This window comes from Bos indicus, chromosome 2, assembly GCF_029378745.1.
Source record: "Bos indicus isolate NIAB-ARS_2022 breed Sahiwal x Tharparkar chromosome 2, NIAB-ARS_B.indTharparkar_mat_pri_1.0, whole genome shotgun sequence".
Lineage (NCBI taxonomy): Eukaryota > Metazoa > Chordata > Mammalia > Artiodactyla > Bovidae > Bos > Bos indicus.
This window is the reverse complement of record NC_091761.1, coordinates 109,200,373-109,272,461: the sequence shown is the minus strand read 5'-3', so window position 1 is coordinate 109,272,461 and position 72,089 is coordinate 109,200,373.

The window sequence follows — 72,089 nt, the reverse complement described above, 5'->3', positions numbered from 1 at the left end:
GCTTTGCAAATAATTAGCTGGGTTTTAGGCAAGTGACTTTACTATGAATCTCAGCTTCTCCATCCGTATAATGAAGTATGTGGGCTAAGAGATTCCTTCCAACTCTACTATTTTAATTTGAATCTAGTAGACAAATGTGGGAAATGCATTGTTTACACATGGAATCACCCACGTTTGTAAAAACCTTGAACGTTATTTATGTTACTGTTATTGTTGAGTGGTTTCGAAATTTATTTAGAATACTTTAAATGGGAAAAAGTAGCAAGGAATTGAATGATAATCATTATTTTTTGGTAGGATTAAAAAATCATTTTCAAAAGCCCATGCAATACCGTGTTGTAAACATGGAGTTTAATTTAAACTAGTTGAAACAACAAAGAAAAGTACTGGTCTGTGTAATTAAAATGTCCAGTGGAGGATCTGCCTTCCAGCTCTGCTGGATTCAAAATTCAGGCAGTGTCTTTGGAGTCCTAGTTTCTCCTTCTCTGTCTTGCCATCCATATAGTGACCCTTTTCTCAGGATCTATAAGATGGATCCATGCTGGCTCCAGCTCTCCTCTTATAGAAACAAAAAGTTCCAGACCTCAGACTTATTTATGCTAAAAGAAAGAGAAAAATTGGGAAAGGAGTACATCAAGGCTGTAAGTTGTCACCCTGATTATTTAAATTGTATGCAAAGTACATCATGTGAAATGCCAGGCTGGATGAAGCACAAGTTGGATTCAAGATTGCCAGGAGAAATATCAATAATCTCAAATATGCAGATGATACCACCCTTATGGCAGAAAGTGTAGAGGAACTAAAGAGCCTTTTGGTGAAAGTGAGAGAGGAGAATGAAAAAGCTGGTTTAAAACTCAGCATTCAAATAATGAACATCATGGCATCCGGTCCCATCACTTCATGGCAAATAGATGGAGAAACAATGGAAACAGTGGCAGACTTTATTTTGGGGGGCTCCAAAATCACTGCAGATGGTGACTGCAGCCATAAAATTAAAAGACACTTGTGCCTTGGGAGGAAAGCTATGAAGAACCTAGACAGCATATTAAAAAGCAGAGACATTACGCTGCCAACAAAGGTCTGTCTAGTCAAAGCTATGACTTTTCCAGTAGTCGTGTATGGATGTGAGAGTTGGACCATAAGGAAAGCTGAGTGCTGAAGAATTGATGCTTTTGAGCTGTGGTGTTGGAGAAGACTCTTGAGAGTCCCTTGGACAGCAAGGAGTTCAAGCCAGTCAATCCTAAAGGAAATAAGTCCTGAATATTCATTGAAAGGACTGATGCTGAAGCTGAAACTCCAATACTTCGGCCACCTGATGAGAAGAGCTGACTCTTTAGAAAAGATCCTGATTCTAGGAAAGATTGAAGGCAGTAGGAGAAGGGGAAGACGGAGGATGAGATGGTTGGATGGCATCATCAACTCAATGGACATGAGTCTGAGAAAGCTCCAGGAAATGGTGAAGGACAGGGAAGCCTGGGGTGCTGCAGTCCGTGGGGTTGCAAAGAGTTGGACATGACTGAGGGACTGAACACCAAAAACAAAAGAAAGAGAAAAATCTCATCTGAGATTCATTCCCTGAAGCCCACAAATCTTCTATTAACAGGTGAGCTCTGATTAGATAGCATGCTTCTCTCTGAGCCAATCACTGAAGTCATTGGAATCAGACAGGAATTTTTATTGAAGCCAATCAGTATTTATTCCTGGAGCTAGGGATGAAGACATTTCCATACATATATGATAGAGAATGGTTAGGATGAGGTTCCTCCAGGGAGAAATTTTTACCTGAAGGATGGGGTATGGGAGCTAGAGAACAAATACAACAAATGCTTGTGACACAATATTAAATCAATAATAGTAACCAAGATCTGAAGATCTGCAATAACACCTTAACAATAATAGCACTTTGTAAGTTATGGAGTCCTTTTGCATCTTTGACTTCCAAAATACCCATGTAGAAAAGGCAGGACAGGAGCTCCAATTCCCATTTTACTGATCAATAAATCAAGACTCCGAGGATACAGTTCTGTCAGTGATAGAACTAGGTGCTGTGAAATCTCAGGTTTTCCAATCCTAGAATCCCAGTGTTTTTCAGATTGCCCATGTTCAAAGTTTAACTCCACCCTCGTCTCAGTAAATTCCTTGACTTCATTAAGCCCTAGTTTCATCATCAGTAAAATGGGAAAATTATAATGCCAACGTAATGCCACTGTTGTTTGAAACAAATGAGCTATTTATTTATTCAAATAAATAATTCTGCACGGTGCCCTAGAAATAGAAAACATTTAGCAAACATTATTTTTGGTGCTTTTTGTTTGTTAGTTTCACTATTTGTAAACATTATTTGATACCATCATTATTCCATGATAACTCTATGAAAGAACACTCACCATAGAATCCATTTTGTATCCCATGAATACTGTTGCTCTGGACCACCTCACTAGCATTATTGTATCTCCTTTAAATACAGGCCTGAACATTTCCTTATACAACTTGCTTTATAACGTGTTTATTAATAACTCCTTATACATTGATTGGCTGGGAATTTGACCAATTATATTTATTGTGACATTTAAAAGTGGATATTTGTCGTATTTTCTGGCTTCTCAGAATCTTTTTATCTCTTTTCTCAAGTCTGAAGACTTTTCTATGTTGTAAATCCCACCTCCCCCTTGCAAGTGAGTTTCACTTCCCAGCTTCCTTTGCGCCTCAGGCCCAGGCCTATAGTATGATTTAGGCTCCAACCAGCCAATGAGCTGCATGAGACTTCAATTTAGAACTGAGCACAGTGAGGTGATAGTCGTCAGACTCATCTGGTGAGTGGCTGGCAGGCTCATCTGATTCCTGGGGGGCAGTGGTGGTAGAGTTTTGGATATCTAGTCCAACGCAGTGCCCATGAAGCCATGAAAGTGCTGTAAGGAGATGGCAACAGTGCTTTTTGAGGAGAAGTCCCAGAATATGATGAGATTTTAAAATCGCATTTCTGTATTGGCTCATGTCACCAAAACTTCCAGCAGGTCTCCTGTGCAGCATTTACACCTGGTTCTCTGGCTTCCAGTAGACTTTGTAAGCTCCATGCACCCTCAATAAATTATTGTTCTACTTGAAGTGAGCAGAGTGGATATTGTTGTTTGCAACTGGACAGTTGACTCATGCACTGAGGTTGTCCTCGGCCTGTCACACTTCTCCTTACTCTTCCAGCTTTGAGAAGATTAGCATGTGGGTATTAAAGCATGTCCTTACACAGGGAACAAAATGAAATGAAGGACATAGTTTGGTACTGATGGTATTTAGTGCAATTTATACTATTTCTTGATTTTTTTACTATCAAAATTTCCCAATTACTTGGGTTAATAGAATGATTTTTTTAATGATCAGGGAAAAAAAGAAATTTTAAAGCTACTGATTATTATACATTTTGTCACAAACTGCTTCTCTCAGAAGATAATTTTATCATCAAGCCACATATCATGAGGATTTGAGTACTGCCCTTTACTCCAAAGAATTCATAAATTTGAATTAGTGTCTTAAACAGCCTTTCAAATAACCCTGTGCACTCATGGACCTTTTACGACTAATCAGACATAATTAGTAGTATTTCTCTGCTGTTTCCATTTAATTTTCTGGTCTTTAAACATCAATAAGCCAGAGATGTGGATAATTTCTAAAGTGTAAGAGAGGTCATGCCATTTGGGTTTTGAAAATGTTTCCCAAGCTCAAAAGTTGTTGGTAGTTTTGTGACTATTTGAGTCATGAAGCTGAACCCCATGGATCACATTTTATCATTGTGTATCTGTTTCAGAATAATGGAGCTACATGTGATTCTTTTCCATATTTCTTATCTCGTGGCAGAATTTCAAGATAAATATTTTCCATTTAAACTCACACCTCAAAAAATGACCATAAGAGAAATATTGGCAATTCCTAAGCTGCTCTAGGAAAAAAAAAATTAAATGGAAATGAAGAAAGAAAAGACCTTTGAAAATATCAGTGCATGCATGCTCAGTTGCTCAGTCATGTCTGATTCTTTGTGACCCATGGACTGTAGCCCACCAGACTCCTCTGCCCATTAACTTTTCCAGGCGAGAATACAGGAATGGGTTGCCATTTGAAAATCTCAGTAAATTCTTCCAAAGTTGATTTATATTAACTTGTTTTAAATTTTGTCTGACTGGTGAGCCAAACTTTTGTTCACACTGAACAGATAAATTTAAGTAATCATATGCTTGTATGAAAGCTATATATTCAATATACAATATTCACATATACCTTAAAATATCCAATTGTCTCATAAGGTTTATAAACAAAAACAGTAGTTCCCTTCTTCTTTCAAAATTTAATAGTCCCATTTCTTTGAGATAATCGTTTTGAGCTCTTTCAGTTTCTTCTGGAAATTAAATCCATATTCTTAAATAACATCCTTGTAGTGATTTTATCAGTATTATACATAAGCTATTGAATATACATAAGCTATTTATAAAGATAAATGGGAAGATTTAATTATCTCATACCACACAGACACATACCTCCTCTACTTTCAATCTCTCCTTTTATCTGATTGTACATATTTATATGAAGTGGCTTCTATTGAGCCAAGAAGTATCTACGATCACATTTCTTTTTTCATACAATCCTTTATTTCTCCTGAAGTTCGTAATCACTTAATTTTTTATTTTGCTTGAGTTTTATATGGACCTACTGCAATCTTTTCCCCAAGCACTCCAATACATCTATTAAGTGCTTATCTGTAACGTTTCCAAGTATTCAATTCATCTGATAATCCATCAATCCCACTTTCTTCTGGGGGGACCTCCATTTTGTTCTCTAATCTGGGATGCTCTTTTGGCATCTTTCCCCTCCAGTTAAAGTGGAATGTCCTTGGTATCTTCCTGCTCTCATCAGGAAGGGCCTTCTTATGACCTGTACTGTCATCTGGAGATTACCTGCTGCTGCTCTCCTAAACAGGAAATAGCATAGAGAACATGAAACAGAAATGACTTGCTTGACTAAAGTAAGCATAGAGTTCACATCAGTTATTAATACATCCATGGAACACAGAAGAATGGCTTAAAGTGATCATGAGGGCATTTAAAGAAGTTTTCCTATTCCATATTTCATATTAAATGTGAAATTCATTTAGATTTCTGTATGAAACCACTCTTTTCTATTGCACGTTGACGTTCTTTGAAAACAAATTGTTGCTTCAATAGGTTTTCATTCTCTAGGCTAAAGCAAAATATCTAAAGAGACCTACAAAGTTTCTAAGGCCCTTTATCATCTGGTCAGCCTCTCAAGTGCCACATGGTTCCATTCTCTTGCTCAGTCTCTGAGCATCAGCAATACATCTATTCACTTTGCCTCATATGTGCCCCATGCCCAGCTTATACATGGCTGTCCCATCAGCCTGGGATACTCTTCAACCAGCTCGGTACCTCTCCTTTACCTGGTTAACTCATTTACTTTTACCTTGACTCATTTCCTTGCAGAAACCTTTGGGTGCTCTCTTCAAGCTCAGTGTCCCCAGTTGTATGCTCTCAGAGGGCCTAGGACTTCTTGTACATTGAGCACAGTGTGTTTTTACAATGTGTGTGTGTGTGTGTGTGTGTGTTTGTTCAGTCATGTCTGACTCTGTGACCCCATGAACTATAGTCCGCCAGGCTTCTCTGTCCATGAATTTTCCAGGCAAGAATACTGGAGTTGGTTGCCATTTCCTTATCCAGGGATTGAACCTGCATCTCTTGCATCGCCTGCATTGTCAGGTGGATTTTTTTAAACACTTTGCCACATGGAAAGCCCATGTATTTACATATTTGTTGATTTTTTGATTATCTAACTCTCCCAAGAATTCATTGGTTACATGAGAGCTGGGGACCATGTGTGTTTAGACTCAGCATTAATTCCTCAAGACCTAGCATAATCCCTGGAAATAGAAGGCACTTCATGAATACTGACATGACTGGATAACTAAATACATAACAGCTAACTAATTAAAATTTGGTAAGAAATAGGCATCTCAGTGTGGCTCTGTTTGCTGTACCTTGAACACAAGACAGTGCCTACACATGGTTATCGTTTAGTGGATGTTTCTTGAATTAATGCATTAACTGATGAAATTTTACTTGGTAGCTTCAAAGTAACAAGTCATGGTAGGTTTGACTCCAAGAGAAATTTGAATATGGGCATATTTCCTTCCAAATCCCTAAGAAGGACCCAAATTATCATTGAATTCAGATGCATGTTTATTTGTACTATTACTTTTTAATTTGTCTAAACCATTCTCTATTAGACTGCATCTGCCCAGTTAAGAAATCTAATTGGATCCAGATTGTAGAGGTGCATTTACTATTGCGTCATTTTGTTAGTAAAGCCATCTTCTAGATATCCATAGAAGAACTCTGAGGTTTTTACCTGTGGCTTATTTGCTCCTGCTTTACTACACTTTTAACCACCTTAGTATCTACCCTCAATTTTGCAAATTAAAAGGGAAGAGAGTTTATTAAGGAACGAAAGAGAGTTGATTGCAAAGAAGGTGACAGAAAATCTTTCAAAGGCAAACACAATTAAAACACACACACACATAGAAACTGGAATGATTCAATTAATTGCCAAAGTGTTCCACATTCCTCCGTTGAATCTAAGGACATCTAAGTAGTATTAAGTAAATGATAAGCGTTAAAATGCTTTTGACTAATTAAGAAATAACTAACTCAGTTTAACACACAGGGAATGCCACGTCCATTTTCAGAATGTTTCAATTCAAAGTAATTAAGTAACACAGTTCCAGGACTTAAGGGAGTTTACCCTCAGGGGTTTCCAAAGCTTGACTTTCTGGAAGGATCCATTCCCTAAGGAATCTGAATGGCCAAGGTTTTATTTTACTTCCTGAGCTAAATTTCCTGCTGATAATAAAAAAAATAGAGGGTTTCCTGTTTGGTTTCCCTTGTTTGTGTGTCTCCATAGAACTCATGGTGGCATAGAGTTTAAAGTGACAAAAAATTTTCAAAATATGAAGAAATCCCTTTTCCCATGTTGAGGACTGAACTTTGAAATGGTGTATGTAGTTGCATATATTGTTTTTTGCCTGTGCAGTGGTAATGTTTGTTGAATATTAAAAACTATTTGAAGAACAAGAAGAGCCAGTAAAATATTGGAACTCCATCTCTTTTAAGCATTGGTAAGAAGAATAATACACTGATGTTTCCATTGAAAACACCAAATTAGAAGATCTAATGATTCAAATACGAATCCTGCTACTATACACTTTACTGAACAGAGGTGATATGAACCATCTTGGGCAATAGTGTTTTTATGGATTAAAGTGAAAGTGAAAGTCACTCAGTCATGTCCGACTCCTTGCGACCCTTATGGACTATACAGTTCACGGAATTCTTTATGCCAGAATACTGGAGTGGGTAGCCTTTCCCTTCTCCAGGGGATCTTCCCAACCCAGGGATTGAATCCAGGTATCTTGCATTGCAGGTGGATTCTTCACCAGCTGAGCCACAGGGAAGCTTATGAATGAAGAAGAAATACTAATGTTCATCCTATTAGTCAAGGTTTGCTGTTGTTCAGTGGCTCAGTCGTGTTTTACTCTTTGCAACCCCATGGACTGCAGCATGCCAGGTTTCCCTTTCTGTCGCCAAGGTTTGGATAAACTAAAGAAGATATTAAATACAAAGTGGGCTTTAAAAACAAAACATATATAAATGTTAATCATCATGTTTTTGGTATGCTTATGATAGCAATACAGATGTATTGGTTTGGGCATAGTACTGGCTTTTAACAATGCATCTTGCTTTTATTAATATCCTACTGAAATCAACTAGGTATAATGGCTTCAAAGAAGTATAGTGTCAATAGTAATTGGCATGGTTCTTATTGTCTTGAATTCTAATTTCCACTGGATATGGGCAAATTTCTTTCAAGTCTTAGGTCTGTTTTAGTTGCTACCCACATTGCTGAAAATTTGGAACAATACTAGCACGTTCGGATCAGCTAAATGGGGGTGGAGACACCTTCCTGTGAATGCACACAGACCAGTGCCATGGAGCTGGAGGCGAAGAGGCCTGTAGTCCAATTCCTTTGTGCGTGCATATCCCTTTGTTATATATTAACAATGCCGAACCAATTTAATTGTTCTAAATAAAATAATTTGTGAACAAAATTGCCAAGGCATACAAAATGCCACAAGTATTTACAGCACGCATGAAACGTGCATGTCCAATGTGTCGCACTTCCCAGATTTTTAGTGCAATTGAATTGTGTTGATCCTTTGCAGTTGGGGACGAATTAACTGGACTACTCTTAGATTTCATTATGAACTCTGCTAAATGGAAGGTCCTTATTATGCTTTTGAATTTGGAGAGGCAGGATGTGTGTATTTACATGCAATAAATGAATAACCTTGCCAGAAATTGCTCCCATCAAGATTTTTTTTTTTTTTAGCCATTCTTGCTCTACAACTGGCATTGTATGATTTAAAATTCATATTTTCCAGGGATGCTAAGAAATTCAAGTTGTCACAAGTGGGGAGAAACATCCATGTGTTTCTCAAACACACGCGAATGGGAAGAATCTTATAGGTGAAGAAGGAAAGCAGATGGTCATTACCAGGTAGTTATGAAACCACACAGAGGAGCCAGCATCTTTCTCACTTATTTCTCATCATCTGTGTCAGGGAACCGACATTCCAGTGATGCAAACATGATGCTATTCTGAGCAGATAGTTCACAATTAAACCTGCACCTGAGTTTTGGAATGATGTCAGGAATGGATTTATAGGGGGATATGATGAAGTCTTTCCTTTTGTGAATCTTGCAGCTCTGTTAAAGCAGGCTAAGTGAAGAAGTAGCCAAAATTATTCCAAAATCCTTCAAAATTCTTCCACCTTTTAAAAAGTGTTCCAGATTTATATGGCAACAGAAAATTACAACAAAATAAAGATTGCTGATTTGTCAGTCAGCAAGCTTGTAGACATAAAGTGCTTTAGGTAGAAGACTCTGACCAAAAACCTGTCTATTTTCCTTATCTTCTTCTTCTCAATTTTCTCTCTTTCAGTAAAGTATCCCACATTTTTCTAGCTAATATAAACCTGGGTCACACAGCTAAGTTAAATGGGATTGGAATTTATTGAACAAGTGACTACATCTTATCTTTAGTAGAAACTTTTTTTTACCAAGGCCAGAAAAAAAAAAGTATTAGAAAAATAACCACTGTATATAAAGAAATTATACACGTAAGAGTGATATTAGTGGCTACAAATCAGAGTTAAGATAATACAAAAAATATTTTGGGGCATTTTTTTCCCTTTTTCATTCTCTAAGTCTCAGTGCCTATGTCATCATTTGAAAGTCATTTATAATCTTGCCAACAGCGCTAAAAATGTTCTGAAGAGAACAGGTACTAGAGATTAGACCTAAAAATATCCAGGAGATAAGGGAGGATCCATAGATTTCCATAAGCTTTAAACAAGCATTGAATTTTTCCAAAATGAAGATGAGCCCTGATTGCACTCTGAGATGTCTGATTTAAAAATCCAACATTTCCATCATGTTGATGTATTAATTCCTAAAATCTGGGAAATAGGAAAGAGGATGCATGCTGAGATTCTTTCTGCGTAGTAAATGCTTTTAGACTTATCTATTGTTCCCTACTTCCTTGTTCTTTCCCAACAGCATTGTAATTAGGGCCAAATTTAGTTGATCTTTCTATGAGCAGAACAAAGAAGCTTTGAAAGACAGCCATAGAAAACTGTTAACACTATGCTAAGTCACTTCAGTCATGTCCGACTCTGTGTGACCCCATAGATGGCAGCCTACCAGGCTCCCACATCCCTGGGATTCTCCAGGCAAGAACACTGGAGTGGGTTGCCATTTCCTTCTCCAATGCAGGAAAGTGAAAAGTGAAAGTGAAGTCGCTCAGTCGTGTCCGACTCTTAGCGACCCCATGGACTGCAGCCTACCAGGCTCCTCTGTCCATGGGATTTTCCAGGCAAGAGTACTGGAGTGGGGTGCCATTGCCTTCTCCGATGCCAAATTAAATACATTATTTAGGATTTAAAAGTTTCACTTTGAAAAGTTAAATTTAATAGATTATTGGTATGGAACCAAATAATCCCCCCAAATTTTAGACCAGAGTTTGGCAAACTACGGCTGTGGAACAAATCCGGCTTCCTACCTTTTTTATTTTTTGGTAAAGCTTTACTGAAGTGCAACCATGTCCATTTGTTCATGAATTTTTGTCGTTCAGTTGTTAAGTCATGTCCAACTCTTTGTGACCCCGTGGACTACAGCAGGCCAGACTTCCCTGTCCTTCACCATCTCCTGGAGTTTGCTCAAACTCATGCCTATTGAATTGGTGATGCCATCCAATCATCTCATCCTCTGTTGTTCCCTTCTCCTGCCTTCAATCTTTCACAGCATCAGGGTCTTTCCCAGTGAGTTAGCTCTTCACATCAGGTAGAATTGTCTATGGTTATTTTCTCACTATAATGGCACAGTTGAGTAGTTGTAAAAGAGACCATTTCTTCTCCAAAGACCTAGATTTTTACTAACTGACACATTGCAGAAAATAGATGGCCAACTCCTGTTTTAGGCATCACCATTTTTTATTAAGGGCTTCTCTGGTGGCTTGGATAGTAAAGAATCTGCCAACAACGAGGGAGATCCAGGTTAAATCCCTGGGTGGGGAAGACACTCCAGAAAAAGAAATGGCAATCCACTCCAGTATTCTTGCCTGGAGAATTCTATGGACTGAGGAGCCTGGCAGGCTACAGTCCATGGGGTCGCATAGAGTTGGACAACGATTGAGCCACATGCAGGCACACACACACACACACACACACTTTTTTAAAAATTAAAATTATCTCAGAATACGAGAATATGAAAATACTCTTGAAGTAATTGGTTTACCTGATTCTCTTATCTCTCTGTCTGTCTTTCTCTTTCCTCTGTTTCCCTTTTCTCTTGAATCTTGAATACTGCCATATCCCAGACACAGTGCAAAACTTTGTATATATTATTTCATTTAAATTTAACATTTCCTCAGTGAGGAAGGTACTATTAATATCCTCACTGAAAAAAAGCAAAAATGTTAGTTGCTCAGTCATGTCTGACTCTTTGTGACCTCATGGACTGTAGCCTGCCAAGCTAGTCTGTCCATGGAATTCTCCATGCAAGAATATTCGAGTGGATCCATTCCCTTCTCCAGGGCATCTTCCCAACCCAGGAATTAAGCATGGGTGTCCTGAATTGCAGGCAGATAATTTGCTATCAGAAGCACAAGGGAAGCCCAATATCCTCATTATTAACAAGGAAATTGGATTTTGAGAAGCTGAATAAGTCACATAAATTACCCAAGTAGTAATTAAGGGTTGAGGGGCTCAAGTTTCTCAAACCCTAATACAGAAAGGAGGATCCAAATCCTTTTGAAGGAGGTTGCCATTATCTTCATTACCTCCACCATAGTTTGGCCTCAGGTCAGACAACAGGGAGGGAACAGAGCTCTGCCCATCAACAGAAAATTGGATTAAAGATTTACTGAGCATGGCCCTGCCCATCAGAACAAGACCCAGTTTGCCTCTCAGTCTCTCCCATCAGGAAGCTTCCATAAGCCTCTTATCCTTATCCATCAGAGGGAAGACAGAATGAAAGCCACAATCACAGACAACTAACCAAACTGATCACATGGACCACAGCCTTGTCTCACTCAATGCAACTATGAGCCATGCCATGGAGGGCCACCCAAGATAGATGGGTCATGGTGGAGAGTTCTGACAAAACGTGGTCCACTGGACAAGGGAATGGCAAACCACTTCAGTATTCTTGCCTTGAGAACCCCATTAACAGTATGAAAGGCAAAAAAGACACTGAAAGATGAACTTCCTAGGTCAGTAGGTATCCAATATGCTACTGAGATCAGTGGAGAAATAACTCCAGAAAGAATGAAGAGATGGAGCCAAAGCAGAAACAGCACCCAGTTGTGGATAGGACTGGTGATGGAAGCAAAGTCCAATGCTATAAAGAGCAATACTGCAAAGGAACCTGGAATGTTAGGTCCATGAATCAAGGCAAATTGGAAGTGGTCAAACAGGAGATGGCAGGAATGAACATCAACATTTTAGGAATCAGTAAACTAAAATGGACTGGAATGGGTGAATTTAACTCAGATGACTTACTGTGGGCAAGAATGCCTTGGAAGAAGAGGAATAGCCATTATAGTCAACAAAAGAGTCTGAAATGCAGTACTTGGATGTAATCTCAAAAATGACAGAATGATCTCTGTTCGTTTTCAAAGCAAACCATTCAATATCACAGTAATCCAAGTCTATGCCCTGACCAGTAATGCTGAAGAAGCTGAAGTTGAAAGGTTCTATGAAGACCTACAAGACCTTCTAGAACTAACACTCCAAAAAGATGTCCTTTTAATTATAGGGGACTGGAATGCAAAAGAAGGAAGTCAAGAGATACTTGGAGTAACAGGTAAATTTGGCTTTGGAGTATAAAACGAAGCAGGTCAAAGGCTAACAGAGTTTTGCCAAGAGAACACACTGGTCATAGCAAACACCCTCTTCCAACAACACAAGAGAAGACTTTACATATGGGCATCACCGGATGGTCAATACTGAAATCAGATTGATTATATTCTTTGCAGCCAAATATGGAGAAGCTCTATACAGTCAGCAGAAACAAGACTGGGAGCTGACTGTGGCTCAGATCATGAACTCCTTATAGCCGAATTCAGACTTAAATTGAAGAAAGTAGGGAAAGCCACTAGACCATTCAGGTATGACCTAAATCAAATCCTTTACGATTATACACTGGAAGTGACAAACAGATTCAAGGGATTAGATCTGATAGACAGAGTGCCTGAAGAACTATGGGTAGAGGTTCATGACATTGTACAGGAGGCAGTGATCAAGACCATCCCTGAGAAAAAGAAATGCAAAAAGGCAAAATGGTTGTATGAAGAGGCCTTACAAATAGCTGAGAAAAGAAGAGAAGTGAAAGGCAAAGGAGAAAAGGAAAGTTATACCCATTTGAATTCAGAGTTCCAGTGAATAGCAAGGAGAGATAAGAAAGCCTTCTTCAGTGATCAGTGCAAAGAAATAGAGGAAAACAATAGAATGGGAAAGATCAGAGATCTCTTCAAGAAAATTAGAGATACCAAGGGTACATTTCATGCAAAGATGGGCTCAAAGGGCAGAAATGATATGGACCTAACAGAAGCAGAAGATATTAAGAAGAGGTGGCAAGAATACACAGAAGAACTATACAAAAAAATCTTCATGACCCAGATAATCATGATGGTGTGATCACTCACCTAGAGCCAGACATCCTGGAATGTGAAGTCAAGTGGGCCTTAGGAAGTATCACTAGAAACAAAGTTAGTGGAGGTGATGGAATTCCAGTTGAGCTATTTCAAATCCTAAAAGATGATGCCATGAAAATCCTTCACTCAATATGCCAGCAAACTTGGAAAACTCAGTAGTGGCCATAGGACTGGAAAAAGTCAATTTTCATTCCAATCCCAAAGAAAGGCGATGCCAAAGAATGCTCAAACTACTGCGCAGTTTTACTCATCTCACATGCTAGCAAAGTAATGCTCAAAATTCTTCATTCAGGCTTCAACAATACATGAATTGTGAACTTCCAGATGTTCAAGCTAGATTTAGAAAAGATTTAGAAAAGTCAAGGAACCAGAGATCAAATTGCCAACATCTGTTAGATCATCAAAAAAGCTAAAGAGTTACAGAAAAACATCTATTTCTGCTTTATTGACTATGCCAAAGCCTTTGACTATGTGGATCACAACAAATTGTGGAAATTCTTCAAGAGATGGAATACCAGACTACTTGAGCTGCCTCCTGAGAAATCTGTATGCAGGTCAAGAAGCAACAGTTAGGACTGGACATGGAACAGCCTGGTTCCAAATTGGGGAAGGAGTACATCAAGGCTGTATATTGTCACCCTACTTAACTTATATGCAGAGTATATCATTCAAAATTCCTGACTTGATGAAGCACAAGCTGGAATCAAGACTGCCGGGAGAAATATCAAAAACTTCAGATATGCAGATGACATCACCCTTATGGCAGAAACTGAAGAAGAACCGAAGAGCCTCTTGATGAAAGTGAAAGAGGAAATCGAGAAAGTTGGCTTAAAATTCAGCATTCAGAAAATGAAAATCATAGCACCTGGTCCCATCACTTCATGGCAAATAGACGGGGAAACAAGGGAAATAGTGACAGACTTTATTTTGGGGGGCTCCAAAAATCACTGCACATAGTGACTGCAGCCATGAAATTAAAAGACGCTTGCTCCTTGAAAGAAAGTTACGAGCAATCTAGAGAACATATTAAAAAGCAGAGACGTTACTCTGCCAACAAAGGTCCCAATAGTCTAAGCTATGCTTTTTCCAGTAGTCATATATGGATGTGAGAGTTGGACTATAAAGAAAGCTAAGCACTGAAGAATTGATACTTTTGAACTGTGGTATTGGAGAAGACTCTTGAGAGTCTCTTGGACTGCAAGGAGATCTAACCAGTCCATCCTAAAGGAGATCAGTCCTGGGTGTTCATTGGAAGGATTGATGCTGAAGCTGAAACTCCAATACTTTGGCTACCTGATGCAAAGAGCTAACTCATTGGAGAAGACCCTGATGCTGGGGAAAGTTCGGAGGAGAAGGGGAAACAGAGGATGAGATGATTCGATGGCATCACCAACTCTATGAACATGAGTTTGAGTAAGCTCCAGGAGATGGTGAAGGACAGGGAAGCCTGGTGTGCTGCAGTCCGTGGGGTTGCAAAGAGTTGGACTTGACTGAGTACAGAAAATACAGTTTTGGAGTTAGAGTATATGGTTGCACACATACAAACATTCTCTAGAATGGTAGATATGAGGATTAAATAACATAACCCATAAAGGTATTTGAAAGTGCCTGACATAATAGATGCTTAATAAAAGCTATCTCTGATCTCTTACATCTAGATTTCATTGTCCTTATTGAATTAAGTTTTAGTATAGAAAACAAGCAATATATAATTGGCAGGGGAAGAGCACAGGTGATTGGGCTTAAAGGCAAAAGTTATAAGAATTTCTTCCTTGTAAGAGCATCCACCATTAGTGGATCATGTGTGCTTTTGTACACTATGGTGGTTAAAGGTGGTTCTGAGCCATCCACATGCCCCTATGCAGTCTCAGTTGGGAATAAGGATGGACCTCTGTGAAAAGAATGATTATAGTTAAAGGTCCAAGTCAAGGCTATGGGAATTGTTTATTTACTTATCTTTTCAACACTTACTGACTCCTAGGGGACAACTCCCTGACTTTAGCATCATTGCTACTGCTGCTAAGTCACTTCAGTTGTGTTCGACTCTGTGTGACCCCATAGATGGCAGCCCACCAGGCTCCTCTGTACCTGGGATTCTCTAGGCAAGAACACTGGAGTGGGTTGCTGTTTCCTTCTCCAATGCATGCATGCATGCTAAGTCGCTTCAGTCATGTCCGACTCTGTATGACCCTATGGACAGCAGCCCACCAGGATCCTCTGTCCACAGGATTCTCTAGGCAAGAATACTGGAGTGGGTTGCCATTAGCCTCATTAGCACATGCTCTAATCAGCTAAGCTAATTAATTGTCATTCTGTGCTCAGTCGCTCAGTCCTATTCAACTCTTTGCAACCCCATGGACGATAGCCTGCCAGGCTTCTCTGTCCATGGAATTTTCCTGGCAAAAATACTGGACTGGATTCCCATTTCCTCCTCTAGGAGATCTTCCCAACCCAGAGACTGAACCCATGTCTCCTGTGTCTCCTGCACTGGCAGGCAAATTCTTTACCTTTGCACCATCTGGGAAGCCCCAGTTGTCTTACTACGATTCATAAACTCTAACTCAGTTGTAGTCTAGAAAGAGAAGCTGCTTAGGTTCACTTACATTTTTGTTAACTTTCCTTGATGAGATGACTCTTTCCTTGAGTGACTAAGCTAATCTATTTTTGTTGTGCCAACTTATTTTATACTATTTTCTTTTTTTTATAACTAAAGATCCTTTGGCTATAGAACTGGACTAAAAATAAACCAATAGAAAAATTGAAACTGTGTCCCAAATTCACACATTATATACTTCTATGTTTTACAAAGAAGGTTGAAGTTTTCAGCTCTGCGAGAGAAAGGTAGGGGTGCTGGCCTCATAACTGCAGGTCTGGGCAGAGACAGGTTGGTCTTCCATTCAGACACTTACCTTTATTTGTTCTTCAGTAGACATGCTGACATTGATCCTTACTTCAGTCAGATTGCCAATCCACGCATGCCCACCCATTCCTGGCAATTGAAAATAGACACAGTCTAATGAAATGGCAAACCACTCCAGTATTCTTGCCTGGAAAATCCCATAGACAGAGGAGCCCGGCAGGCTACAGTCCATGGGGTCGCAAAGAGTCGGACACGACTTAGTAACTATATATTTACTATATATTTACTACTGAACACAGTCTTAAGCTTGTAGCCATGTAGCATTTGTCTAAATTCTTGAGGGAAATCTGGATACTGCTTCATATGCCTTCTTAGTCCATGCTTTTGGTAATTCCCACCAACTGATTCACACTGGCACTGCTATTGGCCATCTCTGCCTTAGAGGCTTTTTTCATGCAGCTTTTTGAAGTACTGCCTCTTAACTATAACTTCAGTAAAATTGGCCCTCTGATTTCCTTAGTGGGAAATATAACCTTCGCACCCATTAAAAGACAGTAAAATCAAATGGTGCTGTAATAGCAATAATATGTACCCTTAAAAATAATTTACTAAATAATAATCTGCCAGAATGTATCTCTTTTAAGACTGAAAAAATAAGTTTCTCCTTCCCTTTGGCCCATAAAATCTTAAGTTTAAGCAGTATAATTGTAGGGCCACGCCTTCACTCTGAACAACTCTAGCTCTTGAAGGCTGTGGAAACCTTTGCCTAGGTGTGACTTATCTCAGTCATGTGTTGTGTAAGGAAAATGATTTCCATATGTCCCTGCTATTTCACAGCCAAAACTTTACTGCACAGGTTGGGCAAATGCTTCCCATAGGGTTCATTCGCCTGGTTTCAAGTCATGAGTAGAAATGCTTTGTATTGGAGAAAAGAATTTGACTGTCATTACAGTGTGTATACACACACACACACACACACACACACACACACACATAAGCACACTCATGTGTGCATGTATCCTCTTTGTCTTGCAATGATTTAAAGTGGTTTTCAGTCATTAACCAGTTATATGTGTTTTAAGGAAAAGGCCATCATCAGTGTTTAAATCAGTGTTGCATCAGAGACAAATATTAAAGGGAAAATAGCTATAAAAATTTATTTTGATATGTGTCTTAGAAAACCTCAGCGGTCCGAATATGTTGTTTGCCTTCCTGTATTTCCAGCCCCCCCAGAGCAACAGCCCATTCCAAAGCCAAGCAATTTTGAAAATTTAAAACATATTTTATTAATAGCTCAAATACAGGAAGAACACAACAGCCCTTCCTGGTGAGGTAATTGGACTTGATGATTTGAATTAAGAATATGCTAACATCTGGTAGTACCCCAAACACAGCCTATTAGAAATGAAATAGGCTAATCTCTGAAGTCATTGTCATATTTTTTTGTTTTTTGTTTTTTTAATTTTTATTTATTTATTTTATTTTATTTTTTAACTTTACAGTATTGTATTGGTTTTGCCATATATCAACATGAATCCGCCACAGGTATACATGTGTTCCCCATCCTGAACCCTCCTCCCTCCTCCATCCCCGTACCATCCCTCTGGGTCGTCCCAGTGCACCATAGTCATATTTTTAATATATGTTTTAGAAACAAGAAGTCTACTCCTCCAACAGAAATCTATATAATTAAAAAAAGTTTGATTATAATGCTGTACCCAAACTTACAGAGATGGCAGTCAGGCACACGGGCTTCTGAAGAGTCCCATGGCCAGTCATGAAGTGAAAACAGAAAATGTCTTTCTTCTGATGTTATGTCAACATGTTTCAAACAGGTCAGAACCAAAGTACTATATATTTTGCAGCATGATAGAATTTGTGTTAAAGTACACAGATAAGTAGTTAGATGCAAAGTTAAACCCAGCCAGGAACTTGAAACAGTTCCTTCATCATGTTGTTATTAAGACATTGTCAGATCTTGAAAGGAGTTAAATTATATTGTTGCAATTTAAAATGTTTACCTTTACATGCACACACCAAAAAGGAAAAAAAAAAGAAAGAAAGAAATGAAAAAGAAAACAATATACAAAATTTCTTTCATTTCAATTATCATGAAAGGCCTCAGCAGGGGTTTTCATTTGATAAATGCAAAAAGACAACCTAATAACAGCTTGCTTTGTTCCAAAATTAGGAAAGGAAAAAGGTGGGAATGAGCATGTCACAGAGTTCTTAGAAAAAGGACAGTTTGTTTTCAGGACTGAAAATTAGAGATAATTTGTTGTCCAGAGCATGGAAAATTACTAGTAAGTTTATAGAAATTATTCCTAAAAGTGGCTTCAGACATCACTGTGCCCACTGCTGGTTGTTTTTTTACCTCACTCAGCAAATCTTCTTTAAAAGGTGAAGGCTTTCTATTTTAGGTTTCTCAAGAACAACCATATCTCAACAATGTTCTTCCCAGAGAATGTGCCTGAAGCTTCTGTTCTTTACCTTTCTATCATGGAAAAATTCATCTTTTATCTAGCTAAGAGAACACCTCTCAGTTGCAAAATAAAATAAATCAACATTCATTTGTACAGCAGAGATTTTTGGGGGTAATTTTTCATCTTTGTATGGTATCAAAATTTCAGAAAAAAGTGCAAGAAAAGGAAAAAGGAACTCTTGTATATTATTCACCAATTGTTTATATTTTGCTTGTTTTGCTTTCTAATTCTCTCTCCTCTTTCTTCATAGACACACACACAGAAATACACACACAAGCATGCTATATTATTTTGGGGGAAACATTTTAGAGTAAGTTAGAGACATGTGTCTCCAGGTCCAAAACAACATCACATCGTTTTTCCATTTCCCATATTTGTGACTCTCTTCTCCAAAACTAAGAAACTTGCTTCTATTATCCTTAATATAAATACTGATTTGCTCAAGTTTAGAACATATGGAACAGTCTCAGAATTGTTAATTGTATTACTGCAAAACACAGACTCACTAGTTAGTGTTTGCATTTGTTTATAGTTTTTTGATGTATAAATCCATACAGTGGTGTGAAAAAATTTTAAGTATACAATTTCATGAGTTTTGACAAATGTATATTATTTATCTATCCTACCACTAAGATATAGAAGTTTTCTATCCCTTTGCTCCTTGCTAATCAATCCCCACTCCAAAGCAAATTTACCTAAAACAAATAAGATAAATGAAAGAATGAAGGTAAGACTAGAGAAAAGTAAGACAAGAAATGACAAACAACAGAGAAAAATCATCAAAACCAAGAGCTGAATCTTTGAATACCACAATAAAATTGATAAATCCTTACCTAGACTGATCATTATTAGAAAAAAAAAAGAGGAGACATGAGCATAAATCTTAAAGATAGTAAAAGATTGCAAGGAGATATCATGAATAATGTTATTCAATTTTGTTTTAATTGGGGTATAGTTGCTTTCCAATGTTGGTGTTAGTTTCTGCTGTACAACAAAGTGAATTATGTATACCTCTTGGATTTCTCTCTAAGTGTTCTATTAATTTTCCCCATAGGAGATAGATTATCTTTTTTTATTGACTTTTGTGTCTTTCATGTGGTTAGTTTCTTTTCCTTTCTAATCATTTGTGGTTAAAATTTTTATCTTTGTATTTGATTCATCTTGATGCCTGTTAGTGGTTTTCAGTTCAGTTCAGTTCCTTCACTCAGTTGTGTCCGACTCTTTGAGACCCCATGAATCGCAGCATGCCAGGTCTCCCTATCCATCACCAACTCCCAGAGTTCACTCAGACTCACGTCCATCGAGTCAGTGATGCCATCCAGCCATCTCATCCTCTGGCATCCTCTTCTGCTCCTGCCCCCCAATCCCTCCCAGCATTAGAATCTTCTCCAATGAGTCAACTCTTTGCATGAGGTGGCCAAAGTACTGGAGTTTCAGCTTTAGCATCATTCCTTTCAAAGAAATCCCAGGGCTGATCTCCTTCAGAATGGACTGGTTGGATCTCCTTGCAGTCCAAGGGATTCTCAAGAGTCTTCTCCAACAGCACAGTTCAAAAGCATCAATTCTTCGGCGCTCAGCCTTCTTCACAGTCCAACTCTCACATCCATACACGACCACAGGAAAAACCATAGCCTTGACTAGACGGACCTTTGTTGGCATAGTAATGTCTCTGGTTTTGAATATGCTATCTAGGTTGGTCATAACTTTCCTTCCAAGGAGTAAACGTGGTTTTAGGTTTTATTTTTAATACCTTGCAATGGTGGCTCAGTGGTAAAGAACCTGCCTGCCAATGCATGGAACGTGGGTTTGATCCCTGGGTCAGGAAAAGCCCCTGAAGAAGGAAATAGCAACCCACTCCAGTATTCTTGTCTGGGAAATCCCATGGACAGAGGAGCCTTGTGGACAACAGTTCATGGAGTCTCAAAGAGTTGTACACAACTGAGTGACTACACAACAACAAGATTTTCAGTTAGAGTTACACAAGAGAAGAGGGAAGGTATAGGACAAGATTGTCTTCTAGATATGAGGCTCTCTTTTCCTTCTAGTAGGTGACTTGGGCCTTCTACCCAGGACAAACTCAGCAGAGCTCTTATAATAGACTTCAATTTCAGAGCACAGGGCTCAGAGAATGCTGGAATGCTGGCATCAGCTCCTGTCCTCCTACTTTTCTTTCCTTCTGTGGCTACCAAGGTCTGCAGTGGTCTTAATCTATTTGTTGTTCAGCTGCTAGTCAAGGCTATGGTTTTTCCAGTAGTCATGTATGGATGTGAGAGTTGGACTGTGAAGAAGGCTGAGCACTGAAGAATTGATGCTTTTGAACTGTGGTGTTGGAGAAGACTTTTGAGAGTCCCTTGGACTGCAAGGAGATCCAACCAGTCCATCCTAAAGGAGATCAGTCCTGGGTGTTCATTGGACGGACTGATGTTGAAGATGAAACTCCAATACTTTGGCCACCTGATGTGAAGAGCTGACTTATTTGAAAAGACCCTGATGCTGGGAAAGATTGAAGGCAGGAGGAGAAGGGGATGACAGAGGATGAGATGATTGGATGGCATCCCCGACTCAATGGACATGGGTTTGGGTAGACTCTGGCAGTTGGTGATGGATAGGGAGGCCTGGTGTGCTAGGTTCATGGGGTCACAAAGAGTCGGACACAAATGAGTGAATGAACTGAACTGAACTGTTCAGCTGCTGAGTAGTGTCTGACTCTTTGTGACCCCACGGACTGCAGCATGCCAGGCTTCCCTGTCCTTCACCATCTCCCAGAGCTTGCTCAAACTCATGTCCATCCAACCATCTCATCCTCTGTCATCCCCTTCTTCTCCCACCTTCAATCTTTCCCAGCATCAGTGTCTTTTCTAATGAGTCGGCTCTTCACATCAGGTGGCCGAAGTATTGGAGCTTCAGCTTTAGCATCAGTCCTTAATCTAGTACAGCACTCATTCTAGACTCCCTCCCAGCTGTGCTATCCCCCACCCTTTCTTTCTTTCTTTTTTTTAAAGAAAACATTTCTCTAGTGTTTAAATGGAGAGAAAATGTCATTGTTTCATGGTTGGCAGGAGAATCACAAGACTGTCCAACTATTTTAAATCCTGTTCTTTAATTACTTCCTCTAATAATTGCCCAATGCCTTTGTCCTGCTCTTGACATGACTTTTCCTGAGCTTTAGTTATCCCTAGAATTTCTGGAAGAACTCATTTCTCTTGAATGTGCAAGTTTGTGGTTTCTCTGCTCCTTCTTATCCCTTAATATGAGCCTATTAGTGTCTCATCTCAGGATGTGTCAGTATCTCTGGTATACCAATGATGCGTTCCTTGTTTTCAAGCACTGATGTGAATTTATATCATCTTTCTTATTTTCCTTCTTGTGAGATTTGAAGCAGAAGACAGGAGTATTTTATCCATTCTTTTATTATATCCTCATCTTTAAGGCATTCATATAACATGATCAATTTTACAGATGAAAAAAAAAAAATGAGATGGCTACTCACCTCGCCCAAATTCAGTTAGCTGGCAAGCTGTAGACTGAGTTTAATCACTTAACTCTTTATGTAGAGTTTGCTTGTCTCTCATTAGTATCCAGTTATAAATGGTAACATGATGGGGCATTCTTAATACCCTTGATGAACAGTTAGTGTACTTACATAACCAGGCAAATTATCTTGAAATTCTGGCAAACCGCATATTGAATCACACGTCAGTGACTCTGAAGCTAACAGTGTATATTTTAATATCACTGCAATTCAGTATGGCATGTGTTTGGGCTTGCTACCATAGTTTCATGTTTTCTCAAAATACACAATGTATACATACACTCTCAAATTAATAAACTAGCCATGAAAGTTGCACACATGCTCCATATGGAAGTCACTCAGTCCTGTCTGACTCTTGAGACCCCACGGACTATCCACAGAATTCTCCAGGCCAGAATACCAGAGTGGGTAGCCTTTCCCTTCTTCAGGGGCTCTTCCAAACCCAGGGATCAAACCAGGTCTCCCACAACGCAGGCAGATTCTTTACCAGCTGAGCCACAAGGGTGGGTATCAATATATTTCTTGCAGAGGAAAATGGGTATACTAACCCAGTGCCTCATTATTGTCCTTCTCAGTGTTAATTCCATCATTTGCTTTGGAATTTTCATTTGTATTATCCTGTTGATTAGGGGTTGTTTTTCTGTCTCTGCCTAATTTATTCCTGTCTCATCATTTGTTGTTGTCTCCACCTGATCTCGTTCATTTTCAAGTCAGTATGAATCTTGTCTTAGTGGGTTGGGGTTACCATGCCATGCTGATGCTGAAGATCCAGTTCCGGTCCAATGGAATACTGAAGATGCAGTTATTGAACTAGGTTTCTCTGTGTGCTCTTGTACTCTTTCTGCAGGTATGCAACTTCACATGTGCGGTAGTCTTGGGGAGAATGTGCATATTATTTTAGCTCTTCCCCAGCCTCCTGTATAGCATCATGAGCTGGTGCTGGTCCAAGCTAAAGCATGGGTTCTTTTTGACCTCTCTTACCCGTGGATTCTTGATATGGGTGCCAGCAGGTTTAAAGCTCCTTTCTTCCTGCTCAGAACTTGTGAGTCCATATCCTTGTTCTGTCGCTGATCAAAGAACATGTCTTTGATTGAATCTTCTTGATTTTATGTCTTCAGTTTTATCCACTATTTGATAATTATTTTCTTCTCATCTTTTGTTGCATGGCAGTGACCAGGACAGGCCCCTCCCTCTCTATGTTTTTAAAAGTTCACTGTGATTCTGATAAAAATATCTCTAATTAATTTATTCCTGTCATTAAATGTTTAACAGCAGTACTCAAACACTTTCAGATCACACTTAGTGCTAGCCAGCTCAAGGGCCGGACAGATGCCAAAATATTTTTCATTTGTATTTTGGTATTTCATATTTGCTAAATATGAGCCATTATGTGATATATTTACATATATATGATGAGCATGAATCAAAACATTTCCCTCTGATTTTCTTAATTGGTTGTGGAAGGAGAAATGTCTTTAATCTTGTTTGTAAATGATGTTTAATTTTCTTAGCGCTAATTGGTGGCAATACGAAACACTCTTCATGGGTAAAACACATTCTGGAAGATCTTATTTATGGCTTTAATATCCTTAGTTAATGATTCTTGCACCTGGAGCCATTCTCTTGTATGACTTGACTCAAGAAGTAACGCTAGGTAAGGTGAGTTTTAAATTATAGACCTGTACGGTCTAAGGGGAAAAAATAAACATGGGGAGTGAGTTACTCAAATCAATTTTTAACAAAACATGTTTATGGGTATCAATCAGACATTTTTCATAAATATGCCCTTCAAGGCTAATCTAGACTTTTATGAAAAACAGGGAAGCATATTAGATCAAGGCAGAATAACTACATGAATTATTGGAATATAATTACCATGGGTTATAGCAGCCTTTTGTAATAAAAGTCTTAGAATTTAAAAAGTCAAATCGATATTCTTTTTCTATATACAAATACTGTCCAACCCTATCTCACATCAGCCCTCATACCACTTCTAAAAGGTTAGAAGAAACTTTTCAAATTATGTTTACACTTGTATTTAAAATAAGGGAAATAACCTCATGATTGAAATCACTGGGATTTGTGACAAAGGCTCTTTTGATGAGAGGTTGATCTGGCCACACACAGAGCCAACAAGAGCTCAGTGGGCAATCACACAACGGACTTTCTTCAAATACTGCCCCTTACATGTCATAAACACACATCCAGGCCTGCACTGCACACAGGTAGGAAGGAGGGACAGCTGAGTTTAATACAAGGTTTCCAGATAGCTAGACAAAAGGTTTTTGAGACTATAGAAGGCGTAGAAAACTTCATTCTTTCATCATTTATTTTCTTTCATAGAAATAAATCTCATAATTGCATTTCCTTCTCACCTACCTGCTTCCCTTCTACCATCCATCCATGTCAGATCCAGGAAGATATGACTCAAGATCCTCTCAGGAAACTGTTTATACTTGGAAATAAGCAATCTGATTAGGATTATCACTACTTCATCCTGCCTAATTCAGAGGTTATTGGTGCCCATAAAGTTACATGGACTTTTTATTACTCAGCTTTCCTGTTGTAGTGAAAAGCTACAATTTGATTAATTGTTGATTGCTACAAAGTTACTGAAAACTTTTATGTGAGTCTATCAAAGCAAAGGGAGAAAGTGCAAGAGGAAAACTCAATAATAAATTGTTCCACATAAGGATGGGACTGTACTTGGGATGCATACAACATATATAAAAGTGTTTTATCATTTGATTATATGTCATGAAAGTCATAATTGGACTGACCAAACACCATGATGAAACAATGAAAGCAGTGAATATAGATACATCTTTTGGGGAAAAACATACTTATTTATAAAACAAATGGTGGAGGGTAAAGAAACAAACATCTATAGGGACAGAATGTGGACTGACACAGCATATTTATAGCAGTTTGAAGGTACATTTTCGTGTGTACTAATTTCAAAACCGGCGACCAAGGTGGCTGCAACCGCGGCCGGGAGAAGCTACCCCATGCCCCTAAGCCCAAGGCCAGGGGCGGTGGCCGGGAGGACCGACCCCACATCCAAAGAGCTGTGGCTGCGCGGGCGCGGGTGCAGAAGGGTCTAGAGGAACTATCCCACGTTGAAGGTCAGGAAGGGCAGCAGTGAGGAGATACCCCTCGTCCAAGATAAGGAGCAATGGCTGCATTTTGCTGGAGCAGCCATGAAGAGATACCCTACGCCCAAGGTAAGAGAAACCCAAGTAAGACAGTAGGTGTTGTAAGAGCATCAGAGGGCAAACACACTGAAATCATACTCACATAAAACTAGTCAATCTAATCACACTAGGACCACAGCCTTGTCTAACTCAATGAAACTAAGCCATGCCCGTGGGGCAACCCAAGATGGGCAGGTCATGGTGGAGAGATCTGACAGAATATGGTCCACTGGAGAAGGGAATGGCAAACCACTTCAGTATTCTTGCCTTGAGAACCCCATGAACAGTATGAAAAGGCAAAATGATAGCGTACTGAAAGAGGAACTCCCCAGGTCAGTAGGTGCCCAATATGCTACTGGAGATCAGTGGAGAAATAACTCCAGAAAGAATGAAGGGATGGAGCCAAAGCAAAAAGAATACCCAGCTGTGGATGTGACTGGTGATACTTCTATCAAGGTCCGATGCTGTAAAGAGCAATATTGCATAGGAACCTGGAATGTCAGGTCCATGAATCAAGGCAAATTGGAAGTGGTCAAACAGATGGCAAGAGTGAATGTCGACATTCTAGGAATCAGCGAACTGAAATAGACTGGAATGGGTGAATTTAACTCCGATGACCATTATATCTACTACTGAGGGCAGGAATCCCTCAGAAGAAATGGAGTAGCCATCATGGTAAACAAAAGAGTCCGAAATGCAGTACTTGGATGCAATCTCAAAAACAACAGAATGATTTCTGTTCATTTCCAAGGCAAACCATTCAATATCACAGTAATCCAAGTCTATGCCCCAACCAGTAACGCTGAAGAAGCTGAAGCTGAACGGTTCTATGAAGACCGACAAGACCTTTTAGAACTAACACCCAAAAAAGATGTCCTTTTCATTATAGGGGACTGGAATGCAAAAGTAGGAAGCCAAGAAACACCTGGAGTAACAGGCAAATTTGACCTTGGAATACGGAATGAAGTGAGGCAAAGGCGAATAGAGTTTTGCCAAGAAAATGCACTGGTCGTAATAAACACCCTCTTCCAACAACACAAGAGAAGACTCTATACATGGACATCACCAGATGGTCAACACCAAAATCAGATTGATTATATTCTTTGCAGCCAAAGGTGGAGAAGCTGTATACAGTCAGCAAAAACAAGACCAGGAGCTGACTGTGGCTCAGACCATGAACTCCTTATTGCCAAATTCAGACTTAAATTGAAGAAAGTAGGGAAAACCACTAGACCATTCAGGTATGACTTAAATCAAATCCCTTATGATTATACAGTAGAAGTGAGAAATAGATGTAAGGGCCTAGATCTGATAGATAGAGTGCCTGATGAACTATGGAATGAGGTTCATGACATTGTACAGGAGACAGGGATCAAGACCATCCCCATGGAAAAGAAATGCAAAAAAGCAAAACGGCTGTCTGGGGAGGCCTTACAAATAGCTGTGAAAAGAAGAGAAGCAAAAAGCAGAGGAGAAAAGGAAAGATATAAGCATCTGAATGCAGAGTTCCAAAGAATAGCAAGGAGAGATAAGAAAACCTTCTTCAGTGATCAATGCAAAGAAATGGAAAACAACAGAATGGGAAAGACTAGAGATCTCTTCAAGAAAATCAGAGATACCAAAGGAACATTTCATGCAAAGATGAGCTCGATAAAGGACAGAAATGGTATGGACCTAACAGAAGCAGAAGACATTAAGAAGAGATGGCATGAATACACAGAAGAACTGTACAAAAAAGATCTTCACAACCCAGATAATCACGATGGTGTGATCACTGACCTATAGCCAGACATCCTGGAATGTGAAGTCAAGTGGGCCTTAGAAAGCATCACTATGAACAAAGCTAGTGGAGGTGATGGAATTCCAGTTGAGCTATTCCAAATCCTGAAAGATGATGCTGTGAAAGTGCTGCAATCAATATGCCAGCAAATTTGGAAAACTCAGCAGTGGCCACAGGACTGGAAAAGGTCAGTTTTCATTCCAATCCCAAAGAAATGCAATGCCAAAGAATGCTCAAACTACCACACAATTGCACTCATCTCACACGCTATTGAAGTAATGCTCAAAATTCTCCAAGCCAGGCTTCAGCAATACGTGAACCGTGAACTTCCTGATGTTCAACCTGGTTTTAGAAAAGGCAGAGGAACCAGAGATCAAATTGCCAACATTCGCTGGATCATGGAAAAAGCAAGAGAGTTCCAGAAAAGCATCTATTTCTGCTGTATTGACTATGCCAAAGCCTTTGACTGTGTGGATCACAACAAACTGTGGAAAATTTTGAAAGAGATGGGAATACCAGACCACCTGATCTGCCTCTTGAGAAATTTGTATGCAGGTCAGGAAGCAACAGTTAGAACTGGACATGGAACAACAGACTGGTTCCAAATAGGAAAAGGAGTACGTCAAGGCTATATTGTCACCCTGTTTATTTAACTTATATGCAGAGTACATCATGAGAAACGCTGGGCTGGAAGAAACACAAGCTGGAATCAAGATTGCCGGGAGAAATATCAATAACCTCAGATATGCAGATGACACCACCCTTATGGCAGAAAGTGAAGAGGAACTAAAAAGCCTCTTGATGAAAGTGAAAGTGGAGAGTGAAAAAGTTGGCTTAAAGCTCAACATTCAGAAAACGAAGATCATGGCATCCAGTCCCATCACTTCATGGGAAATAGATGGGGAAACAGTGGAAACAGTGTCAGACTTTATTTTTCTGGGCTTCAAAATCACTGCAGATGGTGACTGTAGCCATGAAGTTAAAAGATGCTTACTCCTTGGAAGGAAAGTTATGACCAACCTAGATAGCATATTCAAAAGCAGGGGCATTACTTTGACAACTGTTCATCTAGTCAAGGCTATGGTTTTTCCTGTGGTCATGTATGGATGTGAGAGTCGGACTTTGAAGAAGGCTGAGTGCCGAAGAATTGATGCTTTTGAACTGTGGTGTTGGAGAAGACTCTTGAGAGTCCCTTGGACTTCAAGGAGTTCCAACCAGTCCATTCTGAAGGAGATCAGCCCTGGGATTTCTTTGGAAGGAATGATGCTAAAGCTGAAACTCCAGTACTTTGGCCACCTCATGCGAAGAGTTGACTCATTGGAAAAGACTCTGATGCTGGGAGGTATTAGGGGCAAGAGGAGAAGGGGACGATAGAGGATGAGTTGGCTGGATGGTCAGTCCATCACTTACTTGATGGACATGAGTCTGAGTGAACTCTGGGAGTTGGTGATGGACAGGGAGGCCTGGTGTGCTGTGATTCATGGGGTCGAAAAGAGTTGGACACCACTGAGCGACTGATCTGATCTGATCTGATCTGAATTTCAAAACAATATCTATAGTTGACCAAGTGCAGCATAACCCCCTTGAATCTGAACTTGAAAGTGGTTTTCAAATACAAGTCTGCTTTGCCAATGTCAACTGATTCACAAAGAGTAACACAGGTTATTTGTACCAACTCAATGAATTGTTCTGGGTTCATGTGTATGGAAAGTAGAAACAGGCAACAATGATATCTTGTATGGGATCCATTGTGCTCTAATGCAAAACTGCATTCAAATAAGGATTATAAGTATGAATATGCTCTGAAAACCAGTAGGTGACAAGTTTAAAACACTGCAGAATGTTTCCGCAAGGAAAAGATAAAATGATAAAATGAGAAGATGTGAGAGCTGGAAGAATTCTTAGAGTTGTTCTAGCCCAGCTTTTCCCAAAGTGTGGTCTGCCGACACAAGACATTCATTGAGGAATAAACAGGAAAAAAAGAGACGATATGAACTGTTTCTGGGAAAGTTAGTTTAAGAAAAGTTTGCTTAAACTCTTAAGTTTATTCCTTTATTGCAAGATTTTTCAAACAAGTGTATTTTAAATCTCCAAGAAAGAAAATCTTCCCAAATTTGACACAGACAGAAGTGTAAATGCAGTATTTGTGCACATCCATACCTATGTGTGTGCATGAGAACTAATGCTCTATGGGAGACACTTTAAAACTTTGATTCTCATTCAGCACCCCTGTTTTGAAAAATAAGTACTGAGGTCCAACATCACAGCCCACGGTGGTCAAGGTGTGCAGTGACCGCTGTTCCCACAACTCAGATTTCCTGACTCTGGAATGCTCCCCTTCACATTGTGCCCTTAAAGAGGCTGTGGGCCATGGTGTCCATCCCCTGAGTAGAACAGGTGATAGCCAGCATTACCAACAGAAAAAAAGATTCAGAATATCCCCCCACTGGCCTGCTGAAATGTCAAGAGTTTTACTCTTTAAGGCCTTCTTAGAGGCATAAGATTTTTAATTGAGCCTCAGCATGAAATAACTGCAAAAATCCTATATTTAGCCAATTTAGAGTATTTTCACTGCTAATACCTAGGATTGGAAGAAGCAGGGGGCAAAACTAGTCTTCTTTAAGGCGTGTCTGCCTGCTTTAAAGGGAGAGATTAGGAAAAGTTTTCATTAGTGCTTCCCAGTTTAATTGCTTATGTGGCCATCTGGTTGAATTCTGTAGGTCTGAGGTGGACCTGAGAGTCTGCATTTTTACCAAGCTCCCAGGTCAGGCTAATGCTGCTGGTTTATAGGACTATGCTTTTGAGGAACAAGAGGCTGGGTTGGGAAATAACAAAGAAGCAAGATTTTTCTGTGTGTATGTGTGGGGAAGAGAGAATGGTATAAATGTAAAGGCCAGCACAAAAACCCATAGTTTTGCTGAGAAATACAAGGAGAGAATATTTGAAAACTGACCGAGTTGAATTTAAATATTAACTCTAAATTATGGAATTTTGCTATCTGTTTGGCTACTGTCTTCCCTGGATCTCCCATTTCACTCAGCCACTTTTTATTCTGAGACTGAGAAAAGACCCAGGTATATGATTGCCTTCATCCACTTACTATTTCTGTCTTAACTTTGAGAACAATTTGTTAGTTGCTCAGTCATGTCCAACTCTTTGTGACCCCATGGACTGTAGCCCACCAGGCTCCTCTGTCCATGGACTTCTCCAGGAAAAAATACTGGAGTGGGTAGCTATTCCATTATCCAGGTGATCTTCCTGACCCAGGAGACAAACCCAGGTCTTCCGCATTGTAGGCAGATTATTATTATTATTATTATTATTACCATCTGAGCCACCAGGGGAGAGAATAACAAGACCCTTACAGGAAACTTTTTACAATTGAGGTTAAGGGCATCCATTCCTCTTTTACATGGACTCTTTTCTGAGCTTCTGTTTATGATCTATTCCATGAGGACTAAAAAATATGACTATAAAATGAGGCAATATACATGGACTTACTTGTAAAACACTCTACGCCAGTTCCTCATTTTCTGTCTTTGTCCCTGGGAAGATCAATGAATGAAACTTGAGGCTGGAAGTGAATACAAATTTTGGATGCCAGCAAAATTTGCAGTTAGGATGCTGTTGCTTTGTCTCTACTGTTGTTCCCAAGACAGACACCTGTTCCCCCAGTACCTCTGTTTCTCCATCAGCAAACACGCTTCCTATGCTGGGGAGTCAGTGATACAGATGGCGGTGGCAGCAGTGTTCTGTTGAGGAAACAACAGTCTAGCCTGTTTTGGAGTTTCTGGCTGTTTTTAATTCAAGACACTTATTTCTGTCACACAATCAAGTATTTTCTAGACAAAAAGCTTTATGTATACTGTCAAGGAATTAGTTTTCCACCATCATGCCATACTGAAGCACTGCCTTTGCACTACAAAATGCGAGAGAGAACAGAAAACAGCACAGTCATTTGGGAAATCCTTGCAACTTGAGATATACAAATCAGGTTTGCTGAATTTTCTCAGTGGGCCTGAGTTCTACAGGGAGAGAAGAGAGGGCTGTGCTGAGGGTTCAGTTTCTCTGAAAAGGAGTGTCTACCTTAGTTGCAGTTTAGCCCATTTTGGAGTCTCTGGCTATTTTTAATTCAAGACATTTATTCTGTCACATGATCAAGTTGCAGTAGGACCCATAGATGGTAGTTAGTGAAGGACTTGCAGCCGCGGAGCTTCTCTTCACACTCAGGCATGGACCATGGTGCCAACATGGACTTCCCAGGTGGGCTCGTGGTAAAGAATCTGTCTGCCAGTGCAGGAGATGCAAGAGATGTGAGTTAGATTCCTGGGTTGGGAAGCTCCCCTGGAGTAGGAAATGGCAACCCACTCCAGTATTCTTGCCTGGAGATCCCACGGACAGAGGAGCCTGGCGGGCTACAGTCCATGGGTTGCAGAGTTGGACATGACTAAGCACTGTGGCCTCAAGGCCAACTTGGGTTCAGGGATAGATTCTGCTGTCTCATCTCTGTGTAGACTGAACTGACCTCACTGTTCTGAACCTCAGTTTCCACATCCAGAAAATGGTGATACTCGCCTTTCAAACTGGAGTGAAAATGAAAAACAGCACATGTTAAACACCCTTCCACAATAAGACCCAAAGGAATAGCTGTCATTTTATTTTTACTGTTTATTTTATTGCTCATTCTACTATTAGTGCTTATATTACTATTTTCTTTTCGGATCTTTGTTGATGCTACCCTTTCCCTGTCCCATGGCATTAGAGGCTGACCTTTCCCACTGCCTTCTTTCCTTTCTTCTTCATGGTATCTGTAGTATGTAGTATTCATGGTCTCATTGCTGTTCTCCCCTTCCCCAACCCTGCTTCCACATCCCCACCTGCCACACAGTTAAATCCTGTTGTATACTCATCTTCACAAAACTGGCAGGCATACAGAGTCCCATTGAACATTTCAGGTATAGAGCCAAGGCACAGAGCCAGCTCATAATTACTTTCTAGAAAGTTATGTTTTAAGTGCTAATGTAGCATATCTGAAATCCTATGCATGTAGGGCCTGAATTGGTTAGAAAGTGTAAGGTTCTTTCTGTTACTGGTCTGCCTTTTATAACTTTGAACAAGTCATTTTCACTCTTTTTTGCTCACACCCCTAATGGAAATATTAGGGAGATAATAGCAGAAAGGTGTTTCTAAATATTAAGTGATGTATAAAGGAAACAAGTATCAGATGCTGTCTGTTGGATGCTGCTGATTCTTCCACCATATGTTTTTCTGTGACCTTCAGTTTCCTAGGATCAGTCTAGGAATTAATAATATTAACACAAGTCAAGAAGTACTCCAGTTTTCCAGTGTCTTCTTAAGGTGGCTGTTCTGCTTGTTCTGTTGCTGGCAGATTTTTAATTGCTTGTTGCACATACTTGGCCTATTTCCTAATATCAGAGATTGTTGGTATTGAGGCTTAAAATGAAGTCCTAGGTACATGCAGAATATAGAAGAGCACCCAGCTTAAGAATAAGAAGAGTACTCTGTAAATACATTATAAATCCTGACTCTTCTGGCTGAGTTGGTTCCTCCTCAGCTCTTACCTTTAAAACCTAGCATTTGACCTTGTTCTCTGAGACTCAGACTCTAATTTCACAATCACTACCTTCTAGACCATGCCTTAGTTTTTGGACTCTTCCTTCTCAGTTTTCCCCCAGCTATTTCTGCCCCAGATTTAAGTCAGGCAATTTGCAATCTACTGCCTTTGAGACCCTGCATTGACAGAGTGAGGGTGAAGCCCATCGCAGAACTTATCTGTTTTATAAAGTAAAGCTTGAGCAAATGTCTTGACATGACTGGAGAGTGGGAGGAGGGAGACTGTAGTCAAGTGGACTCACTCCATCCTCCTGGATTCTTCCAGGCTACAGACAAATCTAAAATGACCTTAGAGATGGTTCATTTTGCCAACCCAAGAGTAAATTGTTTCCTGTCATTTGAAATGTCCTCATGAGCAAACTCATTCTAAATGTTCACACTTAGAGCTACCTAGAAGGTGTGTTAATACTTTCAAAATAATATTTGAGACTTGTAAGATGACGGTTTAGTGCTGGATGTTTTAGTCATTGCTAGGTGCTTTAACTGATGATGATGAATGTATAAAATAGCTTCAAAAATGGCTTAAATAGAAATGTATATATTTCTAGGTCTGTTTCTCTTTTCTTAGAGCTATAATCATCTATTCTAGTAAAATTATATTTTCTTTTCTTTGTGATGAACTTTTCTTATATAGTTCATTTTTATTCCTTGCCTGAGCTATTTTCATTTCAAAGTTACAACTCCTAAACTGGAGATGATTACCGTCTCGCTTTTTAGTAATTTCCATTTGAATACTATAAAAGTGTCATTCTCCTTAAATCTCTTAATATTTTGAGCTTTCTATTTATAATTAAAATAAAAACTCATTTTCACATATCTTCAAGGAAGAAAGTTTTATTTAAGCAATTATTTTGCACATGCCTTTCTATTTTGCAGTAGCTATGCAGGCTATCCCCAGGCAAAATCCTGTTGAGCATGCAGCTGATTCTTAGCATCTCCCTGTCCTCTTTCATGGGAAGTTCTTGTCCACGGCCATCCCTCCATAGGCTTGCTGTGGAAAGTACCACTGCACAATCTAGACCAGGAGTCCAAACTCCAATGCCTGTAGGAATGAAGTAGTGAAAGGTAATGAGCAAAGTCAACAGCATGGAAATGGTGAGGACTATGGTGAGCCAGAGAGTAGCTGCCCTATTCAAACTGGGCAGCCATTATTCAATTTCAATAGGCTTATTGCCAAATCATTATTCTAGATCTACCGCTTTTTCATGAGAACCCTGAAATCCAGATTCAATTCAAAGTATAATGTGGACAAATATTGCATGGACCTAACAAATCACATCAACATACTGCCCTTTGGAGATCTGTTTCTTTGTCCCCCTAACTGTTTGTGACATTCACACTTATCTGTCCCAAGATGTACCTTTCTCTGCTGGGGTAAAATAAGTAAAAGTATTAACACTCATAGAAGTACAAATAATGTGTTGATAAAGTAGAAAATGACTGTGACATAGTAGTGTTAGGGGTAGAATAATAGACAGGGTATCAACTGGAGACATATTTGGTAGAAAGATAAAAATAAAAGCAGGCAGAAAATTGATTTTGATTTTGATAAGGCAGCTTTTGGCCATGTTAAAATGTACTGCTTTAATTTAAGTATGGTGCCAATTGTGGTTGAAATTAAACATGTGCCCATTTCTTCTTTCATTAAGCTGTATCTTTAAACTGTCCTCAATCACTATAATTCAATGGAATGAGTGATGAGGGATATGAAGAAGAAGGCAGCCACCTCTGACTATTTTGCAGGGGTCCTCAACCTCCAGGATCTAATCTCTGATGATCTGAGATGCAGATGATGTAATAATAATAGAAATAAAGTGCATGATACATGTAATGTGCTTGACTCATCCCCAAATCAACTTCCCACCACCGTCTGTGGACAAATTGTCTTCCATGAAACCAGTCACTGGTGCCAAAAATGCTGAGGACCACTGAAGGGTTTAAGTTTAAAAAGTTTAAAATTTAAGGAAAGACTAAATGATTCTCTTTTGTGATGGCCAAAGTCAGGAACAAATTTACCAGATAAAGGATAATGCCAGAAAGACAAATGATATTTAAATCTTTTTAGTCCTTCCCAGATGCATTTTCTTTTAAATTTTGGATTTACCTTCAAAGCAAACTCTTAGGAAAGTTCTGAAACTTTTTTGCCATGGATGCATAAGAAAGACCACACTGGCACATATAAAATGGAAACTTACTAGAAACTGACCTCAATTGAAAACATTTCCTGTATGTGTGGTATCATTATCAACCTGATCATTCTCCACAAGAAATATTCTCAAAGCTACAAAAAAATCTACTCCTTTGAAATTATTTGTTTTTGAACCTTAGTTATCAAATACAGAAGTCTGTACACCTAGCTATAGTTTCTCTACATGGTTGCAAAATGTGTGTTTCATGAACTCAGACTCTTCTCTAAGAAGTATTTGAATGCCTGAAAGATTGCTTGTTTATCTGTCTCTCTCTCTCTTTTTTTTTTCTTAGGAAGAGAAATATGACTGGGAAATTAATCTTGGGAAATGTGCTACACAACTTGGCCTTTGAAGAACAAAGATATTTTTTCAAAGAAATTTATTGATTTTGTCACAGATTTTTGGAAGGATGATCAAGAATACTATAGGAGAAAACAAAAACAAAAAACCAACCAAACATTGTCGTGAATTGTGCTAAGTTTTTAGCATATATAAATTAAATATGACATGAATCTGACAGGTACTAATTTGAGTTTTTTTTAACCCTAAGTAATAATAATAAATAAGAACACACTCATGCATTACAAACCTCCAATACAGCAAGATTTCATTCACAGAAGTAAGAAAATTTCAAACTGCAGACTCAGCTTAGTTCTGAATTATACATCTTGGAACAGTGTTAAGTCAAATATTTGAGTATCTGTAAAACTAAGCCTTCCCATTTCAATTACAATCCATTATGAGTCTGTCCCTCTTTACAAGACTGATGTTAGGACTGCATCATGTCTCTAGCTCTGCTAAGGCAGATCTTTAAAGGAAATCTGGTTGGCCAATCTTATGTGAAGAACGGCAGGAACCGTTTGGGTATAGAGCTCTGAAAATAAGTGATAAAACATGTACCCTCCAGGAAATTGTTTCAAACCAAGCTTGTGTTCTCTAGAAGTCATTTTTATGTTATAGATGTTGAAGGCTTCCCGTTAGGCATGATTTTTATGGCTTTTGGTTTCAGAGACTTAGGGAGTTACTCCAGGCAGTCCTTTAAATGACTTTCTTATATTCCAGATGAGCAGTAGTTGATGGGCTGATCAAAATAAAAAATGAGTGTATCATTCTGGTTTATTTGTCAGTTCATGAGAGCTCAGTCAACCCATGGTGTATCGAAGACATAATCTGACACTACTCATGGGATTAGGTACCACATTTTTATTGCTCCAGAGGGAACATGGATGCAAGATTCCACTTTGGGATTCCAGAACATATCTCACCCACTTAAACTCTGGCAGAAAAGACAGACAATGCATCTTCAGTGATGGCCATTGTGGTTTTGAAGAAAAGATTCTCAAGAAGTGAGAACTAGAGAGAGAGTGTCCAGGCTGGACTGAAGGTTCTCAAAGCAATAAGTCTGCCCAGGCAGAGTGTGAATGACAAGGAAGCAAGACAGAAACCACAGAGGGGCAAAACATGTCCACCAAGTCCCAAGGATAAAATAATTACTGTGTTTCAGATTTCATTTACTTCTCATGCATGCGTACTAAGTCACTTCAGTAGTGTCAGACTCTGTGTGACCCTGTGGACTGCAGCCCCCAGGCTCCTCTCTCCATGGGATCTCCAGGAGAGAATACTGGAGTAGGTTGTCATGCCCTCCTCCAGGGGATCTTCCCCAACCAGGGATCAAACCTGTGTCTCATATCTCCTGTACAGGCAGGCAGGTTCTTTATCAGTAGCATCACCTGGGAAGCTCTCATTTGCTTCTCATAATGACCCTTTATATAGTTAGTTATTGATGCATACTAATCCACCTAAAAACACAGTGGCTTAAAAGTGAATATTTAATATTGTTTATGAGCTTACAGGCTAGTTGAATAGTTCTCTCATTCTATCCGGACTGACATATATCTGTAGTTAGTTGCAGATGGGTATATGGCTTTGCTGATCTTGGTTGGCTTTTACCATGTCTCACCCTCTTCCGAAGCTTCCTTGGTAGCTCAGCTGGTAAAGAATCTCTTGTAATGCAGGAGACCCCAGTTTGATTCCTGGGTCAGGAAGTTCCTCTGGAGAAGGAGTAGGCTACCCACTCCAATATTCTTGGGCTTTCCTGGTGACTCAGGTGGTAAAGAATCTGTCTGCAATGCAGGAGACTTGGGTATTATCCCTGGGTTGGGAAGATCCCCTGGAAGAGGGCATGGTAACCCACTCCAGTATTCTTGCCTGAAGAATCACCATAGACAGAGGAGCCTGGCAAGCTATAGTGTATGGGGCCGCAAGCAGTCAAACATGACTGAGAGACTAAGCACAGCACAGGACCCTTCCTCAAAGAATTTCAGTGATTCTCTTCTACCTACTCAGGCGTTCTCAAATCTGTTTCATCTTGAAACCAGACCACTTTGTTTTCTTAATGATTATTGAGACCCTCAAAGATCTTTTGTTATACGGATTATATCAATCCAAACTTAACATATCCCAAAATTAAAAATATTCATTAATTTGTTTAAAAACTAAATTTTTGTGTGTTCATGTAAAGAACATAATCTTAATGAAAAACAATTATATTTTCCAAAACAAACAAATTTACTGAGAAGAGTAGTGGTGCTTACATTTTTACAAATGTTTTAATGTTTGACTTAAGGTAGCAATATCTGGTTCTGCATTCAGTCTATTGTAATGTGAAATGTCAGGTACACGCTGGAAAAATCCACTGTACATTTGTGAGAGTATGTGAGTAGACAAGGTAAATAAAGTTTTAGTACTATTTTATGAAAATAATTTTGACCTCGTGAACCCCCTTTAAATATCAGTAACTTTGGGATTCCTGGACTTGACTTTAAGAACCCTGGTCTAGAAATGAAGTATGTACTTTCTGCTTTAAAGATTTCATGACTTTGGTTCACTTTATCCTCAGTGTAAGTATATTTAAATTTCTCTCTTGCCATTTACTATCTATAATAACTTGGACAATTTATCGACTTTCCCTATTGGTAAAAATGGGCATACTCATATCTTACTCATGGAGTTGTAATATAATTAAGTAGATGTTCTGTGTAAAGAAGCAAAGGTCTGGAGCAAAGGTTTTATGGTGAGAAAGTGTCTTGTCTGTTTGGGGAAAAAATGAGTTATCTATACTGATGTTTGTGTAGGATAATTTGTAATGAATTATCTAGGCGGGTGTTTGTTATCTTGCAGAAGATAAGAAGGAAGGAAGACAGAGTAGTAAGCCTTGAAGGGCTGAATAATAACAATAGTAATGGTAATTATGGCCTCCAAAGGTAAGCATCACGGTTTATAACCTTTGGGGCATATAATATCATATTCTCAATTGTAGGTGGCCAAATTGCAGTGATTTTTCTGGTATCTCCTCTCATTTCATTCCCTTTCAGCTATTTGATGCAGAGTTTATCCTGTAAGCCATGGGTAGGATACTGTTTTATAAAAGATTTCTGTAAACTTGCTGTTCCTTGACTTCAGTTGTGTCCGACTCTGCAACTCTGTGGAGTGCAGGCTGACAGGCTCCTCTGTCCCTTGGGAATTCTCTAGGTATGAGTACTAGAGTGGGTTGCCGTGTCCTCCTGCAGGGGATCTACCTGACCCAGGGATCTACCTGACCCAGGGATCTACTCGACCCATTGAAGGCAGATTCTGTACCACTGAGCCAACAGGGAAGCCCTCCTGTAAGCATATTCATGTTCAAAGGATGGAAATGGAATTCATCTTTTTGGAAAACAAGTATACTTGAATTTGAAAAATTCTCTATTGAAGGTTTTATTTCAATTAAAGCAAGTCCTAGAGTCCAATCCCAAGAGGTCAGATAAAGAGGTATTAAATAGTTCTGCAGGTAAATGAATCAAGTCTTTTTGGGGAATGAGAAGTTATGCTAATTAAGTTCTTGCTTTTGGGAGTTGAAGACTCAAGACAGGGAAGATCAAGTTCACAGGGACATGGATCTGAGCAGTATCAGGTCCTTACATCATGACCTTATATCAGAGGGAGCCGGCAGGGGAGTTTGCATATCAGATACAGTTTGTGGATAATACTGGGTGCTGTTCTTGATCAGTTGCTGAGTCATGTCCGACTCTTTGTGACCTCATGGACTGCAGCATGCTAGGTTCCTCTATCTTTCACTATCTCCTGGAGTTTGCTCAAATTCTTGTCCATTAGGTCAGCGATGCTATCTAACTATCTCATTCTCTGCTGCCCCCTTCTCCTTGGACCTTCAATCTTTCCCAGTGTCAGGGTCTTTTCCAGTGAGTCAGCTCTTTCCATCACGTGGTCCAAGTATTGGAGGTTTAGCTTCAGCATCAGTCCTTAAAATGAATATTCAGAGTTTATTTCTTTTAGGATTGACTGGTTTGATTTACTTGCTGTCCAAGGGACTCTCAAGAGTCTTCTTTATCATCACAATTCAAAAGCATCAATTCTTTGGCGCTCAGCCTTCTTTATGGTCCAGCTCTCACATACTGGAAAAACCACACATTTGACTATATGGACCTTTTTTGGCAAAGTGTTATCTCTGCTTTTTAATATGCTGTCTATGTTTGTCATAATTTTCCTTCCAAGGCATGTGTCTTTAAATTTCATGGTTGCAATCATTTGCAGTGGTTTTGGAGCCCAAGAAAATAAAATCCATCACTGTTTCCATATTTTCTGCATCTATTGGCCATAAAGTGATAGGACTGGATGTCATGATCTTAGTTTTTTTGAATGTTGAGTTTTAAGCCAGCTTTTCACTCTCCTCTTTCACCCTCAAGAGACTCTTTAGTTCCTCTTTGCTTTCTGCCATTAGAGTGATACCATCTGCATATCTGAAGTTGTTGATATTTCTCACAGCAATCTTGATTCCAGCTTGTGATTCATCCAGCCTTACATTGCACATGATGTTCTCTGCATGTAAGTTAAATAAACAGGGCGACAGTATACAGCCTTGACATACTCCGTTCCCAGTTTGGAAACTGTCCTTTGCTGCATGTCTGGTTCTAACCATTGCTTCTTGACATGCATACAGGTTTCTCAGGAGACAGGTAAGGTAGTCTGTTATCCTCATCTCTTTAAGAATTTTCCACATTTTGTTGTGATCTACACAGTCAAAGGCTTTAGCATAGTCAATGAAGCAGAAGGAGATGTTTTTCTGGAACTCTCTTGCTTTCTCTATGATCCAATGGATGTTGGCAATCTGATCTCTTGTTCCTCTGCCTTGTCTAAACCCAGCTTGTACATCTGAAAATTCTTAGCTCATTTACTGTTGAAGCCTAGCTTGAAGGATTTTGAGCATTACCTTGCTAGCATGTGAAATGAGTCAATTGTGTGGCAGTTTGAACATTCTTTTGCATTGCCTTTCTTTGGGATTGGAATGAAAACCCACCTTTTCCAGTCCTATGGCCACTGCTGAGTTTTCCAAATTTGCTGACATAATGAGAGCAGCACTTTAATAGCATCATCTATTAGAATTTTAAGTAGCTCAGCTAGAATTTCAACACCTCTACTATCTTTGTTTATAGTAATGCTTCCTAAGGTGCACTTGACTTCACACACCAGAATGTCTGGCTTTAGGTAAGTGACCACACTATCATGGTTATCTGGGTCATTAAGACCTGTTTTTGTATAGTTCTTCTGTGTGTTCTTGACACCTCTTCTTAATCTCTTCTGCCTTGGTTAGGTCCTTGTCATTTCTGTCCTTTATTTGCATGAATATGTGTATGAAATATTCCCTTGATATCTCCAATTTTTTGAAGAGATCTCTAGTCTTTCCCATTGTTTTGTTTTCATCTATTTCTTTGCACTGTTCTCTTAAGAAGGCTTTTGTGTCTCTCCTTGGTATTCTCTGGAACTCTGCATTCAGTTGGGTATCTTTCCCTGTCTCCTATGCCTTTCACTTTTTTTCTATTTTCAGCTGTTAATATTTGTCAGGTCTCCTCCAACAATGACTTTACCTATTGTATTTTTATTTGGGATGGTTTTGGTCACCGCCTCCTGTACGATATTATAGACCTTTGTCTATAGTTCTTCAGGTGCTCTGTCAACCAGATCTAATCCCTTGAATCTATAGTTGTAAGGGACAGGTTCAGAGTCATTAAAAAACCCTTTAGACACTTTAAAGCTGAGTGAGAATATATATTAAAAGTACGTGTGTCTATACCTAGCCTTTCGTGAGTTTGGGAACTCACTCTGCTGGCATTCTTATTTTTCCCCCAGTTTTTAATTCAGATGTAATTGACATATAGTATTGTACTAGCTTAAAGTGCATAGCACACTGATTATATATATATATATATATATACATATATGTACGGTATGTCTCAGTCTCCAAAACTTCTATTTAAGGAGGCAAAGGGCAACTTTAATAGAGACAGAGAAGTCTAGTGTATATGTATATATATATATATATATATATATATAGTCTATATATATGTATACATATATAATAAAATGATTACCACATTCATCGCCTTGTTTAGTTAACATTCATTATCTCACGTAGTTACAATTTCTTTTCTTGCAATGAGAACTTTTGAGATCTACCCTCTTCACAATTTTCAAACGTAGAATCCAGTATTGTTAACTATAGGTATTATGCTGACATTATATATCCAGAATTTACTTACAACCGGGAACTTATACATTTTGACCACCTTTACCCAAATCCCCATTCCCTACCTCCCACCTGTGGCAACCACCAACCTGTTCTGTTTCCGTGAATCAGTTTCCTTGTTTTGTTTTCAGATTTAACATGTAAGTGACATCATATAGTATTTTTCTCTGACTGAGTTATTTCACTGAGCATAATGCCCTCATGTTCTATCCATGTCACTGCATATGGCAGGATTTCCTTCTTTCTTACGGCTGGATAAATATTCAGTCCCACTCTAGACTTCTCTGTCTCTATTCAAGTTGCCCTTTACCTCCGGAAATAGCAGTTTTGGAGACTGAGACACACCATACCTCTTACACTCTAGATCCAATGCTGTCCAATAGAACTTCTGTGATGAAGGAAATCACGTATATCTGTGCTGTCCAATAAGGTAGTCATTGGCTATTTGTGCCTAGTGAGCCTTGAAAAGGTGAATGAGATTGAGAAACTAATTTAATTTTAATTTATATTACATAGCTCCATGTGGTAAGTGGCCGCCATATTGGATAATACAACTCTAGATCTTGGCATCCAACATCCCTATCCAAACTGTGGGTGCCTGGGAGCTTTAATAGAGGGGCTTTTAACCTATGTGTCAAGCCCACTTGTACCTATGGATGTGGCACATATAAGCATCCCTTCTTACTGCTAGTCTTTCGTGAATTTCCTCTAGGAATCATGCTGGCAGACTGCGTTAATTAATACTGCACAAATGAAAGAAATTGAACGCAACTAATTATAGTTCCGGTTTCATTCTTTTAAAATTACATAATAAAACTTAGATATTAGTAAGATTACTGGCAAAAGAAATTTAGATTCAATGCCCTCCTCTTTAGCTCTTGTGACTTGTTTGAGTCACATTTATTTAGTGTGATTGTCTCAACTCCCTGTTGTTATCAGTGCAGTTTTATTGCCCGGCAATCATTTTGACTCCTGGCATTGTGAACAGGTACTGAAAAAAGCTTGGGACCACCCTCCATCCTGGCTCTAGACATTTCTAGCTATACATCCTATGATCTATCTGAGCTTGCAGCCTTGAACTCTTGCCATATATTTGGCTAGTTACATTTAACGTAGCTTGTGCTAAGATGTTAATAGGTAGTAACTGTTTAATCCTTGTCAGATGATATATTAGTATTCTAGGGCAGGAGCCTTCAGAGTCTGAAGCCAAAGAAAGAATGAACAGGGAGTTTTAGCTTTCCCTGGCTGGCACCTGAGCAGTTTAAAGTAGAGGGCAAGATGAGAACATCTCATTCAGTATGCATTTAGAATGTGACAATGATACGGTGAAGCTTTGAGGTAGACAAAAACTACTTCTCTTTCTTGGGCCAAGAAAGTTACAGGGCAAGGCCCCTCTTCTATTTGAAAAGTTGAGTCTAATATATCTGCAATTTATTGGGCTTTTCTTAAGACTTCAAAGTACTGCCTAATCAAACCCTGATGTTTTTATTAAAAGTATTTTTTTTTTTTTAATTCTGAACTATTCAAACAAAGAGGTAGAAGATAGGGACATTTGCTAACCTTATGGTTTGTTGATACACACTCTCTCTCTCTTTCTCACTTATGTGTGTGTGTGTAGGTAAATAAGGTTCATTCTCTTTCCTAGAAGTTTAGGATCTTTGCCATTTACTGGTCATGTGAGCTGGGGTAAGTCTCAATCTCCCTAAGCCTCAATTTCCTTGTGAAATGAGGGTAATGATACTTCCCTCTGAGAGTTACTGAGAGAATTAAATGAAGTTATATATGAGAAAACAATAAAATAGTAAGTCCTTTTAGGATAATGCATTTGATGTAGGGGTGGGGGGAATGGCAGGAATTGCTCTTTATCCAACAGGAGGATGAAGGCTTGTGCTGAAGTCTAATTCAACAAATGCCCTGGGAAGCATATGGATACATTTTTCTGGACAGATGGCTGATACATTCTGGGCTGCACATGCACAGCTTTCTATGGAGTTGCTTTAGCATGAAGAGCCTCTTTCAGGAATCTTTATGGGGCTAAACTCTGTTAGGTGAACCTCAACAAACAGGGAGCTGGAGGCCTGAACCTACTGCAAATAGTGGCATGGACGTTCAGAACAGTGAGTGTAAATACCATCTTGAATGCCACCAAATGTCAATACTGATGCTACATGGTATTACATAAATTCAGCTTTAATTGAGCAAAACTGAATTCAACCAAATGGGCCTGTTTATATTCTTGAGTACTGAAATAAAGCCTATATCATGGAGATTTTATGTCTGTGTCTGAGATGTCTTCATATATAAGACACACACACACACACACACACACACATATATGTATGTTTCCTCTGCTTGACAATTCTTATCTACTTGAGAACAAAGTCTAAAGTAAACGGTCATCCTCAGATACCAGCTGTTCCAAGGGTTAGTCTATGGAATGGAGGAAGGGTGATTTATGCAGGAGGAGAAATTGTTTATATTCTGTGACACATGTGTCCCTGCTCCATTAAAAATTAGTAACTAAATCCAGCTATAACAACCTTGAAAAATAACATGGGTTCATAGGAGGTTCAGTTTCCCGGTGCTAGCACATTTATGACTTCAAAATAGATAATCTGGGAAATTTAAGCAGACTGCTAAAAAGGACTAGATAGAAGGTGCCTTTTCTGGATACTCTTCTGTATCATGTTGGAATTGGGCTTAACGGCTGTTTTCAGGCACAAAATCAAACACACAAAGTGCCTGTTGTTTCCTAACCAGGTGTTTGATATTAAATTAAATGCATATATATGTAAAATAGGAAAAACATGGGAGAATATTGCAGTTGGTGAGCAAACTAGATTTCTGATTTAAAAAGCAGACATCTGGGAGATACAAGTCTGCTGTCTTATTTTTAAAAAATGCAGGAGAGAAATTAGAATTTTTCTCCCACAAAAACAAAATCTAGTTATGAAAAGTTTAACTTTCGAAGGAGAGCTGAAATGTCTGATTCCACTTACATTCTTCCCTTCTTGTTCTGTAATCACCCAGGTTGAAGAAGAGCCGTTTATGAGCTTCTGTATAAGAGATAGCAGACAAGTGTGGATTTATTATTATGCTGCACTTAACTGCCTCTTCTATAGGCTAAATAGCCTAGTTCTGTGGACCTTTTCCTAAGTGTAGATCACTTTTCAACTGTGTAATAACCATCTTTGTTGCTTTCCTCTGAAGGGTTTCCAAATTATTCCCACCTTTTGTAAGTTTTCATCATCAGTAATATTCATCGTGCCTGTGCACTCAATGCTCTTCTGGGCACTGGGCCAAATTTGATTATGTCTTCTACCTGTCCTCAAGCTTCAGAGCCATGTTACAGACAACACAAATGAGATCAATATATTTAATAACACAGTGACAATGCAGCCTTTGATTTAGGAGGAAAGAAAGGCATGGGTGTGGCCTGGGCCTTTGTATCTTGTTTCACTTGCTTTCCTTGATGACTTTGGTCATCCACTAAGACTCTTTTGATATTCTTAATATGGAGGGTTGTCATTGATTTTAAATTCAATGTGAGGGTATATTTGAAATTCACTCAGTTTAAATTGTATAGGTTGGAAGACCTTGAAATATTATCAGGGCTAAATCGACACATTGTCCAAGAGGAAGGGACCAGCAGACCCGAGGTAGTGGTGTGGATACATGTGAGGCTCCAACCTGAGTATGAGTGTATAATCCAGGACTATGTGTAAATCAGAAGGGTGACCCCCAAACCAGAAGATTCGGGTGTTAGGAAAGGTTGTATGTGTGTATGTGTTAAGTTGCTTCATTCGTGTCCGACTCTGTGTGACCTTAAGGATGGTAACCCACTAGGCTCCTCTGTCCATGGGATTCTCCAGGCAAGAATCCTGGAGTGGGTTGACATTTCCTCTTCCAGGGGATCTTCCTGACCCAGGGATCGAATCCACATCTCTTATGTCTCCTGAACTGGCAGTCAGGTTCTTTACCACTAGTGCTACCTGGGAAGCCCTAGGAAAGATCGTATAGAAACCAGCTAACCCACAAGGGCATTGATAATAACAAAAAACAAAACAGAGATAATTATGGCATCACACAGACAGAGCCCAAGGCATCTGTTGAGCAAGGACATCTGGCGCTCCCAGGTTCCTTTTTTTGCAGGTGGTGCTGGCCCTCCATGAGGTCAGTCTAAGAACCAGGTGAGGATTGAGCTGGGGCTTGCATCTGTGTTAGGAGGAATTTGAGAAAGAACTCTGAGGGGAAAAACTCTGAGTTCAAAGTTATGAAAACCTCATTTCAAATCATAAATATTTGTTGTTAAACAGATAGCTTAGTTGACTTCCTCCCACCTTCCCCCACCCTTACCGCCCTACTCCCAAACCCACTGCCCCAAGCTGGCTCCCAGGAAGTTTAGACCATATTTGTAGATCAATTATCACAGTTAAGGATATCTTCTTAGCCTGTACATTAACTACATTTTTTTCTCTCTCTTATCTTTACTTTTTACTCATTTGTACATTTTCCCTGGCTCTGGTTTTGCATCCTTGTTTGTATATTTCTATACCTTACAGTAAAAGTTCTTGTATCTCAGAATTTCTATTGAAAAATAAGGCAGGTATAAATAAGTAAATCTTTACATTTGTAAAATAAAAAACATTGAATAGATTATAAAGCTTACTGTTTAATTTCTGTGTTCTACCCATTGCTGTATTTATTTCCCTAGATCTGTCTTATTTGGGCAAGATTTACCATACACTTTATTCTTGGGCTTCCCTGGTGCATCAGCTGGTAAAAAATCCACCTGCAATGCGGGGCAACCTGGGTTTGATCCCTGGGTTGGGAAGATACCCTGGAGAAGGGAATGGCTACCCGCTCCAGTATTCTGGCCTGGAGAATTCCGTGGACTGTATAGTCCATGGGGTCACAAAGAGATGGACATGACTGAGCAACTTTCGGTTTGGAATTGCTTACCTGAAAGTCACTTGCTTCCCAGGAAACATTACATAGTCCTTGTTTTCACTTCAGTGAAAACTCTTCTGTGATGTAGCTATCATCTATTTGGATGGACAGGAATCACACATGTGCTTCTGATCATATGTCTGTCATGTGCATTCTCAAGCATCCCTGGTAACCTTGAGGAACACAAGCAATTCAAACTCAGGTCCCTGAACTGAGGTCCAGTGACACATGGCAGGAGCAGCTCTTCCTCACTGTTATGAGTTTTACTATTTGCATACTAGCCTTACTCCTCTGTACTGTGCTCTTGCAGTAAGATACACACTTGAACAGACTCCCTCTGATGGTGCATTGAAAATATTTTTAAATCTTGCAATCCCTAAAGAGACATAATTTTAGTCTCCTGCTGGCCTACCACTCAGCATTGCATTCATCTTTTTTCTTTTACCTTTTACTTGTTATGACTCTTCCCAGAAAAGGCATTCTTTTTGAGAGAAGTCAGCTAAGTGGACAGTAGAGACGCCATAAAATGTCTTCTCAGAAAAATGTCATTATTCGTGGGCCGAGAGTTCAGGGTTTGGATTTGGAAGACCTGGGTGGGCTCCAGTCCTAGTTCCCCTTGTTCTTTACTCTGTGATCTTGCACAAGACTTGGAAATCCTCTGAGCTTCGTTTTCCTCAACTGTAAAATGGGGAGAATAATTCTCTTTTGGCCTTGTGAGGGGAAGTTCAGATAATTTATGTGAAGGTCAAAAGTTGAGTTCTCCATTAATCTAAGCTGTAGACCCTCATGGCCATAGCCTCCACCTCAGAAGACCTCCTGTCCATTAAAGCTACCACCGGTACTCCCACACATCCTATCTTGTGTCTTCATTTGTCTTTGTAATCAAATCGGACTCTATTATCTATAACAACAACACTCCCTTGAAAATATCTAACTCCCTTGCCTTTTTCTTTCTTCTAGAGGTGTCATGGAAAAGATCAGACTCTGGTTAAAAAAGCTCTTTCATACTTTATGCTTCTATCTGAGTCAAATGTTCCTGAAAAAAAAACATATACACACTTACTGACTATTTTTGCTCTAAATTTTTGGTTATAAATCTCAAATGGGCACTCCATCTGTCCCTACTCCACCCTGCTAAAGACCTTGCCTCATATTTCTTGGAGAGAATAGAAGAACAGACCTCTCGTCTGCCCACCATCAACATTATCAGCCTCCTCACATCTGTATTTTGTGCATAGTACCAGGGTCTATGAATATTAATTATTATTGTGATTCCATGATTCTTGGTTGGAGATATGTAATGCATTTGGAATGCTTTTGGAAAAAAAACCTTCTCAAATCTGACCTTTATTAAAACTGTTGTACAGATTAAGGACTATATTAATTATAATACACTATTGTGAAATTTAGCTTTATCGAAAAGTGTGCTGTGAGTGTGCAAGGCACAAGAAGAGTGACTTAAATCTGTTTAAGGTAATGAGTAATTTTATTATTTTATCATTGCTTTTTTAAAAGCATATTTATATTTGGGAGGATAAAGAGCATTCCAATTTAAGTAACAGTCACTGCGTTAGAATGATGAATATAAGGGACACACAATTCCCTATCTTTTATTCTACCTTACATTTACAAAACATACAATGACCTGTGTTTGTGATGCTAAAAACTCAGATTCCAAATACATTTTTTAAAGTTCCTTTTCTTCTTTGCACCTTGTCACCATGAATCAATAAAAGCCATATTTTTTTCGTAGAGGTTAAACCGTGCAGCCAAGAAGGTATCCGCAACCACTTCCTCTAAGAAAGGGCCCCTCATAAGCTCTTCTCTGGGAAGTGGTGAGAAGACAAATTAGCAGCTTGAAAAATAAGACTGTATTTTCACAATCTGTCATAATCTCTTTGATCTTGTTATGAAAAAGACTTGTCAGACTTCATTTTCTTCTCTAAGTTACAGCTCAATAATGATCCCAGTTTCCATGATGCTACTAGGTGTCCTGAAAAGCCAGCCTTCAGCTTCTGTTCCGCAGCACCCTGTTTGTCTAGCATCTGGACTCCCAAACCTCTTAGAAGTGAGAGTATAGCATGTGAGCACAGAGGCTAGAGCATCTAGGCAGTGTCCTGGGACTTAAACTTTTTAAAAATGAATAAAATAAGCCATATCTTCAATGCAGCTGTTAATACACAGCAAAGGAGAATTGAAACAAATTTTATTCTTTTGTTCCACAACTTTTTCCCAGATATTTCTTTTAAAACATTGATCCTGTGAAATGCTACATTAGAGGAGAAAAAGTTTTCCCTCGTTAAATAATTGGGAAATATACATACTCTAATCTGTCTAAGAAATTCAAAATGCAAAGTATTGAAAAACTCTGCTGTGTGACCTTCGGAGAAGGCAATGGCACCGCACTCCAGTACTCTTGCCTGGAAAATTTCATGGACGGAGGAGCTTGGTGGGCTGCAGTCCATGGGGTCATGAAGAGTCAGACACGACTGAGCGACTTCACTTTCACTTTTCACTTTCATGCATTGGAGAAGGAAATGGCAACGCACTCCAGTGTTCTTGCTTGGAGGATTCCAGGGACAGAGGAGCCTAGTGGGCTGCCGTCTATGGGGTCGCACAGAGTCGGACATGACTGACTCGATTTAGCAGCAGCAGCAGCAGCTGTGTGACCTTGAGCAAGCTGCTTAATCTGTCTGGGTCTGCAAAACAAGAATATTATAGCAATATTGAGAATTAAAAGAGTTTATATATGTAAAGCACTTAGATTAGTGCTTGGCACACAAAACAGCTATTATTTTCAATCTAGGATTTTCCAAACCTTTGGGTAGAGAACCCATGATCACCCATAAAACAAACTCTGAAAAATCTGTCCTAGAATATTAAATGTTCCACCAGCTGGCAAATACCTTGCAGGCAAGAATTCTGCTCTGTTAACTTTTGTATTCCCTGCTTCTAGCACAGTGCCTAGCATCTTGCAGACACTTAGTAGACACTCAGGAATGTGCAAATAGCCGTATGTTCAACATTGTCCTGTGTCACCTCTTGCTTCCCAGCTGTGCTTAGTTTAGATGGCTGATCTCATGGGCTGAACGTTTGTGCCCCCCAAATTCATGTCAAAATCCTCACTCTTATGCAACGGTAGTAGGAGATGGGCCTTTTGAGAGATTAAAACCCAGTCTCCCCCAAAAATCAAGTTCCCCTGTTGAGTTTATGATTAAGCTCTCCATCCAAAACTTTATTCTGTTTCTTCTCTCGCCACCGTTCCCTTCAGGACTGGGGAGTATCAAAGAAAAGGGGGAACTGAAACCAAACAGAAAGCTGTGGGACTTCCCTGGATACAAAAGCTCCTCTGTGCCGCCCATCTCTCGTTTGTAGATTTAAAATGCTTTCCTCTCTTAGACCTTCCCTGAGTTCCAAAGAGCAGACTCAAGTGGTTACTAATTAGAGAAGTGATGGAATGCAGAAACAAAGGAAAAGCAGTTAAACAAGACAGCTTGGACCGTTCAGGGATAAGACAGATTCCTAGTTCCTCCTCCAGGGATCTACCTAACAATCGGATGCATATTTTTGAGTTGTTCTGTGGAATGTAAGACCCTCCCCAAGGTAGGGGGTGGAGACTACATACTGACCACAAGTTTGTAGACTCCAGACTCCTGACTCCAGAGGCTGATGATTAAGATTCTTGAAATATCACCCTGTTACCTCATCACCAACCAATCCGAAGAAAATCATGCACCCTACAAACCTCACTTCAAAGGTCCCCTTTAAAAACTCTTTTCTAAAAGCCATCAGGGAGTTTGCGGTCTTTTGAGGATGAGATGCCTGTTCTCTTCACTTCATGCCCTGGAATAAATATTATACTCTCCTTCACCACAACCTGGAGCCATAGATAGGCTTTGCTGTGTGACTGAGGAGCAGACCCAAGTTCAGTAACAAGGTAGTTAAGTCATGGAGTCCTCATGGTCATAGAGCTCTTAGTAATGGGATTAGTGCTAGTGATAAAGACTCTGCCTGTCAATACTGGAGATGTACAAGATGCAGTTTCAATGCCTGGGTTGGAAAGATCACCCAGGGGAAGGCATGGCAACCCACTCCAGTATTCTTGCCTGGAAAATCCCATGGACAGAGGAGTTCGGTGGGCTACAGTCCAAAGGGTCACAAAGAGTTGAACACAACTAAAGTGACTTAGCTTGCAGCATGCACAAAAAGAGGCCTCAGAGGATTCTCTTCCTCCCCGTCTGTCATGTCCAAACAAAGCAGGAGGATAATCATTTACAAATCAGGAAGTGGGCTCTCACAAGACATCAGCTCAGCAGCACCTCCTTCTTGGACTTCCAAGCCTCTAGTATTGTAAGAAAATAAATTTCCGTTATATACAAGATAGCATGGTATTTTTTTATAGCAGCACAAACCAAGTAGGACAATTGAGTGGCCCCTGTGCATGGCTGGATGAACACCTATTTTTTCCAACTCCATAGACGCAGATGGCAAATGCCTCTGTTGTTCAGTCATTGGCAATGCTCTTGACAAGTACCAATTTGTAGTTGACAATATTAAAATTCTTCCACTGGCTAGTACTTTATAATAATAAATAATAATATAATAATAATATTATAATACTGGTATTATCTTATTTCATTCCCTAAATGGAATTCAATTGTCAATTAGGTATTTGAGACTGATTGACAGAGCTGGGGTTTGAACCCCGAACAACTCCAAGAACATGACTTTTCCACCATCATTCAGAAGGGAAAGCTACTCAGATCTGTGAGACCAGAAGTAGCTTGGAGCTTGGGTTAAATCTTAATATTCTAATTCTTTTTAATTAGCTTCTGCAGCCTCTCCATGACTTTTGAGATACAGACCTTGTCGCAATATACAGGAATATTGGGTTTCCCTGGTAGCTCAGCTGGTAAAGAATCAGCCTGCAATGTGGGAGACCTGGGTTAGATGCCTGGGTTGGGAAGATCCCCTGGAGAAGGGAAAGGCTTACCCACTCCGGTATTCTGGCCTGGAGAATTCCATGGACTATCCATGGAGCCGCAAAGAGTCAGGCACGACTGAGCAACTTTCATCACCACCACAGGAATATTACTGGATCTGATCACTTTTGTGTGCTCAGTCACTCAGTCATGTCTGACTCTTTGTGACCCTATGGGCTGTAGTCTGCCAGAATCCTCTGTCCATGGAATTTTCCCAGGCAAGAATACTGGAGTAGGATGACGTTTCCTTTCCAGGGGATCTTCCTGACCCAGGGATTGAACCTGTGTCTCTTGCATCTCTTGCACTGGCAGGCAGATTCTCTACCATTGTGCCACCTAGAAAGTCCTTTTGATCACTTTGATGGGAACTTAAATCTACTCTTAAAACTAAAGATTTGGGCTCTTTTCCAATACATATATTTTTAATAATTTGAATAAATTTGCATCATGTAATTTTTTGGTTAACTTTGATTTGTTGTAAAATATGTAAATTTTGGGGACCCCCAGCAAAGGATTTTGTAAGGAGACCCCAGAAACTGGCTGGGAATCTTGGATTCTTGGGCTTTTTATTTGCTAGCTTGAAGAGGAATAAGAATTTTCTAGGACCCAGATCTGTGCCTCAGTTTACAACACTTCGTTTTGTATACATCATGAACTAGATTCATGGCTTAGTAAAGTCTCTTATCAGTATTTTCCTTGTCTCAAACATGAAGCTACTCTTAGTGGTTCTCTCAGTGTGAGGGAGAGAAATTTAGTTATAACTTCCTTTACATATAAAGATTCTTTAGCCTCACTTTATTTAGATTTCCTTTGCACTGAGTTAGTCTTAAAAGCATGTTATTTTATTCCCTAGTAATCTAAAAATGACCCTCCCTTTCTTTCCTCCCTTTTGAAGTTTTTGAAATCATCAAGAACGTTTCCTTTCTTCTTTACCTCAAGTACGTATGATAATAATCACTTTCATCACTGGTCATTTACAGAGACCTTTTTGACCATACTTTTTGAGTCATAAATAAAGGGAATTCTAGGGGATATTTGCATTCTACTTTAGGCTAAAAATCTAGAAGCAAATAGAGCTTGAAATATGTTCTGTGGCAGTGTTCTGAGGCTGTGCAATATGCCTCTTAAATTACAATTTCAGTTTTGCAAGGGCACAGCAGAAAATCAGAGGAATGAATGGGACCACCCAGCTGGTTCATTTGTAACACCTGAAAGAGCAATGAATTTCTTTTTGAGTTTCACCTAGAGTTCTGAATTTGATTGATGACGTTCAAAATGCAGGAGCAGTACTGGTAGTAAATAAGTGAAATCAAATGAAATAATGAATATGAAAATGCTTGTAAATGAGGTGTACTATGCATACATAAGGTACTATTATGAGCCAAATACTGCTGGGGAAAACATTGAAAGATGTTGAGAGTATGGCCTCTGTATTCTTTTAGTTGCCATCAATACAATGTGAGCCTTCTGTCTATAGTCTTTGGAAGTGAATATCTGAGAAGGGCTAAGCTGGGCTCAATCAAGACAGAATATTTGTCCAGTTCCTTTCTACCTGAGTTTTACCACATTGGTTTGTCATTTGCTATTCATCTGGATTTGGGAGTATCCATATAACACGAAGAGCCTTTTTTGTTTGTATGTCTTTGATACTTTAAAACCAAATACAGTGAGATTAATGTTGCATTTAATACATATGTCAATTTCAGTTTATCCAAGCACTTCTCAACTGCATTATCTCCTGTGTGAGATTTTCAAGTTTCCTAACACTAAGTGGGGGGTCCTCCAACTGAATTAAATTCTGACATATGTACCTAGAGTTAGCATCAGACCACAAATTAAAGGGCTCAGTTCCACAGGTCTGCCCCCATCTTGATTTCAGTCACAAATCTCAGAACACTTGTATTTATGACTAACAAACTATGAATTAGGAGTTCTAACCATTTCCTATCCAGGCTTGATAGTTTGCTATAGTGATGTGAGTAACTGAGGAAAATACTGGTTTATTGTAAAGGATACAGCTTGCTGCTGCTGCTGCTGCTGCTGCTAAGTTGCTTCAGTCGTGTCCGACTCTGTGCAACCCCAAAGACGGCAGCCCAGCAGGCTCCTCCGTCCCTGGGATTTTCCAGGCAAGAACACTGGAGTGGGTTGCCATTTCCTTCTCCAATGCATGAAAGTGGAAAGTGAAAGGGAAGTCGCTCAGTCGTGCCCAACTCTTAGCGACCCCATGGACTGCAGCCTACCAGGCTCCTCCATCTATGGGAGTTTCCAGGCAAGAGTGCTGGAGTGGGTTGCTAGTGCCTTCTCCGACAGCTTACCAGCAGCTAAATGGAAGAAATGCATAGATCAGGGTATGGGTGGGAGTGTGGCATGGAATTTCCATGCTTTTTCCAGGTCCATGACCCTCCCAGAACTTCGATGTGCTCATCAAACTGAAAGTTCTCTGAATATTACCATCTTAGAATTGTACTCAGTCTTCAGCTCTCTTCCCAACCCTAATGGTTGGTGGGTGAGGCTGAAATTTTCAACTAATAATTTGCTCTTTCTGGTTTCCAGTCTTATTCTGAGGTTATTGAGGGATCCTGTCTTAAGTTATCATATTAGAATAAGCTCAAGTATAATCAAAAGGAGCCTTTTTATGAACAACAGAAAACATTCCTATCACTCAGGAAATTCCAAAGGTTTTAGGGTCTGTGTCAGGAACTAGGAACAAAGAACAAAATATTTCTTACACCACACCTGTTTTTTTTTTAAACAGCTTTTAATTTTTTTTTTTTTTTAGAGCAGCTTTACAACTGTTCACTGTACAGCAAAACTGAACAAAAAGGCAGTATTCCCATATACACTCTGCCCCAGCCCCCCACTCATAGCCTTCCCCACTATCAACATTCCCCTTTATCTCTAGAGTGGTACATTTTTGCTACTTGTGAATGTACATTGACACACCATTATCACCCAAAGTCCATACTTCACATTAGGGTTCACTCTTGGTACTGTACATCTATGGATTTGACAAATGTATTATAACACTGAAGTGACTTAGAGTGTGTGTGTGTGTATGTATGTGTGTGTGTGTGTGTGTGTGTGTGCACGTGCACGCAGTTGCTTCAGTCGTGTCTGACTCTTTGCGTCTCTTTGGACTGTAGCCCACCAGGCTCCTCTGTCCCTCGGATTTCCCAGGTGAGAATACTGGAGCAGATTGCTATTTCCTACTCCAGGGAATCTTCTTGACTCAGGGATTGAATTCATGTCTCCTGCACTGGAAGGTGAATTCTTTACTACTCCTCCAACTAGGAAGACTGAGTTAGAGTATGCCACCCCAAAATATGCAACTCTGGCATATAAATTATTTTAAGCTGAAAACAATAGAGAAAAAGTTGACCCAGAATCAACTCTCTACCCCCCACCACCATTAGGAAGGTCAGGGGATTCTTAATCACCAGAGATAACTTTAGACTCTTCTCAGCCCCAAGACAGCACCAGAGGAATCTACATGACAGTTCTTAGTAACTAGCCTGTATTTTCCATTGTACTGCATGCTGAATCGCTTCAGTCACATCCAATTCTTTGTGACCCTGTGGACTGTGGCTCTCCAGGATCCTCTGTCCATGGGATTCTCCAGGCAAGAATACCAGAGTGGGTTGTGATGCTCATGCCTTCGTCCAGGTGATCTTCCTACCCAGGTATGAAACCCATGTTTCTTATGTCTCCTGCATTGGCAGGAGAGTTCTTTACCATTAGCACTACTTGGGAAGCCCATATTTTCCCATTAGATTCCCGATATATTTACCATCCCAAAGATACATGGCATGGCCAAAAAATAATACTATTTATCTTCTCACAGTCTAAAAACCTTTTCGTTCTGTCACTTCTCTCCAAATATATTGTTCTTTGTTCAGAACTATGTGAGCTGTATGTTCTGACCACCCCTTTGAGTTACTTATGACTGAATTCTCTTTGAGTTACTTATGACTGAAAAACAAAAATGTCTGTTTGCTCTTTTTCTGCTAAATTTTCTTTAGTCAGTCTAATTTGCATGGTCCCAGTCAGAGAACCCAGGCATAAAAAGAAAAAAAGAATCATTTTTTTCTCCCTGCAACACGTATCCGTTATTGAAAGATGGTGTGCTTTGACACACATGGTCAAGCTTTGACATGATGGTCAAGTTAAGCAGAACACATTTGGGCCTCTAATATAGTATATTGTTGTTGTTCAGTTGCTAAGTCATGTCTGGCTCTTTGCAACCCCATGGACTATAGCATGCCAGGCTCCTCTGTCCTTTGCTATGTCCTGGAGTTTGTCAGATTCATGACCACTGAGTCAGTGAAACTATTGAACCATCTAAACCTCTGCTGCCCCCTTATCTTTTGCCCTTCATTCTTTCCCAGCATCAGGTACTTTTCCAATAAGTCAACTCTTCGCATCAGGTGGCCAAGGTATTGGAGCTTCAGCTTCAGCATCAGTCTTTCCACTGAATATTCAGGGTTGATTTCTTTTAGGATTGACTTGTTTGATCTCCTTGTAATCCAAGGGACTCTCAAAGTCTTTTCCAACACCACAGTTCGAAAGCATCAATTCTTTGGTGCTCAGCCTTCTTTTTGTCCAACTTTCACATCCGTGCAGGACTACTGGGAAAACCATAGCTTTGACTATACAGACCTTTGTCAGCAAAGTGATGTCTCCACTTTTTGATACACAGTCTAGATTTATCATAGCTATTCTTCCACGGAGCATCTTTTAATTTCATGGTTACAATCACTGTCCACAGTGATTTTGGAGCATACATGAAAAAAAAATTCTGGAGTGCCCAGTAAACATTTGGCCAGTCCCCAGGGATGACATACCATCACCTCAAAAAACTTTGGTGATGATCCAGAAGATTCTAGTATTATGACTTGAGTCTTTCCAAGTATATGAGACACCTGATACGACTTGAAATAACATTAAGTCCAAAGCTTATTATGTGAGGTGTAATAATTACTGGAAAGGTAGGAAGGAAGTTCAGCCAAAACAGAACTTGTTCTGAAGAAAGGGTCTCCAAATCACATGCCAAATGCTGGCACTCCAAACAGCAGATGTGAGAGTTGCTGGCAGACACCCAGACCATAGGCTGTGGCTCACTTCTGTTTTGCATTTCATGGGTCCCAGGATATTTTGAAGATAAGTTCTTTTCTGCTGCATTAACAGTAGCACAACTCATTCTTAATAATAGAAAATAGCACCCTGAGTTAGAAATTCAATCAAATCCTTGGCATTTCCAATTAAGATTATAAGGTATTTTATTTTATTCTTTAACTGAATATCAAAAAACTTTGATGCTTTGCTTTACCCTCAGAGAACAAATCATATAGAAATCTAGAAGACTAATATCGTATCAGGTTAGAAATCCTCCTTGAAACTGTCTGGCTTCAAGAACCAACCCTCTTGGGCCAATATTTAATGATTCAGTCTTTCTTTTCGCAGCAGTGAAAGTCATACCGAAGAACATAATTCAAAGTTTCTGGAATTGTCTAGAGATCTTAAAAGTTCATAAAGCAAAAGGATAATTTACAAGACTTTTGTGTAAAGTGCTCAGATGACTAGGAAATACCAAATTGATTCTTATCTTAAACAGTATAATAAAAGAACACTCCATCTTTAAAGAAGCTTAGAGATGATAAGAACAGTTTGTTTTTCTATAACAGCCCTATGAGATGGTAAGCGAATTCAAAGGAGAAAAATAGAGATATATGAATTAGAACATATATAACTCTTGGGTATGTGTGTCATACATATATACACACACACACACTTGGTGCACATAGTTGAGATGCTTTCGAATGAGCCTACCGCTGGTGAGAACAACTCCTTCTCAGAGGAGGGGAGCTCTTTCTCCCCCCAGTTTAGCAGCACCTGCTGGGGCTTGACTGTGCTGGGAGGGGCTTCAGGCACCAGGTTTCCTGGTCCTGAGTCCACTCATCCCATCAGGGAGTGATTGTATAGAACAAAAGCTCTGAGCACCATATTCTCTAAGAGGATTTAGAAAGAAATCTCTGAAGGAAGTCTGTACTTGTAGAAAGAATTGTAACTTCAAAGCTGCCTTGCAGGTGGAAAGCCCCTAATTCATTAATAAAAAGAGGACGGAGGAGGGGACTTTTACAAATGTCAAAAGGAACTAAAGATAAAATTCTTGAGTGGAATGTTTGCCGATGGTTGGTTTTCTGAATATGCCAATACACGGGCCCAATGTTTTTAAGCCATTTTTCAATTGCAGTTATCACAATGAAATACTTGGCTTTGGATGTGGGAGCAATTTTTAAAATTTAATTCTGATTGTGCTTAACACCTTGCATACAGCTTTCATTTATTGCTTGCATACCTATTTAATTCTACCGCTTTATGACTCAGTCTGGAATTATGTTATTTATTTCATTGATGTATGTCTCAACATGGAATTCTCCATTTCTTATTGAAAACCAAAAATGTCACTTCTACACCGTAATTGGGATAATGGGACCCCGCTTTGTATCTCTTAAAATAATATGCTACAATTATAGCATATCCCAGGCTTCCTTGGTTCCTCAGATGGTAACGATCTGCCTGCAATGAAGGAGACCCAATTTTGATCCCTGGATCAGGGATTCCCTAGAGAAGAGAATGGCAATCCACTCCAGTATTCTTGCTTGGAGAATTCCATGGACTGAGTAGCCTGGTGGGCTACAGTCCACAGGATTGCAAAGAGTCGGACATGACTGGACACCTAACAGTACTACTACTATAGCACAACCCACATATTACAGGATGTGCCATAAACAGTCAAACTTGAGCTTCTGAGTTATGGACAGAATGGTGTCTTCTTCTCCCCCAATTCATATGTTAAAGCCTTAATCCTGATGTGACTGAATATGGAGACAGCGTCTTTAAGAAGTTAATGAAGGTTAAATGAATACATAAGTGTGGGCCCTAATCCAATAGGAATGGCCTCCTTATAATAACAAGAAGAGATACCAGGAGTGTGCATGTAGAGGAAAGGCTACGTGAAGACATGGTGAGAAGGTGGTTCTCAGGAAGCTGAGATGAAAGCTCTCACCAGAAACCAAGTCTGCCAGCACTTTGATCCGTAACAAATAAATTTCTGTTATTTATGCCACTCAGTCGGTGTTATTTTATAACAGCATTTCTAGCAACCTAACATACCCTGTATCTCAGGAGAATACTTATAGGAAGTATCATGTGTGTCGTGTTTTTGAGCAGTGGAAGATCCATCTTGGCCCATTTCCTAACTAGGAAAACATTCTTTCTAGCAAATGGGCAGAATTCAATCTATCTCTTCCTCAAATGTACACCCAAAGAGGATAGACCATGACTGTAGGAGAAAAGAAATTCCATCTGGATTAAGGCACATGTAATTCTGTTGGTCATATGTATCTCAGGGTTTCCAACTTTTTAGCATATACTCATGCATATACTAATAGAAAGCATATACTAATAAAAAGTTTCCAGCTCTTTAAAAAAAATAATTTGTTGTTGTGATGAATAATTACTTTTAAGCTAGCTGTGTAGGAAAAAAAACCTACTTTTCATTCTACAATATGGGTTTAGTTCTTCTAAAAAGAAGCCAGTTTTATTATATTTATAAAATTATTAGTTAAAAAGTGACACAATATTCTTAATGGTAGGTAACCGGATTATGTAGACTTTATTTGAAATTTAATTATGATATCTAAATTATCAGTAGAATAAACACAGAAAATTAAAAAAAATAAAAGATTTTCAGCCTCTTCCCAAGTCAACTGAAAATCTAATCTACCAGGATACATAATATTTTACCTACTAAACTGACAATGAGGAAAAAATGACTCACTTTTGTTCTGGGTATGATAAAAACAGATGTTGCCATACACATTTTATGGGAGTATAATTTGAAGAGTAATTTGTCAATATGTACTTAGAATACTAGGAAAGACTCAGTCACTGGTAGTTTTGCGTAGGAAAATTCACATTATAGAAGTTACCATCTAAACATTACCTGCTCAGTGTTCCTAGGCCCCAGGGTTCTCCTGGTTACTTTTTCCTTAAATATTCAAATGCAATTCTTATGGCATATTTCTACAATACGACTTCTTTCCTGAAATTCCTGAGTGGTCTCTGAAGTCTGTTTCTTCTCAACCCTTTACTCCATTCCTGTCTCCATGAAATTTTCAGATTCAGCCCTGCCACTGTCCTCCTTTCTTGTCTTTCTCTATATTTCCTTATTGTGTAGGCCCTTAGTCCTTGCTTTCTCTAATAGTACAAGGCCACTCACAGTGTAGAAGACTTTTACTGAAGGTTGTGGGTGATGAAGAAAAATCGCAACACCGCCTAATGCAGAATATAAGCCAAGACAGCACAATATGGACAACAATGTAAAATATAAGCCAAAATGCTTCCTAGTCCATTGTCTGTCCTTGTCATGAGGAAATTGTCATTGGTTGGGCATCCCACTGGATTCCACTGTCCCTCTGCTTTTTCAGATCTTCCTTTCTTCACCTTAGAAACCTATTTCCTCTCCATCTAAAAGCCGCTAACTCGCCCCCGTATCATTCTTCTCTAGGCAGAGCAATAATCCTCAACTTAATCAATACTAGTCATCTGACTTAACTTTACATTTTGAAAAGCTATTGAAGTATTTCTAAAGCAAATGTCTTACCTTCTCTGAATATCCACTTTTAGCACCCCCCCCCCCAAAAAAAAGCAGAAACACACAGCTACACACACACAAACATACATACTTGCAACTAGGAATCCAAAACTACAACCACAAACCGGATTTAAAAACTGAAAGGCTTCCATAACAAAACCAGAAATCTTAATATCTGATTTACTCATTTATAAAATGAAACGTGTCTGTGGAGAAAGCTGCCCACAAGCACAAGCTCTTCTTGGTGGTTATCTTGGACTAAGGAGATTCTGTGCTTTTTTTCAAAAATTAGTGTCTTCTAATGTTATGTATTGTGCTAACTATTTACAAGGATACTGTATTACTTCTGTTGTTATTCAGTCTCCAAGTCATGTTCAAGTCTTTGCAACCCAATGGACTTCCCTGTCCCTCACCATCTCCTAGTTTGCCCAAGTTCATGTCCACTGAGTTGGTGATGCCATCCAACAATCTCATTCTCTGTCACCCTCTCAGAAAAAAATCTTGTCATGTTATTTTTTACTGTGGAAAATAATTTGCAAGTTTTTATGAACAGGATCATATTTAGATGGGGTTGTCACTTCTGTCCTGATGGATGTGATGAATGAGACTGACAGAGTAGCATAAAAATTTATTTTCTCTCTCTCCAGAGCAAGACTTATATGTGCTTGCTTGTGGTCTCTGGGTTTTTCTGCCAGTTGGTATGTGCTGTATGGTAGGGTATGAACATAAATAAGTGTACATTTGAAGGTATATCACACTGTTACTACGTGTAAGAAAGAAGAGCAGTTCTTACAGAACCTAGCCATAAAAAAGCTGCCTTCAGTCTGGTAGGTGTTACAACTGCATGTTACCCCACGATAACATGTACATGCATGCTCTATCTTATGCATGTATGTGCAAAACACCTGCACTTTCTGTACACATTTTCTTGAAGGGAATCTAAGCAGTTTGGAAACAGCAAACAGGGTGTGACTAAGAAGAGACTAGGCATGAAGGTCACTGTGGGCCAAGTCTTGCAGGTGAGGTGGGTAATGAAGTAACAAAATAGGAGCCAAGGTGCTGGGGTGCAGCCCTTCTCCAGATGAGTGACAATAGCAACAGGGTTTTGTGGTCAACGTCAGCCTCAGCCCAGCTGGTACCATAGGTAAATGGCGATCCTGTGTGTAAGGTCACTTTACTTGTCTGGTTGGAGCTGATTCTGCAATGTAATTTAGTTCTGATGCTAGGGTTGTTCTTTCCATCATTGGGAAAATTGGTAAATGGTACAGCTCAGAACTGTGGTTCATCTTTGTCGACTGACTGATGCTTTTTAGTAGTCACTTTGACCCTTAGGGTAGTAGCAGTAGTAGTAATGAAAGTCGCTCAATACTGTTCTACTCTTTGCAACCCCAGCTTCTGTAGCCTACCAGACTCCTCTGTCCATGGAATTCTCCAGGCAAGAATACTGAAGTGAGTAACCATTCCCTTCTTCAGGGGATCTTCCCAACCCAGGGATGGAACACAGATCTCCTGCATTGCAGGCAGATTCTTTACCATTTGAGCCACCAGGGAAGCCCTTAGGATGGTACATTTCAAATCTGCAGTAGAACAGCCAGCTGGTCAGGTACTGTAGTCAACCTCAAGGGAAATGATAAGAAAGAACATTTCAAAGTTACTTAATAATGATTAATCATGTTGCATTGAGAAATAAAGGATTCTGAAGAAGAGTAAATCTTATATAGCCTATCTTTTTATCTAACTAAAGAATCAGGAATTTGGAGGAGGCATAGTAAGTATGTAAAACCTCACTTAAATGAAAAGCAATTATGATGTAAAATTTTGAATATACTTCAGATATTGCAGTATTGGCTGGTATATTAAGGTTCTATTGGTGCAGAAACAGATCACCACAAACGACATGGCTTACTACAAAACACATTTGTTATCTTACAGTTTTTGAGGTCAGAAGTCTGGCAGGGATCTCACTGGGCTAAAATCAAGGTGTTGGCAGGGATGCATTCCTTTTGGAAGCTCTAGAGGAAAATGCATTTCTTTTCCAACTTCTAGAAGCTGCCCACATTCCTTGGCTCAAAGACCCCTTCCTCCATCTTCAAAGTCAACGGTGTTGCATCTCTTTGATCCTGCTTCTGTAGAAATCACCCACTGATCACAACCAGGCCAGATTCTCTGCTTTTAAGGACTCATGGGATTATACGGGACCCACTTGGATAATTGATAATCTCCCCATCTCAAGGTCATTAACTCAATCTGAGATGCAACATCCCTTTTGCCATACAAGCTAACCTCTTTGCAGGTTCCAGGAACTAGGACATGAATATCTTTGTAGGGGTTATAATTCTGCCTACCATGCTAATTTTGAAGTGTGGTATTATTGTGCTGGATAATAACACTGAAAATGTTTGCACAGGGTTTTTCAAGTCTGATGACATTTCATTCCTATTACCAATGCCTGTGTATTTTCATAAAAATAAGCTCTTTGAAAAGAGGTGCAATATCATCTTATGATGCCAAAACAACAGGAATTAGCCTTGCATAGCAATAGCCTTGCAACATAACAGCACCTAGAGTCACATTGCTGCATTAATTACCTGACGGTAGACCATTGTGTTTCATGTAGATTGCATTTCTAAATATGGTTATTTAAGCATAAAGCAATAATTTGCCCAAGATTTAAAACAGTTAGCAAACATTAATTTGTGAGGATCAAGTAACGGGAAATAATTCGTGATGAGAGAAATTACACTGAAATCTGGAAATCTAAATATATAAGATTCTTCTTCACTTTCTTTTCCATTTGTAGACTGGCTTTTTATTACTAACTCATCTGTAAGGTTAATGAATTGTCTCCTTAAATACTGTGTACTTAGTTTTATGGTTTAAAAATTAGTATGATTAAAGCATCTAAAGTAAAAGAGGCTTTTTGAATTCCATTGCATTTGGCTAGTGAAAGTAAATTGCATAATTATTACTTTGCTGGCTTGAAATGCTAGTTCTGATATTCAAGTTCACTTCCTTAGAATATTAAATAAAAAGAGAACCAGTAATCAAGAGTATGTGATATCACTAAAGAAAAGATTCCTAAAGAATAAAGACCATATGATATTCACACATGAAAAATTTCTCTTATTAATGTTTTCATTTGGGATTTCAATAATAGTTAATTTCCAGTTAATTTCTAATTAAGTGCAGTGGATACTTCAGTTGTTTTCCTGGCAGATGTTTCCCCTTCTCTCCTTCTCATTATGACTCCAGCTGATCAGATTGTATGGACATGCTTCCTTTCCCCCAACACTTGATTCAAGAGATCCAACCAAATCTATATGATTTCCCTCCTGTGGCTACAGGGATGGGCATAATATGTTTATATACAGCAGAGTTGGTGTTTTCTGCTGGGAACTTTAGTTTATGGCTTGGAAACTCTTTCTTTTGGATGGCATTGAATGTGAATGTCAGACTTGAATATATAATAAAAGAATACCTAAATAAGGCTAGCTGTTTTATGAGGAATAATTATGGTAATTAAAAATTTTTTTTAAAGCTTTTGACGATCAGTTTGCTATAGACAATGAATATCAGAGCAGCATGGTGCATGAAAGTTAAAGAGATTATTTTTAAACTCATAGGTCCTAGAAGAGGGATGCACAGAAGACCAAGGGGGCCAAACAGAGGATCCCCAAAACCTTGTTCACAATTTGATTACGACTACATTAACTCTCTAGATAAGTTTGGGGAGAATTAATATCATTTGGATAATGACATTTTTATCCTTGAATATCATCCATTTCTCCATTTATTTGGAAGAGATAATATCACCACTTATCCCAGTTTCTAAAACTAATTCTCTACTTTTTCTCTTAAGTCGTCTAAAAGCAGTGGTTCTCACCTATCTATACTCCACTTCTGATAGCATATTAACCTTTGACTTAAGCTCAGCCAATCAGATCCACTCCCTCTGGAATTTGAACTGAAACTAGTTACTCAAAGAAGCATGGGCAGTAGAAAATTTATTTTGGTAGAGGCAAAGGGTAATACTGGAAGCAACATTCAGTTTCTGGGCTCATAGTGGCTGCAATTCTGGGTTGGAAGCCACACAATTTGGAAAGAAAAGGTGGAAGCAGTCATGTCGGCTCCAAACTAGTTCTACTTCTTCTATCGTTTATGCCATTTTACAAGGCTACGTCTCCAACCTTCTCAGTGAGTTTAGGAGATACCCAATATCCTCTCAATAAAGGTCTCTGTCCTTAAATCATCAAGAGCCAGTTTCCACAGCTTGAAACCAACAACCTTGACTCATAAGTCTCATATGCTGAAATATTATACAGCCATTAAAATAAGATTTTCTAAGAATTTTAACAGTGTTGGAATTTCCAAGAATTTTAACAGTAGTATGCCATACTACTAAGTGTAAAAGAAGTTTAGAATACAGTGTATACACTATGGTCTCAATTTTATTTAAGCATTATGTACGTATAACCATAGACAATGATCAGGTGGGAATATATCAAATGTCTATAGTGATTATCTATGTGTAAATAGATTACAGTGAACTTATATATTCTGCTTTATATATGCCTGAATTTTACAAATATTCTATATGTATAACTTGTGTTATCAAACAACACCTAGAAGAGGGAAAGTCAGTTCAGCATTGTCTTTAGGAATTCTTCTTGTTCCTATAATGTTAGCCTAAATGAATCTCTCATTGCTTCCAGGGAGATCCTTATGGCAGCTCTAACATAGTCTCAAGTTCCCTGAGTTCACTTTTCAAATTGTAAGCTTCTTTAGGAAAGTTACTAAACTTACACCCCTACATTACAAGTGACAAACATCTCAGTCAGTCAGTTCAGTCGCTCAGTCATGTCTGACTCTTTGCAACCCCATGGACTGCAGCACGCCAGGCTTCCCTGTCCATCACCAACTCCTGGAGCCTGCTCAAACTCATGTCCATAGAGTTGGTGGTACCATCCAACCATCTCATCCTCTGTTGTCCCCTTACCCTCCAGCCTTCAATCTTTCCCAGTATTGGGATCTTTTCCAATGAGTCAGTTCTTTGCCTCAGGTGGTCAAAGTATTGGACCTTCAGCTTCAGCATCAGTCCTTCCAATGAATACTCAGGACTGATTTCCTTTAGGATGGACTGGTTGGATCTCCTTGCAGTCCAAGGAACTCTCAAGAATCTTCTCTAACACCGCAGTTCAAAAGCATCAGTTCTTTGGTGCTCAGTTTTCTTTAAAATCCAACTCTCACATCCATACATTATTACTGGAAAAAACATAGCTTTGACAAACATCTGGCATAGAGCAAATGCACAGCAAATTTTGTTGAATGAAAGAATAAAGCTATTTTAACATAATTTGATAGTTTCCTTTAGTTGGGGTAAAGCTATTTTATTCAATTGCTGTGATGACTATAATTCTAATATAGTGTTCTTTTGCTTCTATGTAATTTGAATATTTATCTTGGATGGAAATAATTCACATTACTATTTCTCCCACTTTCCTCTCATAATGATGAGAAGTGAACAAAAGGATGCAGAAAAATAATTTAATAGATTTTGCCTATACCTAAGATAAATAATCAATTATGTTAACTGTTAATATTATCATCAAATCATTAACCCAGAAGCATAGAGCTAGTTAGATTTTACTTTGCTTTCCATTTCATATGTCAGAATCTACCTCAATTCCAGACCACTGATGGAGAGTCGAGGCCAAGTTTCAGTATCACTCTGATTCAATATCTCACATGTAGGAGTCGACAGTAATCTCATTTCATGGATTGTATTTCCTCTCAAATTTACCACACGATCTTATTTAGCCTAAAGCAATGTGTTCAAGCAGGTCAACCAGAGTTTGGTCTGGGGTGGTTGCTGGTAGCTGTTCCATGCTAGTGGTGGCACTCTGGACCCACGCTCATCAAATAGCTCATCTGAAATGAAATGAGGAGCTTGTACCAGAATCTCAACCAACACATTGTTTTGTTTGTCAAGAAAGTCTTACTATGAAAAGATTGTCAGCTGAACTTAACAGTCCATTGAATAGACCAATTTTGAACAGCAGATGTTGAGGGCCACACATCCCCAAAACTGAGTGTTCTAATTCTGACATTCTCCAAATGTGTTTTTATCTTTACAGAAGCAACTATAATAACTTAAACTACTAGGGTGCTTGCATACGTGCTAAGTTGGTTCAGTTGTGTCCAACTCTTTGTGACCCCATGGACTGTAGCCCAGCAGGCTTATCTGTCCATGGGATTCTCCAGGCAAGAATACTGGAGTGGGTTGCCATGCCCTTCTCCAAGGGATCTTCCTGACCCAGGGATTGAACCTATGTCTCCTGTAGCTCCTGCATTGCAGGCAGATTCTTTACCACTGGGCCACTGGGAAAGCCTGAACTACCAGGGTAGAGCTATGCAAATGTGATCATGGAGTCAAGGAGTATGGATTTTGAGGTCATGCTTATCAGGTGGTCATTGGAACCATGGGCAGATAAACAGGAAATAGAACGCTGAGAGGAGAGCCTCCAGTTCAATCTCTTAGTTGTGTCCGACTCTTTGCGACCCCATGAATTGCAGCACGCCAGGCTTCCCTGTCCATCACCTACTCCCGGAGTTCACTCAAACTCACATCCATAAAGTTGGTGATGCCATCCAGCCATCTCATCCTCTGGCGTCCCCTTCTCCTCTTGCCCCCAATCCCTCCCAGCATCAGAGTCTTTTCCAATGAGTCAACTCTTCACATGAGGTGGCCAAAGTACTGGAGTTTCAGCTTTAGCATCATTCCTTCCAAAGAAATCTCAGGGCTGATCTCCTTCAGAATGGACTGGTTGGATCTCCTTGCAGTCCAAGGTACTCTCAAGAGTCTTCTCCAACACCACAGTTCAAAAGCATCAATTCTTCAGCACTCAGCTTTCTTCACAGTCCAACTCTCACATCCATACATGACCATGGGAAAAACCATAGCCTTGACTAGATGGACCTTTGTTGGCAAAGTAATGTCTCTGCTTTTCAGTATGCTATCTAGGTTGGCCATAACTTTCCTTCCAAGGAGTAAGCGTCTTTTAATTTCATGGCTGCAATCACCATCTGCAGTGATTTTGGAGCCCAGAAAAATAAAGTCTAACACTGTTTCCACTGTTTCCCCATCTATTTCCCATGAAGTGATGGGACTGGATGCCATGATCTTCGTTATCTGAATGTTGAGCTTTAAGCCAACTTTTTCACTCTCCTCTTTCACTTTCATCAAGAGGCTTTTTAGTTTCTCTTCACTTTCTGCTATAAGGGTGGTGTCATCTGCATATCTGAGGTTATTGCCTAGAGATAGAAAATAAAGCCCAAATTCATCAGTTTATTTATGGAGCTGGAAGTGGAAAAGATGTAATCAGAGAGAACTAGGGAGGAATATCAGAGAGTGGGGAAGAGCCAGGAAGGTACACATCCAAAAATTCTAGGGAGGAATGTGTTTGACAGAGGATATTGGGTCGGTATCATCTGCTTCTGTTAGGATGGGCTCTGCGTAGTTACAAATGCACTCAAATCTTTCGATGGTTTAATATAATAGATGTTTATTTCTTGCTCACCTAGCAGTCCAAAATGGGTGATCATAGTTGCTGAGTGATACTGGGGAAAAGGCTCCTTCCATCACAAGGCACCAGATAGCATAAGGCCTTGCTGTTATTGACTGAGAGAGGGACTTGGAAAAGCCCTTGATCTGAAAATGACTTATTTCCTTCTGCTTACATCTTATTGGCAAGTACCAGTCACAGCCAAATGTAAATGCAAGAGTTAGAAGACTTCTTCCTTGAAATAAATCTCTACTCTGGAAGTGGTAGATGCATTTTGTAGACAGTTGGCTTCTCTTCCTCAGCGTTTGATGTCCAAGCAAGGTTAAGGAAACAAGGCTTGAGGAATATTGTGGCCGAATTCATGATTTCATGTCATTAGTGATCTTCAGTAGAGAGATAAGGACTAAGGTCATATTTCCTCTGCTAAAAGAAAAATGGATATTTAAGGAGGTGTGGATTGAAGGGATAGATTTCTCTTTTAAACAGTCAGGCAGTGCAAAGGCAGTAAGAGAAAAACCAACAGACCGAAGTACCTGGATAGAAGGAAAGTTTTCATTTTTATAGCTAGTTGATCTGAGCAAGTACAGAATAGAAAGAAATAGAAATGAGACAAGAGCAGCAGGAAAAGAAGGGCTGGAGAACACAGGTGCAGGGATCAGCAAGCAGCAGGAAAAAGACAAATCTTCCAGAGAGATGAGAGATTAAAGATGAGGATGGACACACATGAAGTCAGTGAAGGAAAACAGAGAGACTTAACTGCTGAGTACTGCCCGGAAAAGCAGGAAGAAAACCTGTCTGCTTAGACTGGGGAATAGGGACAAAGGGTCAGGTTTAAGGGGATTATAACAACTATGGAATCTCCAGTGTAGAACTAGGAGGAAATGTCAGGAGATAAATAAAATGACAGCTAAGTATGAAGAACATAGAGCTGAGGTTAGAGATTTATAGATGTCCCAATCAAACAATAAAGCCCTTGGTCATATTTTTCCTTTCTTTACAGGTAAATTTCCATCTCTTCCATTTTCTTTTTTTTTTGAGAAAGGAATTTTTTTTTTTTTAAGCATCAGTTAAACTAGGCAAAGCATATAAGATCAAGCCAGTTTATGAATACACTAGAAATATTCATTCTTTTTTCCTTGGTACTCTATTTTGGCAACAAAACATAGCAAAGTGGATATGAAAGAAAAGGTCATATAAAATGACTGAAATACACAAATTAAAAGTGTTATTTTTACTTATCATTTCATATTTCAAATAGCTTCTGAGTAATGATCCTTGTAAATGTTTGTTCACAAATAAAGGTATGAATTCTGTGTGGGTGTTAATACCATTTAAAAAGATGAATTACTTAAGATGCATTATTGGTACAGAGGGTGGTAGTTATTTTTTCCTTTTAATATAAGAATAAATGCAAATAACATTCTAAGGAGACAGTGAATAATTTTTTTTTACTCAGTTGAATGGCAGTGTTTTCAATTTTATGATTTTTCTTAGTCTGCAGGTTGTTATTTTGCAAGGTATATTTAACAATATTTTTTTTTTTCCTTCATTCTTCCTAGGAAACACTAAACCTATCCATTACCCAAAGTTCCTACCAGTTTAAACAGAATTCTAAAACTCTAACTTTTTCAGGCTGAGAAGAAACCAGCAATCTCTACCCAGAAAGCAGTTTATAACCCACTAAAATGACCTCAGCGTGAGCCGGATTTTAAAGGGAAAAAAAAAATTCTGACATTTCACATTCAGCCTTTAGTTGCCATAATTGTCCCACCAATTAGATAGAGAAATAATTATTTATATACATACACATGCACAGGTACACACAAACACACTGAAACATATATTTTTGTGTATTTTAGCCTTATTTTTTAGCTTGTGTCAACTTCAAATAAAATATGTTTATAAGAAAATTTTAAAGATATGTTTTAATATAGAGGCATTTTTAAATGGTTCAAAACATTCAATATTGTAGTTATTTATTTAAAAAAATATGAGTGCATTAAAAAGCTTTTAATATCCATAGCTATTAATCTATATGACATTATATACAAAATTTTAAAAAATTGCATTTACACTTGAGAAAAAGAAATGTAAATATAGCAAAATTGAATTTGGTTTTCATTGGTACAAGATTTCTAATATATAAGCATTGCCTTGAAGAAGCTTTATCAAAAAATATTGAAGTATTCAAAAGTTAAGCTTCAATGAAAGTTCTTATAAAATAGAATAGCAACTGAGTTTATTTTTCTTATGTTGAGTCAGAAATGACTACAGTGTGTGTGTGTGTATATGCAGATATATATGGAGTGTATGCATAAATTAAATGTATATCCATAAGTATATAACATTGTTAAAATGGGTTAAATTCCTACAAGCAATAAATTATCCCAAAATACCACAATATAATAAAATTACTACAAGTTGGTTTATTACATTTTATTTCTTGTGTATCTGATCTTTTTTAAAGCTAGAGAAAAAAAAATTACCAAATGTTTATAGACAGATGGTTTAAGCTTAATCAGATTAAATATCAACATGGAAATCAATTCAAGGTCTGAGAACTCCAAGAATGCTTTAAAAAAAATCTATAACAAGGCAACTTCTTAAGACAGAGTTAGGCAGAACACTCATATTTCATCTGCTGGATTTATTCTGCAATTGACTTGTTAAGTGTCCCTCAAGTAAGCTATCTTCCTAAATGGTTGCCAAAGTACATTTCTGAAGTTAGTATAAATGTATTGTTTGACAGTTGGGATTTGAGAAGTTTAACTAGTTTCTTTTTCTTTAAAAACTAGCCTCAGTATAAGATTGCTTAATTTTAAAATGTACAATAAGTTCCAGATTGGTAGTACCTGATTTTAACTTCAGCTTTGTGCAGGGTACTGAGTAGTCACAATGTAGATGGATATTCACTATTGTGATTTAGAGCTGATAAGCTATTAATTTTTTTTTCTAAATCTATATAAACCTCTCTACTTCCTTTATATAGTTTAACTTAAAACATTTGTTTGTCTTCTTTGTGTGTATTTTTTAGTTTTTTGACATATATTTGACTTATAATGTTGTGTACATTTCTACCATACAACAAAGTGACTCAGTAGTACATATATGAAAATGTATTTGTCTTAAAGGAATATCTGCACTCTCAAGTTGACTGCAGCATTATTCTTAATAGCAAAGATTTGGAAACATCCCAGTGACCATCAATAGATGAATGGGTAAAAACATGTGGTATCTATATGCAATGAAGTATTACTCAGCCTGGAAAAGAAAAAAGAAATCCTACCATCTGTGGCAACACTGATGGAACAGAAGATATTATGCTAAATGAAAGAAGTCAACCACTGAACAACAAATACTGCATGATTCCACTTACATGAAATATTTAAAACTGGCAAAATCATAGAAACTAGAATAGAATGGTGTTTGACAGGGACGGAGAAGAGGGAGATGGGGAATTGTTCAATGAGTATAAATGTACAGTTATACAAGATGTTTAAGTTCTAGAGATCTGCTATAACATATAGAGCATAATTCTATACACTTAAAATTTATTAAGAAATATATTTATAAGAGATAGATCTTATGCTAAGTGATCTTACTACAACAACAAAAAGAGAGAAGACACACGAAACCTTTTGGAAGCTATGGATATGTTTACTACGTTGTTTTTGATGATGCATATGTGTACTCATATGTCTAAATTCACCAAGATGCATACATTAAATATGTTTGACTTTGTGTGTATTAAGAATGCCTCAATAAAGTTGAAAAGAAAAGAAATGTGTTCATACAAGGAAGAAACTTGGCTCTCCCATAGTCTTGCAATATCTTTAATGTATACTGAGAGAAGAGAGAGGGCAGGTAAATAACATATGCTAAAACAAGCTTGTAACCAAGTCCATTTTAGATCCTGAGTGTTTTGATTTATATTAAAAAGTTCCAAAATTAGACAAAATGCTACCTTTCCTCATCTCCTTTTAAAACTCTTTCTGTAGCACCAATTACTTTGAGTTTGTTGTTTATTGTTGTTCAGTCTCTGAGTCGTGTCTGTTTTTGCCACTCCATGAACTGCAGCGTGCCAGGCTCCTATGTTTTCCACTATCTCCTGGAGTTTGCTTAAATTCATGTCCATTGAGTCGGTGATGCTTTCTAACCATCTCATCCTCTGTCACTCCCTTCTCCTTTTGTCTTCAGTCTTGCCCAGCATCAGGATCTTTTCCAGTGAGTCAACTCTTCACATAGGGTGGCCAAAGTATTGGAGCTTCAACTTCAGCATCAGTCCTTCCAGTGGATATTAAGGATTGATTTCCTTCAGGATTGACTTGTTTGATCTCCTTGTAATCCAAGGGACTCAAGAG